The sequence below is a fragment of the Ixodes scapularis genome, unplaced genomic scaffold (genome assembly GCF_016920785.2).
Source record: "Ixodes scapularis isolate PalLabHiFi unplaced genomic scaffold, ASM1692078v2 PGA_scaffold3__209_contigs__length_174095766, whole genome shotgun sequence".
NCBI classification, from domain to species: Eukaryota; Metazoa; Arthropoda; class Arachnida; order Ixodida; family Ixodidae; genus Ixodes; species Ixodes scapularis.
In genome coordinates, this window is record NW_024609868.1 from 72,888,073 (window position 1) to 72,960,161 (window position 72,089).

Sequence of the window (72,089 nt, forward strand, 5' to 3'; positions counted from 1 at the left end):
GGTGGCTGAGCTGCAGATATCCTGCTGGAATTCACAAATAAAGTGGTCCTACCCTAGAAGTTGGAATACAAAAAAAAAACTAAGTAGCTTTTAAAACAGGGTCAAATAAGGTGAAAGAAGCAGAAAAAAATACATCCTGCTTTGTAAGAGAAGATGATAGGTGTGCATCGACGAACGAGGATGGCAATAACACCTTTACATATTGCCATTTTTTAAGTTAGTTTTAGGGTAGACGGAGCGTTGTCATCGTGTTGTGACATTATGAAAATGGTAGTAGTGACTATAATCGAGAAAGACATTGTTAATTCTTGTCTGTGCACTTAACGCCTTGAGCTTCTCGAAGAGGCATACAATCACTTGATGTCTCCCTCTCCCCGCCTTCGATCGCAAAGAAACAACAAACACCAAAAAAAAAGCGGATATAACTTGCCCCCCCCCCCTTTTTTTTGTAGAAATGTTTATTTGGATCTTTTGACATTGTTGTTAGGGTCTAAAAATTAGATTCAGGGGCTTGGTGTTGAAAAAAAGGGCTTTGCGGAAGTGAAGAGCGCCAAGCCTCCCTTTGCGCTGGTCAGTTCGCGTGACAGTGTCACTGCGCTTGACTTCATCAAAATAAAACGACCTTTTCTTTAGACGGGGGGGGGGGGGGGGGGGGGGGGGGGGCTGGTTTTGAAAAAAACAGTAACGGATTACAAGGAATCCGTTACGTCAAAAATGTAAGGGAATTACTTTAAAATTACTCTAGAAAATATGTAATTATTCCGTTACTAAATTACCGATAAATGTAAGGGATTACAAGTAATTTCGTTACTTGTAACGGATTACGTACAAGTCTGGCTGCCACACGACGGCCGGTTCCTGCTTGGTGAGCATACTAAATTCATTCCTTACGCACACGGTGGCTCCCACTGCTTGAAAGCCACAGTACCACACGTACGGTGCTTGTTGTGAGGCACACAGACACAGTTGCTGCAACTCCTTGAAGTGAGACAAAACCCAAGTTTGGCCATTAACCTCTGTTTATGTCCACATAACTCTCACACTCTGCAGGCTACGAAAGCCACACTACACCAATCTCACGACAGTGATAGACTGCGCAAGGCATGCAACCGCAGTGCGAGTCGCTGTCCAGTTCGGCCCACTCACTGTTACTGTCTGCCTGTACCCTCTTGCTGGTTGGTTTTTGCATAAAGTTGGAGCTCTTTCGCCGATCCCTGGGGGCTCGCCTGGTCGCTTTGAGTCAGTTTGTACGGAATGGGATCAATTCCTCCTTGGCCACTTGGGGCTCGCCAAATCTGTCCTTGGGTCGTCTCTGTCCCACACACTGGATTCTTTTCCCCGACCCTTCTTCTTCGGTCTGCCTATATAGCTCCTCCTATTAGACCCTCCGTGTCCCAACAGGACCCGACTCCTTTCCAATCTAACCACCCCCTCTCTTTTCCCCATCTCCAACTCCACCGAGGATTAGGAAAGAGGTTCGTCGAACTGGCGCCTTCTCCCCTTGCTTGCCAAAGACAAGGCCAGCGTGTTCTGCTCTGCCCGTGCCTAAGGTCACGGCCACACTCCCAAAAGCAACAGAGCTTTTATCTGTCGGATGCAAGGGCCTAATAATGCACTTGCATACAACACAGCACCCCTAAGGAATCGTGCACACATCCCATACAACCCACCAGGAAAACACATAGTTACATGAAATAACAGGGAGTTTGCAGGTAAGCTGGTGCTAATTAATCATAATGTAAACTGATACTGTAGTGCAGAAATATTAACACCCTTTTAAGTCACACTTAGGTTACATTATAATTGACATAGTTGCACACAGCTGTTTTCTTGCCTTTTATTTTAAAAAGTAAAGAATGCAATATGTTCCATCCTCTACATGTGCAGGTGACAGCGGCTACCCCTTGGAGCCTTGGCTCATCACCCCTGTCCCCGGGAACCACGCGACCTCCACCGCTTGCGGCCGGTTTAATAAGGCACATTCCTCGATCAGGTCTGTTGTGGAGCGCTGCATCGGGCTGTTGAAAAACAGATTCCGGTGTCTGCAAAGGCACCGGGCTCTGTATTACCACCCTTCAACAGCCACCGCCATTATTTCGGCATGTGCAGTGCTCCACAACATCTGCCTTGCATCGAGCGAGCCAGAACCGGAGTCAGACTCCGACCCTGAAGAGTCAGAGTTGGAGTCTGAGCCGAGCTCGGACGGTTCTGAGCCGAGCTCGGAGAGGTCAGCGTCGGCTCCCGAGAGGCTGGCTCCTGCCGGCCCTCCGGTCGGCCTTCCGGTCGGCCTCTCGGACAGGGGGAAGGCTCTGAGGCAGCGCCTGGTCGCCCGGTTTGGAACCCGCCGCAGACGTGCCCTTGCGGAGCGCCACACGCAAGGAGTCCGCCGCCACGACGGTAGTCCCGACCACCAGGGACACCGTCGGGAAGCCCCTCAGCGCCCTCGCCGCGGTGGTGCCCAGCATGGACGCCGCCAGCGACAGGGAACCTCTCGCCACCACGACTGAGGTCCTGACCACCAAGGACCCCGTCACATCCTTGCCCTCAGTGAAGCCCTCCCCGTGGAAGCCGTAAAGTGCACACTTCGCTTCCTGCTCCACAGTCATGGCCGTCCACAAGCTACATACTCTCTTCAGCTCCTTCACCTTGTGAAGTTCGTCGCACAGCCAGCGTGCTGCCTCCGGATACGTGTCGAGTGCATCGCGGTGATATCGATACAGCCTTTTTTTTTACTTTTTATGAGCAGAAGGCACGAGACGCAGTCGACAATGACAGAAAAGGTTCGCAGGTTTAGTTGCCAAACCAACAGGTCATCTGATTGCCCCTGCAAAGAACTGAGAATTAATTTAGATTACCTCTAGAAAGAAATGCTTGCTTTAGCAGAGGTTGCTTTCTTAGTTGCTGATTGAACCAGGGATATTGTTGTCGTGGACATTGTTTCATATTACAAATGCTTCAAAGCGTCCTGCCTTCTGCTCCATTTCATTATCTCTTTTATGGCACTTCATCAAAGTTAGGTGATTGTGTTATCTTAAGACAGAGCACAGGTAATTTGTTTTGAAAATTGCTTTATTTCTTAAAGAAAAACCCACGGAGCCCTGGACTAAGGGCCCCGACCGGGACTCGTCCGTCTCGTAACCTTTTGAAAAATAAAGTTATACCACCACCACCACCCCCTGTGACTTCATGATTGAAAGTGTGACAACATGGAATGTAATATTTCAATCATGGAAGTAAAACTGAGCATTGACTGGAACTTTGTAAACAATTGGGCAATCTGAAGTATATATCACAGATATCTTGTTGAACACTCTGGTCTTATTTGAGCACAATAGTTAAATCTCGAAAGGAAAAACAATATATATATTCTCTGACTAGCATACCACCATATAAACACTGGACCACTCTGAAAGAATTATCACAGATGTTGCTCCAAACATTCTTATTTGAGCTTTTGCAATAGCAAGTTCTCGAAAAATACAAAACTTATTTCTGACTAGAGATGCACCATATAAACAGTGGGTCATTCTGAAGAAATATATCAGATGTTTTAAGGACACTATGAAGCACATTGTCTCTAGATTGCATATTGTCAGACATATGACAATGCTACATATAAAAAGCATAAAGACCAAGTTCAATGCTTAGGTAAGACAAAATGAATGTAGCTGCTATTGCAACCCATGACTAGACTGCAGGCCTCTTAAGTTTTCAATGAAAAATTTCTCGACAATGGAAGAACACTTCCTACAGTTAGCGACGGGTTAAGAATTAAACGGAGGCTCCTCCCACCTCTTCCTACTTCAGCAGAGCAAAGGCTGGAGAGGAGCTTGCTTCCTCTCTACTGTTCGCTCTGCTAAAGTGCAAAGAGGTGGGAGGAGCTTCCACTTCACTGCTAAGCTGTTGCCGAGTATAGCTGCCGCTGTTCGTCAAACACAAGACATGGCTTGCTTGGGCATAAATCCGTTGTTGCCCAGCCAATATTTTCTACTTCCTTCACGGGTCATAGCCAAGGAAAAAGGACTAACCGAGCTCTTGGCAATTGCTGTAATCTGACTATTGCGCCAATCTCGGGCTGCAAAATTAAATGGCCGGCTTGGCCATTTGGATTAAATGAAATAAATAAATAAATCTAATGTTCACTTTCAGGGGGTGGCGGGGGTTGTGAATGTGGCCAGGGCTGCGGCCAGGGCTTCGGCCAGGGCTGCGGCCAGGGCTGCGGCCGGAGCAGCGGCCGGAGCAGCGGGGTGAGCCGGGGCTGCGGGAGGGGCCGGGGCTGCGGGAGGGGCCGGGGCTGCGGGGGGGGCCGGGGCTGCGGGGGGGGCCGGGGCTGCGGGGGGGGCCGGGGCTGCAGGGGGGGCCGGGGCTGCAGGGGGGGCCGGGGCTGCGGGCTGCTCCAGCGCCCTGCTGGCCAGCAGGAGGAGCACTTGGACCAGGGTGCTGTGGGTGTTTTCTTGTCCCGAGGCCGCCCTGTCAAGGTTTGCGGAGATCCGCTCCAGGACCTCCAGGAGCTGAAATGGCAAAGGAGTTTCATTAACATTGGGCAGCATATTTCCCTACACCCACAGTCTGCCAAGACCTTGCTCATGCCACAACTGTGTCATTCTGCACCATTGTGGACATGCATTGCTTTCTGTGGCCTCGTGGCAGCACCTTGGTCCTAACCTTGTTAGTTGTAAGTGCGTGTAAGGTTAAGTTTGAGCCTGTACCCGGCCTCGGAACTCCCTCTCCTCAGCCGCCTGGTCCACGTTCTGCTGCAGCAGCAGGGCCTGTTGCTCCACGGCCTGGATGGCAGCCACGTCGTGCCGCTCCTGCCTCGACTGCCGGGGGGGGGGGGGGGGGGGGGGGGGGGCGCGAGGCACGGTGGGCCGCACCCACGGCCCCCAGCTTGTCGTTGTGTCTGCCAAGAAACCGAGTATGGGTGATGATGGTGCTCATACCTGCACCACTGATGATAGGTCCCAGATGCCCTAGCAAGAGAGCTTACCTCGTGAGGTGGAGGGCACCGGCTCAGCTGCCATCTGGCGCCTGCTGCTGCTTGGCCTCTCCTGGAAGGGGAATTTATAACAACTCGTGAGAACACGCAGCCTTGTCTGTGCTTCCCATTTGTTGACCAAACATTTTGACGAGCATGCATTCTACTCGGAGGAGAACATTTAGAGAATGCCACCTCAGAGGCACTCTCACTTTCTTTTTTTGACAACGTTTCCATTGAGTACCGGTATATATGTCTAGTGCTAGCACATCATCTTCCCAAAAATTACAAGCAAGACACCATAGGGATTTATTGCAACAGCCAGGGGTGAGGTGGCAAAAATGACGCATGTCCCTGTTTGGGTGTCAAACATTAGATTTCGCACTACATGGACAGATTCATTGTCTTCCGCTAGAGCTCCTAATATTAGCAAAAGGTCAACGTGTATCTTAAATGCACCCTCATTGATATTCCGCGGTGCAGCGCATTGGTGACCGCTGCCCTGCACTCTTTGTTAACATGATGGTAATTGTTGAAGTACGTACCTGCTGGTCGCCCGGTTCACCGGGGACCCGCACCCCAGGGGCCCCGAGTGCCGAATCTGTGCCCACTAGCGTCAGGATCCTGGCCAGGGACTGCGCTAGTGGGCGCACGGTGGAGCTCCCGCCCCCGGTCCTTCTGTTGATAACGAAAACGACTGAATAAATTTCATTGCACTATCAGCAGACTACAAAGATTACCTTGCGGTCTCGTTGAGCTGTGCAGCTCGCTTCCGCGCCTTCATCACACGCCGGGACCAATGATCCTTCCATTGCTTGTAGCTCTTGGTTGGAGGCCCCAGCGCGTTCAGACGCAGAGCGAGCTGCTCCCAGAGACGCCGCTTGTCGTCCCGCGTAAGGGCGGCGGAGAGGTCAGTGGCGTTGCGCGCGAGCGACGGGTGCTCACACATGAAGGAGAGTTGCTCCTCCTTCTGAGCAGCCGTCACTCGCGCGCTCCTCGTTGGTCCCGCCGACCTCTCCGCTGCCCCCGGCACCCCCGGCTCCTCGTGGCCCTCCGACCCGTCCGACATTTTGGTTTGAAGAAGGCGCGTGGCGCACATCCCGCATAATATTGGAACAATTTTCTCTCCAATTAATTGTTAAATGTATTGCAAAAGGATACAAAAAAGCGGTTTGTTTTAACAGCGCCCAAAAGGTTTTGATTGTTTTTCAATACTTTTACCTGTACTAGAACAGATGCGACGGCCAGCGATGCACAGGATTGGTTGCCGTTCCTTCGCTAAACGCAGGAACTGCTCCCCGCGTCGTAGTAAATCCTACCCCGTATCCCACGCGTAGGGACGCCTCAGGGAATGCGTAGCTACTTCCGCTCGTCGGTGGTTGGCTCCGGACGTCGCTCAAACGGGTGACAGGCGTCAAGTTTGCGATGACGTAGCGGCGTCAAAGTGGGCAGAGCCGCCACGTGAGTGTTGCTAGGGTACGCTCCTCCTTTGCATTACGTCACTTCCATGTACCTTTTCTCAAATGTCCAACCTAGCGATCCTGAGCAAGTACCTTTTGAAACGTACTCGGTACAAAACGAAACGCCATTTTGTTGTCACATCCGGTAGCCGACTCCGCCCAGTTTTGCCGACTCCGCCCACATTTTTCTAGGGAAATTACGTCACTTTTGTTTCCAACCAATCAGACGTGATGACGTCACTTCCGTGTACTAAAAAAAGGTACATGTACAATGTCGAACCTAGCTATCCAGAACTCTGTCTTGGTGAAGTGTGTCACCCTCTGGCGCTCGCTGCCAAAGACGCTGACCGACTGTCCGCCCCAGGAGAAGGAGGACCTTAAAGCCTGGTGCAAGGAGGCATCGGACTTCCTTCAGCAGTGATCTTCCATGGAAAAAAACGTTGCATGCTTCATTGTCATATTTATTTATTTATTTGTTTCTTTTTTCACAATATGTAGTAGTGCGGCACCACAGGCCTCAGGTATGGGCCAATGGCCTTTCTGTGGTGCCGCAACCCTCCAGGGTTGAATAAAGATATTATAAGCCTAGATACAAAGAGCGCTAAACGGCGTTCCGGTCGAGGAACAGCAGTCACCTTTTTAGGTCTGGCGGTTCCAAGTGACGGCTTGGTTCGTCGTCGTGGTCCAACCGTCGTAAAGCCGTCCTCATCGGCAATCCCGTGAGCAGCATTCCCAGTTAAAACGGAGGTTCGGGCGAGTTGGTTGTTCATGACTGACTAGGAAACAGCGCACCCTCAAAACAAGCACTCTAAGCTTTCATGCACACAAAAGAAAGAGCCACTTACACAGCGCTGACTGGCAACTCTACGTTATATTTACAATTTTCGTTTTCGTCTTCCTTTGGGACTAGGGTTTCTATGGCAAAAAATTGCCCTTTTCTTCTTCCTTCTTTTTTTTTTGTAATAGGAAGCTAAACCATAAAATTATCGTATGGCTAAGTACTCCAGTTCTTTGTTGGACAACATTATGGAAGGAGTGCTGACACATCTGTCAATGGGAAAATGGCGCCCAATTTTGCCCGTTTTCGGTTTCTGGTGCCATAGAGCCCCATGTGTTTGAAAACTCCGTCGGCCGCCATTTTCCCATTGAAATTTTCAGAAAATCACTTATAACTTTTGATTAATTTATCGGATCGGGCTGAAGCTTTGGCATCTGGTTGTGACCTCTAGCTCTACCTTTGGGCGGAGAACGAGCGTTCGGCGATGCTTAGGTTATTTTTGCGGTTAAAAAGACCGTGTAAATTTTCTTTAGTGACACCCTGTACAAGTTATGGAAAACCAACTAGCCCAAGCTGCGGTGTTAACATGGAATGTTATCACGTGCCTTGCTCCGGCGCTCTTATTGGATCGCGGGGTCTGCAGCCTCCAGAGTTCGCCAAGTTATCGTGAAACGGAGTTGACCGGTAATACAGAAAAATCGTGTTTTCTTTTCTGCTATTCTCTTCTTCATGGTGTTTTCTGTTGGGTTGAACTTGCTATCCTTCATAGTGCTCCAGTTTCTGTATTTTAAGAAAGTAACGAGAACTAAGTAATTCGTTACCAATGTTTTGTAGCGAAATTACATTATAAATTACTGCCGAAAAAAAAGTAACGTGGCAGTTTCAAAATTACTTGAAATAGTTACGGATTACAAGTAATCCGTTTCTTGCAACGGACTACTTCCCAAGTCTACGCCCGACTCCCGGATGCAGCGAAACGCACCGAGCACATGGACAGAGACATTTCCATTGGTGGGGTGGGCCAGTCCCATCGCTTCCCCCTTTCCGACCACCACGGCTCGTCACGGCTCGCTGTCGTCAAATATTAGAGCGCAGCTCTTAGGCGCCCGTTTCCGGCTTGAGCGGCGTCGGCGTAACCGTAAGGTCACGTGACCCCCCCCCCCCAGGTCACGTGACCCCTCAGTACTTCCTCCCCCCTCCTCAGTACCCTTCCCTTCTCCTCCTCCAGAGCTGCGCTCCAATTCGGCGTTTCAGAGAGTTGTAAACAGCTTTCAGGTAATACGGGACACTCTCCTCATATGCATTAGACAGAACGACGGCCACGCCATAAACCACCCCTGGCGGGGTGGTTTATTTGGCGACGCCTCTCTCCCCCACCCCCTTCCTATCGCCGCCAGAGCACGTGAAAGCGACGCCTTGGAATGCGGTGCGCGCCCGACGGGGTCACGGATGCGAAGACGGTACCGCCGCCGCCGTCACGGGTATTTCCACAGATCTTCATTGTCGACTTTTTCCATGTATTCTCGGGAAGTGGCCCGTATTCCCCTAGTAACGTATTTGCTGTCGCGTTCAAACAAAAAAACGGAAAGAGAGTCAAGTTTTTTGTTTTTAGAGCGCAGCTCTTAGGCGCCCGTTTCTAGCCTGAGCGACGTCGCCGTCGCCGCCGGTGTCGGCGTAACGGGGGGGGGGGGGGGGGGGGGGGTTCACGTGACCTCCCCCGAGGTCACGTGACCCCCCCCCGAGATCACGTGACTACCCGCAGGTGACGTGACCCCCCTCAGTACCCTTCCCTACTCCTCCTCAAGAGCTGCGCTCAAATTCGGCGTTACAGGGATTTGTAAACGGCTTTCATTTTTTTAGCCGTTCCCGGACCACGCCGCAGTTTGACTGCCCCTTTATTTGGCAAGAAAAAGTCATGGTGGAAAAAAGGGAGTTTTAGGAGACCGTGTTTCCCCCTCCGCTAACCCTCCGCAACGAAGAAGCCGCCACTGCGCCTGCGTGCCGATGGCCTTGGCTGTACAGTTGCGGGTAGCGGAGGGGCTTAGCGGAGGGGTAAACACGGTCTACTAAAACTCCCCAATGAAAGATAACGCACGCTGTTGACTTGGCGGGGGATAGAGTAATAGTTGTGTTTACAGAGTCAATGTCACCTCAATGAGAGGAAACATTTCTTTTTTTCATTCACTTGAGCCAAAACGGGATGTTTATGTAAGCGCCACAATTTTTGCCAATAAATGTATGGACTCGTCTGAAACCCTGGTTCTGATCCCTAAGCAAGGCAATCCGCCTCGCATTTGTGACACAATTTAAGAACACCCGAAACATAATTATCCCCTTCAGTATACCTTTTTTTATTCCTAATTTTTAATACATAGAGTTAACGTAAGCGTCTGAAAATTAATGAGCAAAACGCATAAAATATTTTCCCGGTCATGCCGAGTAATGTTTGAATACTACTCAATTTTGTCGCCAGCAAAATTGAATGAATTTGAACTGTATACACAACACAGTGTCACGATTGAGAGAATCTAATACGCCATATCAGGGGTGCGTAACACCAAAAATGTAGTAGCATAAGTCATGGCGAGCGGCACAGCGAGCCTGTTTAGGGGTTAAAAGCGCTTTTAACCCCTAAACATGTTCAACCAACTAGCCCAAATCCAAACCCTTCTGCAGCGAGCCTGGCTTGCGCAACATGCATCACGCGACAGCGAACACAGGTCAGAACCACTCTTGTTCTCGCGCTCTATGCGCAGGTTGGTTCAAACAGCCCCGTTTTCTTATGTTACATCACGTTACGTTACGAAAGGTTACGTCTGCTTACGCTACAAGTCACCGGGACACACGAAATTCGAGACAGGAATGTTTCGGTGACTTGTAGGTAAGCGTAAGAAAACGTTGCCTAATATTCTGCGCAAGTCAAGCTCACTGTGCCGCTCGCCATGACTCATGCCACTATATCGATACACGAGGTACCGGGAATACGTTTGTTTTCTCGCTTTTCTTTGAACCTGATTTTTCTTGGACTGCGTGTGTTCTAGCCGCTCTAATTGGACTGCTGCAGACCCGCTTCGCTCCCGTCTCGGGCCGCGTAATTGACTCGTTTGAACTCCTTTGCATAAATATCTTATCTTATCCCCTGTACGGAGCTGCACTTGGTTGTCACCCAGAGAAGGACGCGCGGACCGGAGTGTCTGGTTGACGCGGAAGAAAGGGTTCCTTTGGCTCCGACAGTTTCTCGCTCACCATCTCACTGGGAATTTGCTGAAGCGGTTGTGAGATAAGCTTATCAGTAACGAAATGCGTATGATAACGGGCCTCCAGACGTTAGCGACGGCACAAATGAGGTGCTCTCATCTAATTAGCGCTAACTTTAACTATAAAAATACTTACCAAGCCGCCGTAAACACTTGATAACGCTTTTCTACTGCCTGTCCTAGGGCCAGTCTGCTGTTAGTTTGACATCTTATTGGGGAGGGGATTTTTGGGGGTTTATGGCGCAATAGCTACGAGGCCATCTGCGCCAAACTAATTGAAGGTCCTTACTATAAAACGGGTTTTACAAAACGGAAAACCAAAAAGCTATAATCGGTGTAAAAGGCCAATACTACCAAGAAATTCAATTACTCGTTCAAAAGAGACCAGAGGATTCTCTCCCAGAAGGAGAGCAGGATGAAATGGGATATGATGTTGAAAAAATTCAGGAAAATGAATGCGGCGCTTGGGCTCAAGGCCAGGGCACAACCACAGGATATGCAAAACAGTGAGCCTATCACCACACTGATCGCAGACTGGTGGATCCTCTCCCGAAAGCAGATACCTATGGGTTATAAAAGAGTGTCCGATTCTCAGACGGCACAACAACGTTTCATGAAGCCGGCTCTTGCATGAAGAGCTTTCCCAAACTCCCAAAGCCGGTTTGGTAACATGAAGCTTGTTACCGCACTCCATGTCCCATTCCAATTGCCAAGAATGAAGAATCGAGGACTTCACCAAGGGCTTAATATCTTGATAGGGTAAACAGGACAGAGATTGTGGAAGGTTACCGGCAGACCCTGCAAGCTTGTCGGCTTCTTCATTGCCTTGTATGCCAGTGTGACTGGGTACCCAACAAAATTTTATATTTTGACCTCCATGCAAAGCAGTGTTAAGTTTGTATTGAATCTGTTGTACAAGCATATTTTTAGTATCTTTAAGAGAGCAAACTGCAAGAATCACACTTTGAGAGTCAACAAACAGGACCGCCCTCAGTATTTTCCTATTGATAATGCATTCGATCGCCATTGATACCGCATAGAGCTCCGCAGTAAAAATGCTGGCGACACAATCGAGTCGTTGAACCTTGGAGAAGCATTCAGAATATACAGCGCAACCGACAAAAGAAGAGGTCTTGGCACCATCTGTATAAACATGAAGATACCCATCATACTTCGTTTGCAGTTCACCAAACTCTTGCTTAATTACAGCATGGGAAATGCCGTGCTTGTTGAACTTCGCAAGTGACCAGTCAGATTCAACTCGCTGTGCTTTCCAAGGTGGAATACCATTGACTCTCCTAACGAGGCTGACCTGGTCCAGAGGAAGGTGCAGAGAAGTGCGAAGATGTTCAATACGGAAGCTTAACGGTGTTACAATGCTTGGTTTGTTTTCAAAAAGGCGAAAGAACCTTGACCTTGTAAGTGAAGAGTACGTCGGATGCTGTGGGTCGGCCAGAATCTTGTAAGCGTACGTTAGACTAAGATATGTACGTCGTTTGTTCAGGGACAGCTCATTATCTTATTGGGGAGCTTGTCTAGAAAATGTTGTGTTCCGGAGCTTCGAGTATCAAAGACAATGGTGGAAACTTACGCCAATCGTAATGCCCAGACGAACCTACAGTGGCTATTCATGCCTTAAGCTACGATACGTAGAAAATGTCAAAACTCGCGTTTATGAACCTAGACTACAATCTTAATGGAAGTATTCACATAGTTCAGATTTGTAAAACGATAAGATACTGAGGTCTCGTACATATAATGTATCTCGTACAAATTATCGTTCGTAATTATTGTATCACAGAATATCAGTTTACTGACAATAATTTTTTATAAACACTACTTAAAACGAAAATGATATCTATTTAGACCTAGAATAACATTAAAAGAAATGTCAGGTGTCAAAGTTAACGAATATTACCTAAAATACGTGCACGCAAAATTGCTACATTTCTCCATTTCTCATATCGATTGAAATGTGACATGATTCTAAACAAATTTTCTAATGACACATATCATAGATTTTGGGAAGTGTGTAAGAGCAAATCGGATATTTCCTCCACCTTTTGTAGGTGAAACTACGTTCGAAAATATTACATGATCAGCTTCTTTAATAAATATAATCGCTCAGCAAAACTATTTAAAAGATAAAAAAACCATTAAATGCGACAAATAATAAGTGAGCAGAAATGCACAATTAATCGAAAGAATGAAAGGCAAGCTCACTCCTTCCAAATTTATTTCTAGGCTTAAACGTATACAGGCACGAAGTTTTTTTTATTTTATTGGAAATGCCTATTCATCAACTCGTAAAAGCATTTTAACAATAACGTGCATAAGTTCCATTTCATTAATTGAGGTTTTTGAGGGTCTCCCACTGTATGTTAATTGCCATCTCTAAAATCATATACTTAGGCAACTGTCGCGCACGCATTTCTTTTTAATTGTTTTGTATATCTCAACATAATATTTCGAGAAGTTATGAAATTAATTCTTAAAAATTATTTTGTCTACCCATCCTCTATAAGAACTACACAGGGAGAACCCGTACGTGTATCACAAATAAACAAATAAAATCTACAAATGCTTCAGATTCAGACCAGCATGAAAATCTACACCAAATATACCATTATTAAGTGCACAAAATTGCTGACTTGTTAGCTAAACATCGAAGTGTTTGGTATTAATGTAGCAGTTGATTTCTTCTTACCCAAGCCAGGCGCTAAAAATGGCGACTCTTGCCACATTAAATACTCAAACACGTGCTTTGTGGCCGTGTTAATATTTAATTGACAGAATCCGGTCGCGACACTGCACAACAACAATTCGCCTCGCTAACAGCGGCAAGCACGTGGGTAGGTAACAAAAAGCGGCCTCTTACAGCTTTCCAATACTTCCGACTCACATCCTCGAAGACATCCGCAGCACATGTCAAGCCTTTTGAGAAGCATGCATAAGATATAGTCAAGCGCTTGAATTTCCTATCAAATGCTCGACAAGGGCATGACAGTCACCTCTAAGTACGCCAGTTTTTGTGAATGAACTGTGTACACCGGCATTCTTTTTTGAAGTGAAAGCTCACGATAAAGCCCTCAATGGTCTTAGCTTCCCGGCTGTGAAACGTCACAGATGCGTGCTTCGTCTGTTGGGTACGGGCTCGCACCTGCTGGGAGAGCGACGTTCACAGCTGTTACGTCGACACGTCAGCGAAAGCGCTTGACGTTTGTCTCTAAACAAACAGGTATTATGGAGACTACGGTACAATTGAGCCGACGTTTTGTTGTTGTTTTTTTTTTGCATAAAAGCAATTTTTTTCACTGGTTCGGGGTATAAAGTAGCATTATTCGTATCATCTCGGTACACATAATCGGTAGAAGCAATGCAGTCTTTCGAGATTAGACGTCTCCGGCGTGGTCTAGTGGCTAGGATATCTGGCTTTCACCCAGAAGGCCCGGGTTCGATTCCCGGCGTCGGAAATATTAGGTCTCATGGTGTAATGGTTAGCACTCTGGACTTTGAATCCAGCGATCCGAGTTCAAATCTCGGTGAGACCTCTTTTGATTCAGTGAACTTTGTTAATATTGCTCTTGACGAAATAGATTTTTTTTTAATACTTACGATGGACTTGAAGGCCTAAATTTAGGTCGTTTCATCGTAGACATCCCTGGAAGTCGTTTTGTCCAAATGCCGCTCAATATTTATTTATTTATTTACCTCTAAAGGCCCACAAGGGGCATGAAGTAGACGAGGGGGGGTACATAGGATGTCATCACAGTCGCACAATGTTTTCACTGCATTAAAATATAAAATGAAACATAATCACGCTAACAGAGCTCAATAGCGCGTAACATGGTGCATGGTCACGCACACCAGCATGTATTAAGTTCTAATTAATTTAGAAGTAATACAGAAGAAATGTACAAGTGCTACCAATAAAGAAGGTACATAAAAAAACCTTATAGTAAAGACTTACTCAGCGATGATGAAATTAACAAGTGGAAATATAAAGGCACCAAACGTACACACGCTACTTAAAAAAAAAAATAGATGTCATGATAAAGAGCCACGTAGCAATGAAACAAACGTGTCATGGTTTGTTGTCTGTGCGATTTCGCTTGCCAACTCATTCCAGCCGACTATGGCCTGCAGAAGTGGGGAAAATTTATACAAGTCAGCTTTTTCGAAGGCAATATGAACTTTGTTGGGGTGATCATCACGAGGAAAGGTGCGGGGGGGGGGGGGGGGGGTTACGTTATTATAGCGAAATCCAGTTGAAGAGTCAAAGAGCTTATGAAAATGCTACAGCCTAGCAAGATATCTTCTCTGCTGAAGGTGTGACGCTTACAGGTGTGCATTTTTTTAGTATGTCATTTAAATACTTTTGATGAGGGTACCAAATTATAGATGCATACTCCATCTTTGGCCTAATCAAAGCAGTGTATGCTAGTAGTTTCGTTTCTGTTGTTGCCATGTACAAATGTCGTCTCATAAATCCTAAAGATTGATTTGCTCTTTTAAGAATGCAGTCTATATGATTATTCCATGAAAGATTGATTAGGACTTAGATGAACACCCAGACGATCCTAGTATTTTCATATTTTCTTTCTTTCTTTTTTATTTGTTCATGCTCATCCCCAACTAATTGCCCTCTTTCTTCGTCCTTGAGCCAGTTACGTGGGCATTCATCTGCCCAATTTTTGGTCTCAATTATAGTGTCTTTTATCTAAAAAACAATTGAATTTCGCACAAATCTGGTGTTGGTTCGGCCCTTCGCGAAAAGTTTGGTTCATCTCATTGCACAGTTGTTCACAGTTGTTCAAATAACGTAGTGCTAAACTAAAAAGCGCTTTGCCTTCAAATATCGATATAAATATATTTTTTTTAATTTCAGGCTTACTTTTTAACAATTTTTTTGTTATTTTTATAAATATTGTTGGGAATGGGTTCGCGCTGAGGTTCGGTAGACACACGTACATAGATAGGCTTCTGTAAGCTACGAATATTTATTCTTTGTACTAATATGAACCGAAAATTTGTATATCCAAAGCTCAAATTCTTTAAATTACTTCGAGGGTTTCGTCGTGTTATGGAAAAGATTCATACATTAGCTTATATAGCCTAGAGATGATAGGTCTTGGACCGAATTTAGCTCATGGCGCACCGATTAACGATCTCAGTTTCTGGCCAGGACGACATATTGATGCCTTTCAAATCTTGGAACCTCGCATGCGCTGCGAAAATACTAATACTTGCAAGGACGACCTGCTGTTGTAAACCTTAAAATAATGTAACAAACAATCTAAGTTCAGTGAATCTTCTTGAGTTCCCCGCAATGTCGATTCTGCGTCCAGTGGCAGTTATATGGTCCTTCAAAGTTCGTTGTGAAGTTGCTTATTTTAACCTCGCTGAAGAAGGGCGTACGAGTTGGATTTTACATTAAATAAGCGGGAATGGTAAGCTGAGTGAACACGATAGAGTGTTGGTAAATGTAATTCCAACAAAAAGATGAAAGTTCACAGCGAATAATCCATACAAATCACTCGTCCTGAGAGGATTCAACATTTCTACAACTTGTCCTTCATTTTTATGTGTTTATTTAATTTATTTATGAGATATCTAGAACACAGCTGCGTTGATAAACCTTTTAAAGAACCCCTGAAAAGAAAATTTTTTAACAGCCTAACTAAGATACGCGTGTCAAAAAAAAGATTACGCAAAAAAAAAAATAGAGCAATATTGTCGGCGAGAGATTTATTTCAAATTCAGCGCGCGAAGTCCAAGACGTCACGGGTCATTCCGGAATGACCACCTCGGTCGTGAAGGCCAAGCGGATCCAGCTCTCCTCCACGCGCCCGAAATGTTGAGAGAGAAAACAAGTGGAAAGGACGTGAATGCCGACTAAATTGCTTCTGGCGCCGTTAATATTGCTCTATGCTTTTTTCGCTTAAAATTTATTTATTGACACTCGGTTACAAGTGAAGAAGGTAAGAGAAGCCCCCTCCTCCCACAAGCGTGGTGCGCCCGTTTCAAATCCCTCCGCAGTCGAAAGAATAGCACACTGGAAACGCACCCTTGTTCCGCTTCAATGGAAAGATATTCGTAACTCCAGCGCGCCGCTCGCCCTCCCGCGGACGAACGGAGAACCAGAGGAGCGGGGACGGCAGCGGCGGCGGCGGCGCAGGAACGGTGGCAGGGACTGCGGGCCTTCATGCGTGAAGCCGTTTTAGCGAAAAAGTGAGCGCGTTAAAAAAGGAATTCTTGTGCTCCGCCTTGCAACAGCCTTGCACGAAGAACCGGGATGTCTAATTTCATCAGGGACTTTTCGTGTATCGCATAGGCTGCGGATTTCTGGTCTTGTGCATGGCCGCCAGCTCGATCTGTACTCAACGTGACGGAAGACGCTCCCGCTAATAATGAACAACTCTATAGTACGGTCTACGGAAAGTCTATTCTTTGCCATAAGTAGGATAAAACTCGTCGCGCAGCGGAATGTGTCGACCAATACAAATCGAGAATGGGTTCGCGTTTTAAGGCCGTTACAAGGAACACGACCATTTATTCCAAGCACTTTAATAATACAGAATACCCGTACAAGCACTTTATTAATACAGAATACCCGTACCCGTAAAACAAAGCAAATAAAAAAATGCTCGAAACATTTCAAGCGCGTCTGTGTTAGCCAGCCGTTCGTGACGAGAGCTTAGAACGCGCAGTTTTGGCCAGAGGGACCGCAATGTTTTCAAATAACACGGTACAAAAATGTACAATATTTTAAAATATTTTTTTTGTTAGAGCAATAAATGAAACCCCTAAACACGCCGATTATATTAATAGGCAGCTTTTGCATAGCGTACGACACCCCTAAACTTCAGTTGGATGTACAGCGCACTGACGTTCAACCGGCGCCACCAACTTTCACGAGCGGCTTGATAACCGAGTTGTGCAACTTATCAAAATAGCTTAAATAAGTGTAAATGACTGTAAAAAAACGTAGTCGTTTTTTTTTTAATTTTACTGCAAAACCTCTGCGTTTTTTTGTTTTTTTTCCGGTACTCTTTGATGCGTACTTTAGCTGTTTAATATCTTATATCCCACCGTCATCAAGCCTCTCGTAAAAGTTGGGGCCGTCAGTTTGACGTCAGTGGGTTGAACGGCGAACTGAAGTTTTGGAGTGTCGTATATGTGACAAGAGGTGTAAAAACTACAACATTTTTTTTTTTTTTTTTTTTTTTTAGAGTGAAAAGCACGGCAACGCTCCTGGCGCGCACTGAAAATTGTGCTTCAAAGGCGCAGCGCGAGCTTCCGGTTGTAATGCTACACCGAACGGTAGCCTGCGATAACAAACTTTCTATCAATAACCATAAAGCGGTTTAATTACGTGTTGCAATACACTAAAACCGAGACAGTGAGCAGCGAGTTGTGAGGCCGTAACGCGAAAACATCAATACTGTGAGCGGTGCTCTTCCGAAGCTTGACGGTCACCGTTCGCAACTCTCTTTTTAGAGCACTAATGGCCAGGCAAAGCGCAAGCATATCTTCATCACCCTCAAAAATATTCTGCCACAAACAGTAACGTGGCCGGTGTCTAAAACGCGCACGCCCACCACAAAGCTGCACAATTTGAGGTTTCTGCAACTTCTAAATAGCAGCCTGCTCGTGTTCCTAACGTGCATCAGCATCTCCGTCACCTGTAATATGATCCCTCCCCCACCACTTAGCATTTGTAGACAAATAAATCATTTTAAGAGCGCTGAACAGCGTCAGCGAGCAGGTACACGGGATATCCTGGAGAATCTATCCCCGTCTCTTCCGCCATCTTGGAACTATCGCCCCGCCACCTATAGGGCGTTGGTGTTGCGACTCCCCCCCCCCCCCCCCCTCACACACACACACACCTTTTAAGAAAGCGACTTTTCTATTCATCGGAGAGGGAACCAAACCCCTGAAAGTAGCCTTTGTATCCATCGGAGGGGGAACCTTACCCCCAAAAGTAGTATATTTTTTCCATTGGAGGGAGAAAACTCTAATCTCCATCTCGTGGCTTCCACAACGCTAAGTCAAAGTCGAAAGATAAAGCAAATATTTACAGGAAGGCAAGACTCTCTCCCGCGTTGGTCGGGACGCAATGGAAACGATGGGAGGTGGCGGAGGGATATATCAGTCCTTTTGAGGGGCATTTGCCGCTACCTTTTTGACCTGTGGTGAGTTCCCCGGTGAGCTAAAAGTTGCAAAAGTAATCCCTGTGTATAAGGGCTGAGGAGAATTAAACTGAAGTTAATAATTATAGGCCGATATCTGTTCTGTCTGTGTTCCCAAAGAGTTCTGAGCGCGTTATCAATGAAAGACTAAATAACTTTTTTTTTTTTCAAAAATTTCGAACTTTTTTTAAATTCTAGTGTGAATTCCAGAAAAACAGTCTGCCGAATCAGCCCTGAATGAAATAAAGGATAAAATAGTTGAGAATAGTGAGGGAAAACATGTCACTCTAGGGTTTATTTTTTAACCAAAAAAAAACTTTCTACACCGTACAACATGATATCTTACTTAAAAATTCTTGCACGGAGTACGCGGAGTGGATTTAAAATTAATTAAAACTTATCTTACAAATCGGTACCAATACGTGTGCGTAAATGATACGGTATCTAGTAAAATAAAACTACGTCACGGTGTTCTTCAGGGCTCTATTATGGGGCCAACACTATTTCTATATATAAATGACCTAACGGGTATACCAAGTTCCCCCGAGATGACAATGTATGCAGACAACACAAATGTATTTTTTTCTGGTTTAACAAAAAAGAGTAGAAAAATTAGCCAATAAATATCATACAAAACTATCCGAATGGTTACAAATAAAAAGTTTAAGCCTCAATTCCAATAAAACTAAATATCTTATATTTAAGCCAACGGGGAACCGACATGACAGCATTGTAAACATCAAATTTTAACAACAAACCGCATTACTCGGGCTCTAGTAAACACCCTCTGGGCGAATCCATTATACCACTACAGACACCTTCATAGGATTGACCCCTTTCTTACCTTTCGCCCTCCCCGGGGGCTCAAACGTCGGACAGAAACCGCTCTTCACCGAATACGACTGAACGTGGCCTCAAAAAAATATTATCTAAATCTCACCGGTCAGCTGGACTCCTCCATCTGCGAGAGCTGTGACGTCGTAGAAACGCTGGAACACGTTATTTGTCACTGCGCCCTCTACGCGCTGACCAAAGAAAGGAAATGATAAGCTCCCTGACTCTTCACAACGGAGAACCGCTCATGCTCAATCATCTCCTGGGGCCATGGCCATCAACATTGCAAGGAGTCAAGCCGACGAGCTCATTGATTCGTTTTCTCCAAACGACTCAACTTGATAAAATACTGTAGGACACCCTCCAAGAATAACTGATAGCCATCCTCAAAGTTTTCTTTCTTTCCTTTTCTTTCTTTGTCTTTTTTGCCCTTTCACCCTTTCCCATGTATGAAGTAGCAATCCTGCAAATTCCCGCGGGATAACCTCTTCATCTTTCTAATAAACATATTTTCTCTCTCTCTCTCAAATTTCAAGCCACGGTACTGGAGCAGGTGGTTGAACAAAAATTTCTAGGTGTTCGGTTCACTGAGGACTTTTCTTGGAGTACCCACGTCAACAAACTAAAAGCCGACTTGTCCCGAGTTACTGGCATTATTTATAAAATTCAAAATCTAATTCCTGCCTGGCTTAAACTATAACGTTATATTACACCCTATTTTTGTTCTAGGATCAGTTACGGCATCAAGGTGTGGGGTACAACGACAGCTACAAACTACAATAAACTAATCATTTTGCAAAAAAAAAATACTACGGACATGTGAAAATTTCAAAGACGACATAAAGATTTAAGAACGCAGCCATTCTTTATCAAGTATAATACTCTGAAGGCAAATCAAATTTATTATTTCAAACTCTCAGAATGGATACATAGAAACAGACTCTATTAACAGTTCTAATCCATACTTATTACGGAACCCAAAGCGAAAAACGCCATACGTATAAGAAGAAACTATGGTCAACAAGCATCCCAATTTCAGATCACTAAAATGCTTAATAAAACAAATATAAATATTAACTTTGACCAGCCGTTTGGTAGTTTCAAACATTTTTACAGAAAGATGCTTGTGGCGAGTGATGTAGCATTTTCTTTAATAATATATATTTTTAGGTGCAACAACATTGTTTGATTTTCGCCCTACAGTATTCAAGAATTAGCATAGCAGTATCTGTTTGGCCTTTTGCAAATTTTGTCATTTGCGCATGAACAGTGCGCAGACATTTTTATCTTCAAATAATTGTCTGACCTGTTTTGTATACGTTTAATTTCGTGTTTGTTCCTGACACCATCATTTATGTTCTCTGTTCATAGCCTGTTTTATTTCGTTGCAGCGGTTATTTTGTTGGTTTGGTTGAAACTTTTGTTGCTCCTATGTTGAACTGTACGAGAGAGGGGGGCAGAGGCTATGTCAGGCATCGTGCCTTTATCTCTGTCCTCTCTGCGGAAACAAATACGCAAAACAAATACGTTGTGATAAGAAATCGGGGCAATTGTGTCGGTTGTCTCCTTTTCTGGCAGTATCGTATTGACATTATCAGGCGGAAGAGGACAACGTCATAGAGGGTCTGCATATGTGAGCAGTGACGCAAACCTATGAGCTGTGAATGTGTGCCAATTTCGGCAAGCTGACTGCGGGCGCGTGAGCAACTTTTGCATCGTGACGGCTGGCCGGGAGAGCCGGGTGAGCTCAGGGTTTGGATCGGACATTCTGCTGAGCGGCCGGTTCTGCTGGGACCTTCTCGAAGCAGGCTTAAGAGACCTCAATAAACCTCCTCTCTGTCTCTATATATATATATATATATAACGGGCATGGTGGCGGGAGGCCGAAGGCGTGGGTATAAAACTGAGAAGAAAAAAACCCTTAGTGAAAAACAGCAACAACGGACGATTTAATCTTCGATGTTGGGGGGTGGTCACGCCAAGAACAAATTATGGCACTCAAATGCTGAGGCACAATATTCCTAATTTATTAAATCTTTACGAATCGAAAAACTTGGACTGGAATAAAATGTCAATAGGGGAAATCCGTTCATTATATGGGCAGTCCAGCAGAGCGTACGAAGAGTGCTAACCAGTCTGTTCTGCTCTTGCAGCTTCTGCTCCTTCAGTCTGCAATGCACTCGTGCACCGCATAAGGAGACGGTTTTCAACGCGTCATCGCAGCCACCATACCGCTGGTATCGGCTGAAGGATTTCCTGCCCGACAAGTACTGCGGCCTTCCTCGTGCCTACGTGACCGAGGGGGGCGTCTACGCGCCTGCAAGCAGTGAGCTTGCAAGTTTGCTTCGGACGCTTGGTCTTCCAGACCGGAACTCAAGGGGCGTCACTTCCGCAGCAGGATCCTATATCAGCGCATCACTCTCAGTCGGCGGGTTGCAGTCCAGCAGAGCGTACGAAGAGTGCTAACCAGTCTGTTCTGCTCTTGCAGCTTCTGCTCCTTCAGTCTGCAATGCACTCGTGCACCGCATAAGGAGACGGTTTTCAACGCGTCATCGCAGCCACAATACCGCTGGTATCGGCTGAAGGATTTCCTGCCCGACAAGTACTGCGGCCTTCCTCGTGCCTACGTGACCGAGGGGGGCGTCTACGCGCCTGCAAGCAGTGAGCTTGCAAGTTTGCTTCGGACGCTTGGTCTTCCAGACCGGAACTCAAGGGGCGTCACTTCCGCAGCAGGATCCTATATCAGCGCATCACTCTCAGTCGGCGGGTTGCAGTCCAGCAGAGCGTACGAAGCAGAGCGTACGACAACCAGTCTGTTCTGCTCTTGCAGGTAAAGTGCTGTTTTGGTTTAAGCACTTCTGTGATTTTATACTCTGCTGGACTGCCCCACTTTTTCAACATGCCTAACGACGCGGAGAATCGAGAGTGTATTGTGTGTCTAAAATCTCTAGGTTTGGATGGTCAGGGGCTGAAATGCTCCGTCTGTAACCACTGGTATCACATTGGGAAATGTGCGGGGATTTATAAGACTGCTCTGAAGGGGCTTTCTCAGGAGCAAATGCTTGCTTGGCAATGCTCTACATGCAAATTGCACTTCGCTCGGCAATCTTCAACTGATCAAGAGCCTACTCAAAAACGGAGCAATCCGAATGAACCGGACATTGCAAAACTGATTTTGGACATGAGCTCAAAGCTGACGGAAGTACTTGGTCGTCTTGATTTGATGGAGAAGTCGATCGCGGTGCAATCAGCCAAGCACGATGCTGTGATTGCAAAACTTACGCAGCAGGAAAAAACAATAGAAGGAATTGAAGAATCAATGGAAATGTTGGGGTCACAGTACGATGAAATTCTTAAAAAAGTAAAAACTCAAGAAGACACCACTTTGGAACTAAACAAAAAAGTGAGTAAGATGGAATTTGCAATGTCGAAGCAAGAAATGGAAATCCGTGAACTTAAAACAACCGTAGATAACATGGAACAGTACTCAAGACGAAAAAATGTAGAAATCCACGGCATCCAAAAGAATGAAAATGAGAATCTACTTGAAATGATCCAGTGTCTCGCCAATAAACTGCAACTGCCTGTACCTGCGACGGAGGATGTCGAGGCTGTACATAGGTTAAGTGCTCGAGAAGGAAAAATTCCACCTATTATTGTACGTTTCAACGAGCGTTCTGCCAGGGACCAGTGGCTGACGAAGCGAATGGCACTCCGGCAAGAAAAAATATTCATTAATGAGAACTTGACTAAGTCCGTCAGGGAACTGCTTTGGAGTGTGAGGCAGTGTGCGAAAGAGAAAAACTACAAGTATGTATGGGTCAAATACGGGAAAATTTTCGTTCGTCAGAGCGAAAATAGGGCAGTCATTCGTATTAACCGTCAGGAAGATTTATTGAAAATCGCTTGAAATGGCAGTGTCGTTTGAAACGTTTTCAGAGTGGGAAACCCACTGGAAGGAAGCCATCGTGGCATCTCCTAGCACCGAGGTAACCCTAAATATGTTACACATCAATATCAGAAGTATACAAAAACACTGGAATCATTTATTAGTTTCCCTGGCCGATCATGTTGACAGTTTGGATATTTTAATTTTAACAGAAATTAATACTACCATATCAAACGTCTCCTTGTACTCTCTAGATGGGTTTCAATCGTTTTCACTGTGCAGAGAAAATAGAAGAGGGGGCGGAATACTTATGTTTGTTAAAAGTTCTTGGTTCTGTGAACCAGTAACCACATCTCTCACTCAAGCTGAAGTGCTGGTCACTGCTATCTCAAGACAGGACATTTCATTCGTCATTGGCGCTTTTTACAGGCCGCCAAGTTCGAATATTACCTTATTTTTTGACGAGTTAGCAGGATTACTAAACACGTTTGGCAATGATAGCCAGCTAGTGTTCGCGGGCGATTTTAACATCGATGTAATGAAAGTTGCGAACAATGGAGTTGCAAATTATCTGAACCTGTTATCAGGTTTTGGATTAGAAAACTTGACCACGAATTTCACAAGAGAAGAGTTTCTTGGTAATCGGTTTACACGTACGGCGATTGATCATGTAGTTGTGAGACTAAATAAAGCAAAATTTGCCTCTGAAGTAATTAAGCAAAAAATTGCAGACCACTATTTTGTATCCTTTATAGCATTTTGTGGCGCGCCGCAAGATGACATGGTTGATCAATACAGCGTGATTCTAGACAGAAGAAAAATAGATAATTTTATTAAGCAATTTGACTGGAGTAGTTTACTCACCATGGATCATATCGCTGCATATCAAACAATGGTGGCTCAGTTTGAATATATATATAACAACAGTAAGAAAAAAATAAAAATAAAACAAAGAAAAAGCAGAAATGCGTGGATTACTGTAGAAATAATGGAATTGTGCCATGAAAAGAATATACTATGGAATCGAGTGAAAGCTAACCCAGCAAACAGCGCACTGAAAGCGGAGTTTAGAACCTTACGGAATAAAATAACTGCTGAAATTAGGCTAGCAAAGAAAAGGCACTATAGCACTCGTTTGCAGCAAAACCAAAAAAATCAGAAGAAAACGTGGCAAACTGTGCAGGAACTAACTGGCCACAAGAAAAAAGAAAGCATAGATGAAACAATTAAGAAAGCGTTTAGTGATACTGATTTGAATTCACTAAGTAACAAATTTAATACTACTTTTGTGCGTAGCGTGTCAGATCTTCACTCCCAAATGAGGGGTGTTCCGGACTTTGCATCCAGCCCCGTTAGTGGGTGCGGAAACTCGGCTTATTTAACACAGATGACAGAGGATGACTTAGTGAAGATTATCAAGAATATGGCTCCAGGCAAATCGCCAGGAGCTGATAGGATTCGCCTAAGAGATATATCGGCAAATTTTGAGCACCTAAAGAACGTACTTCTGAAGATAATCAATTCGTGCCTTTCTACTGGTCAGATCCCCAACGGCCTGAAGATCGCGGTCGTGCGGCCCATCTATAAGAAAGGTAGCCGTAAAGTCATATCGAACTACAGACCAATTTCTATCCTGCCCGTGATTTCATTGATACTGGAAAAGTTCGTTTTCAACATAATGACTTCATTCTGTGAGAAATACTCCCTGTTATACCCGTCCCAGTATGGGTTTAGAAAAAATAGAGGAACAATTACGTTATTGGAAGATCTCTCTGACCATATCCACAAGAACATAGATAACAACAACTTTGTGTTAGCTCTCTTTCTGGATCTAACAAAGGCATTTGATTCAATTAACCACAAAATACTGATAAAGAAATTACTACGCATTGGCTTTAGGGGCCCTTTTATTGAATTTTTAACTGACTACCTCTCGGCCCGTCACCAAATGGTAAGCATTTGTGACGTTAAAAGCGATTTATTGCCAATTAGTACGGGCGTCCCTCAAGGTTCCATTCTCGGTCCTCTTCTTTTTAATATTTATGTAAATGACCTTGGCAGTCTACCATTTTCTTCGACGGTATATCAGTACCCGGATGACACTGTTCTTGTTTTTGCAAGTAATGACGAAGCCACAGCGTTATCATATTTTCAACGCGATATACATGGGTTGATGGCTTGGTTCAGAGCTAACCAAATCTTAGTTAACGCGGACAAAACGAAACTAAAGCATTTTCATAATCCTCACAAAGTATTAAATTTGTCTACGCCTTTAATGCTACATGAGTCTGACTGCAGAGACTGTGAATGCACACCTTTAGAATATGTGTCATCTGTAAAGTATTTAGGTCTTTTTTTCGACAAATTTTTAAACTGGGGCACTCACATAGACTACCTTGCGAAGCGTCTTCGCGTGGTTTCCGCATACTTGTTTCATCTGCGTATGGTATCTGACGTAAGTTTACGGATGAAGGTGTACCAAGCGTTAGGTGAATCGGTGCTCCGTTATGGTATAACGATATATGGAGCATGTTCAAATTACAAGAAAACAAAATTAGATAATATTCTACACAATGTGTCCAAAAATATTGCGTACAGAACAAGGTGGAGCGGTGTAGATCCTGATTTAAGAATGAGGTCTCTTCAAATTCTTTCAATTGAACGACTGTACATCTATGTAGTTTGTCTAAAACATTATTATAACGACACATTCAAGGTACCATTAAAAAAGCAAAGAACACTAAGGAAAACAGAGCGGTTTGTTCAGCCTAGGATTTTTACGAATTACGGAAAAAGAGTAAGATCATTTTATGTCCCATACTTTTTTAATAAATTACCTGAAGATCTATTTTGTTTACAGTCATTCAGTGTTGTTAAAAGATGCCTAAAATATTGGTGTCTTACTCATACTAACTAGTTCAGTGCGTGCGTCTCAGTGCAGACTTTGTTATGTTTTAATATGTGTGCGGTTGCATGTGCAGTTGCATTTTGATATTGTATAATTTTGACTTCTGTTGGCTGTCGGGACCCGCCCACAAGCACCCTCGTGCTTTTGCGGGCCCGTACATATCTGTATGTTTTCGTTCAGAAATAAATAAAAACCGCATTAAAAAAAAATATATATATATATATTATGGGTGGTCATGATAACTAGTTAAATCACTGTTCTCGTATTTGATTATATTGCTTTATCTGCCATGGTGACTTTTTGCGTGTTGCAACCTCTGTGTGTATGTATGTTTCTTTTTTTTTTTTCTTGTTGTGTTCCGTCGCCGTGCACTGTAGGCGGTCAAGGGCTCGTCAAGCTGTGTATGCAGCTTCTTCCCTTGGTCGCCACCATCGAGTATGATGGAAATAAAATATTATTATTATTATTATTATTATTTTCGGCCGGAGTCCGGCCTTCGTCAGGAAGCTTCCTGACGAAGGCTGGACTCCGGCCGAAACGTCGAAGATTAAATCGTCCGTTGTTGCTGTTTTTCACTAAGGGTTTTTTTCTTCTCAGTCTTATATACATATATATATATATATAAACGAACACCCGACCGGACATTGGGAGGCCCAGAGTTCAAATCCTGGCTCCGCCATTTTTTGGCTTTCGGCGGGTTCCTGAAAACTTTGATTCTTTGATTCATTGGATTAAGTACGGTTCATTCATCTGCACATATTCGTTTATATCCCCCTCGGAGACCACGTACGATGACGTGAAGTGCCCGTGTTGTATATTCAATAACGTGGCTCTTGATTCTCGCAGTTGATGATGATACCGTGTCTCTAAAAGCTCATAAACAAAGAATACTACATGTACACGGGGCGAGACAAACAGTGGGAGGATTTCTGGAGCACAAACGAGCACGTACCACGTGACACTAAGCGTCGTACCGCGTTCCACGCGGCGGCGTGTGTTTCCAGAACACCTCCGATTGGACACATTTCGTTTCTTGTGCATTAATAAGACAGGTAGGAAACGCCAGAAAGCTAAGGTGGAGTTGTGTAGTGGTTAGCACACCCGACCGGACATTGGGAGGCCCAGAGTTCAAATCCTGGCTCGGCCATTTTTTGGCTTTCGGCTTCCTGAAAACTTTGATTCTTTGATTCATTGGATTAAGTACGGTTCATTCATCTGCACATATTCGTTTATATCCCCCTCGGAGACCACGTACGATGACGTGAAGTGCCCGTGTTGTATATTCAATAACGTGGCTCTTGATTCTCGCAGATGATGATGATACCGTGTCTCTAAAAGCTCATAAACAAAGAATACTACATGTACAGTACACGGGGCGAGACAAACAGTGGGAGGATTTCTGGAGCACAAACGAGCACGTACCACGTGACACTAAGCGTCGTACCGCGTTCCACGCGGTGGCGTGTGTTTCCAGAACACCTCCGATTGGACACATTTCGTTTCTTGTGCATTAATAAGACAGGTAGGAAACGCCAGAAAGCTAAGGTGGAGTTGTGTAGTCTACGGGACGTCGTCGGAGAGCATCAGGCCTACGGCATCAAGAGACGGACCATCAGCACCAACCTGCACGCGATGCGAATCGTGTGCGAGGCAGCGCAGGTGTTGAAGCTTCCAGTGGCAGTGCTTCAGGTAGATCTGAGCAAAGCCTTCGACCGGGTTCGCCATTCGTTCCTCTTCCGGCTCATGGAGGAGTGTGGGATCGGGGTGCGACTGCTACGATATGTGCAGCTGTGCTACCGTGACATCACGACGCGGCTCCTGGTCAACGGCAACAGGACGGCTCCCATTGCAGTTACCCGATCCGTGCGACAAGGCTGCCCGATATCGCCTATTCTGTTCGCATTGTACCTGGAACCGTTGTGCAGGGCCATTATCGGTGACGCGAGCATTCGTGGGCTGTCCCTAGCGTCAAATACGCTTAAAGTGCTCGCCTACGCAGATGACGTCACGGTGTTGTGCTCGTCAAGGATGCAAGTGCGCGCTGTAACCCAACACATCGCAGACTTCTGTAGTGTCTCGGGTGCGGCGATGAACACAGACAAATCTGTCGGAGCCTGGCTTGGAGACTGGGACTTGAAACCGGAGCAGTTCCTCGGTGTCACCTGGACGACGAGCGTTTCGAATTACCTAGGGCTCAGTTTGACCGCAGAGAGACTGAGTGGCCGATGCGGTGGTTTGGACATTAATCGCCTCAGAAGTAAGGTGCTTGACTGGCATGCTAGGAAACTCTCTTTGTTCAATCGCGCATTTATTTGTAACTCTGTTTTTTTTCCGACCGTTTGGTACGCGGCACAAGTGTTGCCGTGCTCCCAAAGTGACGTGGCGAAGGTGCATCGATTTTTCGCAACGTTTATCTGGGACTCGTGTTTTGAACGTATGAGGCGTGACAACCTATTTGTAAGCCAGAAGAAAGGAGGGTTGGGCCTTGTAAACGTAGAACTTAAGCTGAAAGTACAGCGTTTCCTATTTTTCCGCGATCAAGGCAATTCTCTCGTGATTTCTGCGTTAAAGGACCTGGGAGGAAGCATTTTGGGGTCGCGGCTCAAGGGGGGCACTGGGGACTTCCGGGCACGTGCTCTGAAGTTTCACCAGGAAACAGCAGCGGCGAAGGAATTTTTTCGAGCCCGCTTTTCCGACGAGTACCAGCAGAAAGTTAAAAAGAAATCTCTATACTGGGACACAGTTGATTTGCTCATACCGCCCCCACTCTATCGCAGCTTTCCAGGAAGTGTGGATAAATCGGATGTATTTCGTCGCTTACGTAGATACCCTGTCAGAACGGCAGTCAAGAATTTTTTCCTACGCTTCCATTTCGAAGTACTGCCGGTCAAGACGTGGCTGGTTAAAAAAAAGTTTCTTTGAACCGTGGTCAACAAATTGTGCGTTGTGTCCGTTTCCCGAAACACTTGAACACGTGTTTTTGTACTGTACGAATGCGGAGCTTTTTTGGGCAGAGCTTCGAGCAGTGCTGCAGATAGATCTTTACGTAGAGTGGAAGAGCGCGAAATTTCTGCTTCTCGGCGACAGTGCACAGAGTAGGGCATGGGAGCTGCTGGCACTCCTCGGTCTATATGCGCTGTGGCGGTCGAGGACGGATCACTTGGAGGTCCGAGAGGGATCCAAGCCCGCCTGGCAACACTTCTGCGACGGCTTTCTGTACGTGAGCAGCCTTCTTGAGGCGACGGAACAACAAGGGCTTGAATGTTGGTCGCTATTTGGAACGCGTATGCATAACCGCGCTCTAAAGGCTCAGTGGTAAACAAGGATTCCCGGGCCACTGCGCGAGTGGCTGCTTGGGGTGCAGGTGACGCTACAGAGAAATGATTGAGCGAGATACATTTTGAATTTGTGTGTGAATCGCGGTCCTCGCGTGTCAAACAGTGCTCACTGACATGATAAGTGTATGGCAACCAATGTGATCATTTTAAAACTTTGTAAATAAACATACTTTTAATTTAAAAAAAAGTGAAAGCCGTTTACAAATCCCTGTAACGCCGAATTGGAGCGCAGCTCTTGAGGAGGAGGAGTGAAGGGTACTGAGGGGAGGGTAGACCCCTCCTCCTTTTCCTCCTCCTCCCCTCATTCTTTAATATGCTCCGGGGGGGGGGGGGTCACGTGACCTCGGGGGGGGGGGGGGGGTCACGTGACCTCGGGGAGGCGTGACATGGGGGTCACGTGACCTTGGGTGTCACATGGGGGTCACCTCAAGGTCACGTGACCTCAGGGGGGTCACGTGACCTGGAGGGGTCACGTGACCTCGGAGGGGTCACGTGACCTCAGAGGGGTCACGTGGGGGTCACCTTGGGGTCACGTGACCTTGAGGACCTCAGGGGTCACGTGACCTTGGGGAGGAGACCACGTGACCTCGGGGGTCACGTGACCTCAGAGGGGTCACGTGACCTCAGAGGGGTCACGTAACCTTGGGGGTCACGTGACCTTCAAAGGGTCACGTGACCTTGAGATGACCTCGAGGGGTCACGTGATCCCAAAATGACCCCACGTGACCCCCAAGGTCACGTGACCTTCAGGGGGTCACGTGGGGTCACGTGACCTTGAGATGACCTTGGGATGACCTTGGTTACGCCGACGCCGACGGCGACGCCGACGCCGACGGCGACGCCGCTCAAGCCGGGAACGGGCCCCTAAGAGCTGCGCTCTAAAAAAAAGGTGGAGTTGTGTAGTGGTTAGCACACCCGACCGGACATTGGGAGGCCCAGAGTTCAAATCCTGGCTCCGCCATTTTTTGGCTTTCGGCGGGTTCCTGAAAACTTTGATTCTTTGAATCATTGGATTAAGTACGGTTCATTCATCTGCACATATTCGTTTATATCCCCCTCGGAGACCACGTACGATGACGTGAAGTGCCCGTGTTGTATATTCAATAACGTGGCTCTTGATTCTCGCAGATGATGATGATACCGCGTCTCTAAAAGCTCATAAACAAAGAATACTACATGCACACGGGGCGAGACAAACAGTGGGAGGATTTCTGGAGCACAAACGAGCACGTACCACGTGACACTAAGCGTCGTACCGCGTTCCACGCGGCGGCGTGTGTTTCCAGAACACCTCCGATTGGACACATTTCGTTTCTTGTGCATTAATAAGACAGGTAGGAAACGCCAGAAAGCTAACGTGGAGTGGTGGAGTGAGAAAGAAGAAGACACCGTTCGAAACGGTCGTGTTTTCAATGCTCTCCAGTGAAAACGCACCGGCCACAGGCCGGGGAACTGCTGAGGCTTCGGCCAGTACCACCGAAATGACGACTGAAGAGTACCGGACCGTACTTCCCCGTCTACCGACAGGTAATTTGAGTCTTAATTCTGTCTTTCTACACGGAGATCTCGCCGCGCGGCCATACCGAGCAACAGACTTCCGAGACGCTTTGCGGGACGTGGTTGACAGCCAGGATATCATCGGAATCGGGCAATTCCAGATGAGTCACGTCTGGATGGTGACCTGTGCAAGCGCTTTGGCCAAGGCCAAACTCGTGACCAAAGCAGAGCTCCGCGTAAAGGGGCGCCGATGCCTAATCATCGACCCGGACACCAGAGACGTCAAACTGAAACTTCTTTGGCTACCAGTTCACATGGACAACCAGCGTATCGAAGAAGCACTGGCGCCTTTTGGCACGGTGCGTTCGATTGTTAGAGAAAAATGGCGCTGCGCCGGAATGGAGCAGATGGAGACGCTAAACAAAGAAGTGACGTTGACCCTTCACGAGGGAATGAACGCGAGCCAGATACCGCACCAGCTCACAGTGTTCGGCTGTCGAAGCTTGGTGCTCGTGCCTGGCCGCCCTCCACTGTGTCTACGATGCTACCGAATCGGTCACATTCGTCGCGAGTGTAGGACCCCGAGATGCGGTGAATGCCGACGTTATGGTCATGCAACAAGTGAGTGCGTCACCACCTATGCGGACAAGCTCCGACAAGCAAGAAGCCCAGCTGAAGATGTCGTTTTAGAACACTTAATGGACATAAGCGAAGTGGTCGATGCAACAGGAGAAGTCATCCCTTCCAGCACCACTTCAGGGGTACAGCTGACAGCCCCACTGCACCCACCACCTGACGTCAACCCTGAGTCGGCGACGATCACCGCTGAATCTGAAAAGCCTGAATCGTTTTTGCAAGACAGCGAATTCCCTCCTTTAAGTACGACGTCAACGGTTGCTTCACAGGATTCATTACATCGACGAGAGCGCTCGACCACGTCCAGTGGAACATCTGTCAAACGACCCGCCCCAACCTCGGAAAAATCGTCTCAGTCGTCTACCACGGATGTCGCGATCGGCCACAACAGCGACGAGAGAGGCGACGCAAAACGCAGGCCAGCTGAGGTGTGTGAGCACCATTACAGTAAGGCTACACGGCCTGCTGACGTAGTGAAGGACGGTGATGAACTACCCCCTTAGCTAACACCTCCCTGGCATTTCCTCCCCTGAGCTTCGCTATCATCAACGTCAGAGGACTGTGTTCGCGTGCACGTCAGTCCCAACTGTATAGGGTTTTCTCAAAGGAACAGATTGACTTTGTTGCCGTCCAGGAGACAAAGATATCGTCCGACGAGGACACAGCTCGTGCATTGGACCCTTTCCTCTCAAGTTATGAGGTATGTGTGAGCCACGCGGATGGCTTGTCGGGAGGGTGCCTTTTATTCTTAAAGAAGAGACTAGAATACTCGTCATTTTCACATGCTGTGGATGATAAGGGCAGGTTCATATGCTGTGATTTTTTCTTAAATGGTATCTCCTGGCGTTTAATTTGCATTTATGCCTACAATGATGTTCGACAAAGACGTTTGTTTTTTGAAAATCTCGCCCCTTTTCTTGACACCGACAGGCAAGTTGTTCTGTTTGGTGATTTCAATTGTGTCTGTAATATCAGTGATAGATCAGTGCCTCCTACAAGACCTGACAGCAGTGCTGACATACTAAACAACCTTACATACGACTTCCACCTATTTGATGTCGGTGCTTCTCAGGCTACTGCTAGTCGATTCACTCACATTGATGCTTCATGTAACGCGAGGCTTGACCGAGTTTACGTTTCAAGCCAACTTTTTTCGCATGTGGCTACTTATGAAGTAAAACCCATGTCCTTTTCTGATCCTTGCCTTGTAAAGGTTCGTATTGGGGCAGACGTACGAAATAAGTCACGTCCAAAATGGGAATTATGGAAATTGAACACAAGGCTTCTTGGCAGTGATGATTTTCAAAAACGTGTTCGTGAATGTTTTAACAATATGTCAACGAACGAAAAATTCGGCATTTTCGCCCAATGGGACTCATTTAAACAAGAGGTCAAAAATGAAGCGATCGAATTTGCTTGTATTGCGTCTTTTCACGCAAAGAAAGACGAAACTGCCCTTTTGCGAAACCTAAATAGCCTTCACGAATTGGAATGTGAAAAATCTGGTGAGTTTCAGGAAGAAATCATTCTTATCAAAAGTCAGCTGCAGCGCTACGAGCAAAATCGCTATAATGGTGCACTGATACTTTCTAGGTGTAGGCGTTTCTTGTCATCTGAGACACCCTCGCGGCGCGCCATTGATGATGAAAGACGCCATGGGCTTTCCAAAAAAATCAAACTTTTGGACTGCAACGGAACCCTCTCAACCAACGATGTTGATATAATGCGCACATTCGAAACCCACTACAAAAACCTATTCCAGAAAACGCCATCTTCCAACAGTCAAATGACAGACACTTTAGTTTCTATGCTGCCTAAAGTAAGTGAGATTCAACGCGAACTACTTAGTGGACCAGTAACGCTGGAGGACATTCGGAGTGCGATAGATGAGTTGCCTAACTCTAAAACGCCAGGACCGGATGCACTCCCAGCTGAGTTTTACAAGGAGCATAAGGAACTACTGTGCCCTTTCTTACACAAAGTATTTCTTGAAGCTTACGATAGTGAACGCTTACCACCATCTTTTTATAGCAGCCATACTGTATCAATCCCCAAAAGTAAGGATGCAGATAAACTTTTACACGTAGAAGGATATCGCCCTATTACTCTCTGCAATGTGGACTATAAGATATTCGCTAAGATTCTGACAAAACGGCTTCAGTTCGTCGCTTCCAGTGTTGTTGGCGACCATCAGACATGTGGAATTAAGGGGCGAAGCATACAGACCAATATACACGTCGCACGTTCGGTCATAGAGAGCTGTACTCGGCATAACAACCAGGTCGCCATAGTCCAAGTAGACTTAGCGAAAGCCTTCGACCGCGTATCTCATGACTTCCTTTTCGCCATTCTTAGACACATAAACCCGGGACCAACTTTGTTGAAAGGAATCGAACTATGCTACCGAAGCTGTGCTACCCGTCTCATTGTTAATGGTTCACTCTCGACTCCTATAAATTTAGAATCGTCTGTTAAACAAGGGTGTCCTTTATCCCCTCTTTTGTTTGCTCTTTACTTGGAACCTCTTTGCTTGAGTGTACTTTCCAACCCTACAGTGGACGGTTATCATTTTTATTCCGCGGAAGTAAAAGTGTTAGCCTACGCTGACGATATAGCTTTTTTCTGTGCTGATAAGAAAAGTGTTGATAATGTCTTTACCTTAACCCAGACATTTTGTGAAGCATCGGGAGCGTTGGTAAATAGCTCAAAATGCGTTGGCTTCTGGTGCGGCCAGTGGGCCACAACACCTTCGAAGTATGGTGGTATTTCGTGGAGCTGTGTAGCTCCTCAGTATTTAGGAGTACCGTTGAACTGCATTCGAAACAGTGCCCATTACTGGTCTGAGCGTGCGGCAAAGATCAAACGTCAAGCCAATATAATGAAATCAAATCGGTGGTCAATCTTTGGACGCGCAAAAGCATGTAACATTTTCCTTGTAGCGAAACTCTGGTACGTGCTCCAGGTGATTTGCTGTGCGAGAGGCCAAATCAAAAAATTCCATAGAGTTTTCGCGACTTTTGTCTGGGATTCCACTTGGGAACCCATGCAACGAGACAACCTTTTTCGCTCCATTGATACAGGAGGTCTTGGGCTGATTCACCTATTCCTAAAACAGGTGGTTGTTCGTTTTATGTTCTTCCGAACTGTATCCCATCATTTCCTGCGCACTTACGTGCAGACAGAACTTTCAGAAGCTTTACCATACTTGGTAGTCTCATCCGTGCCTGTAGGCACATTGCGTCCTTTCGGTTTCCTTGGAGAGGTAGTTAGCGCGATTGAATTTTTGAAAGCCCGGTTTTCTCTGGAGTATTTATTTAAAGTTCCCCGAAAAACTATTTATGCTGATCTGATAGACATTGTTTTTCCTGTACCTTTGTATCGAAGCGTATTTGGTAACGGTTCGGAACAAGATGTTTTTAAACGTGTGAAGAAAATGCGAGTGCCACCTTCTGCAAAAACCTTTTTTTTTTAACTTCACACTTCCACGCTACCTGTTAAGCCTTGGCTTCAAGAAAAAGGCATTTTCGTTCCGTGGTCAGTGAACTGCCGCCTTTGTAACCAACCGGAAACTATAGAACATTGTTTTATTTTCTGCACTGATGCTTACCTCTTCTGGGATGTGTTACAAAGAACTGTGAAAAAAGATTTAAATATAAGTGCCTACACAATCCGTTTTCTACCTTTAAACCCAAATGACAGCTTCCCTTATGATCTGTTTACACTGATGGGTTTGCATAGTCTCTGGAAAACGAGAATGATTGACAGAAATGCTGATGCTCCCCGGACAACGAAGTCGAATTTTATAGAAACTGTATCACATGTACGAAATGTATTTGACCATCTCGGTGAACGCCCAGACTGGTATGCTCTCTTAAATCGATGCATTAATCTTCCGGATTTTTAGACGTATTATTCAATACAGAATACATTGTTGAGTTGTGAAACCGCACTCGAACCTATGAGGGGAACTAAACTCCCACAATGGTGTGACTTTAGATGAACGAAATGTATGTCGACGCCTGTACATGACACCTAACGCCAACCTTGGTGTACCGTGATTTCAAGTGCATTGTGTTTTCTAACTAAATCCCATGTAATAAATAAAAAAAAAAAAAAAGTGGAGTGGTGGAGTGGTTAGCACACCCGACCGGACATTGGGAGGCCCAGAGTTCAAATCCTGGCTCCGCCATTTTTTGGCTTTCGGCGGGTTCCTGAAAACTTTGATTCTTTGATTCATTGGATTAAGAACGGTTCATTCATCTGCACATATTCGTTTATATCCCCCTCGGAGACCACGTACGATGACGTGAAGTGCCCGTGTTGTATATTCAATAACGTGGCTCTTGATTCTCGCAGATGATGATGATGATACCGTGTCTCTAAAAGCTCATAAACAAAGAATACTACATGTACACGGGGCGAGACAAACAGTGGGAGGATTTCTGGAGCACAAACGAGCACGTACCACGTGACACTAAGCGTCGTACCGCGTTCCACGCGGCGGCGTGTGTTTCCAGAACACCTCCGATTGGACACATTTCGTTTCTTGTGCATTAATAAGACAGGTAGGAAACGCCAGAAAGCTAAGGTGGAGTTGGGAGAAAGAAGAAGACGCCGCTGAGAACGGTCGTGTTTTCGATGTTCTCCAAGGAAAACATACCGGCCACCGGCCGGGGAACCGCTGAGGCTTCGGCCAGTACTACTGAAATGTTGACCAATGAATACCGGACCGTGCTACCTCGTCTACCCACAGGTAACTTGAGCCTGAACTCCGTCTTTCTTCATGGCGATCTCGCCGCACGACCCTACCGAGCCCCAGACTTCCGTGACGCCTTACGAGATGTTGTCGACGCCCAAGATATCATCGGAATAGGCCAATTTCAGATGAGCCATGTCTGGATGGTAACGTGCGCAAACGCCTTAAGTAAAACTAAGCTTGTAAACAAAATGGAGCTTACCGTGAAGGGACGCAGATGCCTCATCATCAGAGATGTGAAGCTGAAACTTCTCTGGTTACCTGTACACATGGAAAACCAGAGAATCGAAGAGGCACTGGCGCCTTTTGGCACGGTCCGTTCCATTGTACGAGAAAAATGGAAGTGCTCTGGAATGGAGCAAATGGAAACGCTCAACAAAGAGGTGACCCTGACACTTAGAGAAGGAATGAATGCAACGAATATTCCACATCAGCTCACGGTCTTCGGCTGTCGAAGCCTGGTGCTCGTCCCTGGTCGGCCACCGCTGTGTCTTCGGTGTAACAGAATTGGTCACATCCGTCGTGAGTGCAGAGTCCCGAGATGCAACGAGTGCCGACGCTACGGACACCACGCGAGTGAGTGCGTCACCACTTACGCAGACAAGCTGAGGCAGTCGAGAAGCCTAGCAGACGATGTTGTCCACGATCATCTTATGGACATCAGCGAAGTCGTTGATGCCACAGGGGACATCGCCTCTTCCCTTATCAAGACACAAAGGACCGAGTCGGAAACGTCTACACAGCGACCAGAGGAACTTCGTTCTGACCCCGAGCTGCCAGCACCTTGCCAGGACTGTCAACACCAACCGAGTGTGTCACGGAAACGAAGAGAGATTGGTCGGATAGCGAGTTTCCATTCCTTAACGCACCACCTGAGTTACCGTGCCAGCAAGCAATTGCCCGACGCGAACGCGCCACGACGTCCACTGGCACATCGGTGAAACGACCTGCTCCTACGACGACAAGTAATGCGCAGCCCTCCGCCTCAGGTATTATTGCCGAGAGCAAGAACGACGAGGGAAGTGAGGTGAAACGCAAGCCATCTGCGGTGCGAGAGTTCCTCTGCAACAAGACGTCGCAATCTGAAGCTCTGGACGTGAGGAACGATGACGATGTGCTCCCACCCTAACTAAAAACCTTCCTGACATCCCCCTTCAGCTTCGCTACCATTAACGTGAGGGGACTGTGTTCACGTGCACGGCAATCTCAATTGTACAAGCTCCTGTTAAAGGAACATCTTGACTTTGTTGCTGTTCAAGAGACAAAGATATCGTCTGACGAGGATACTGCTCGTGCACTGGACCCCTTCCTCTCACATTACGAGGTATGCGTCAGTCATGCTGATGGCTTGTCGGGAGGGTGTTTTTTGTTTTTGAACAAGAACTTAGGGTATTCATCACTTTCTCACACTGTCGACGATAAGGGAAGGTTCATATGTTGCGATTTTCTTTTATATGGTACCTACTGGCGATTAATTTGCATATATGCCTATAATGACGTTAGACAGCGTCGTTCTTTTTTTGAAAGCCTGATCCCATTTCTCAGCACCGACAAACATATTGTTTTATTTGGAGATTTCAACTGTGTGTGTAGCATAAAAGACAGGTCAGTGCCTTCTGCAAGGCCCGATAGAAGTTCCGACACACTAAACACTCTTGCATTCGACTATCACCTTTTTGACGTCGGAGCTTCCCAAAATACTACTCTCCGATTCACTCACCTTCATGCTACAAGTAATGCGAGACTCGATCGTATTTACGTCTCAAGCTCGCTTATTTCACACGTGACTGCTTATGACGTAAAACCAGTTTCTTTTTCGGACCACTGCCTTGTAAAGATCCGTTTTGGAACAGACGCACCGCGAAAGGCACAACCAAATTGGGCTTTATGGAAACTAAATACAAGACTGCTAGACAACCAAGACTTTCAGAAACGTGTCCGCGAATGTTTTAATCACGTGTCAACGAATCAGAAATTTGGCATATTTGCTCAGTGGGACTCCTTCAAACAGGAAGTTAAGAATGAAGCAATCGAATGCGCGTGCATTGCATCCTTTCATGCAAAGAAGGAAGAAGCTACACTTTTGAAAAATCTATGCATGCTTCACGAGTTGGAGTGCGAAACACCTGGTATGTTCCAAGAAGACATTCTTCGTGTAAAATGTCAGCTACAGCAATACGAGCACATTCGTTTACACGGTGCACTAGTACGGTCCCGGTGTAGGCCTTTCTTGTCCTCAGAGACACCCACGCGTCGTGCACTCGATGATGAGAAGCGTAACGGCCTTTCAAAAAAAATTAGAGTTTTAGAATGTAATGGGACACTCTCAGACAACGAAGAAGTCATCATGAAGGCATTTGAGTTGCATTACAAAAGTCTCTTTGGAAAAACGCAACATTTAGACATCCAGTTGGCAAAAAAGTTAGTTTCTTTAATGCCCGAGGTAAAGCAGCTTCAGCGAGATCTCCTCAGTGGACCACTAACATTGGAAGAAGTTCGATGCGCGGTAGACGAGTTGCCAAATTCTAAAACACCAGGACCTGATGGGCTCCCTGCAGAGTTTTACAAGACATACAAGGACTTGCTATGTCCTTTCCTACTTGAGGTGTTTTTGGAGGCGTACGAGATGGGAACTTTACCGCCGTCATTTTATGAGAGCCATACTGTGTTGATCCCTAAAAGTCAAGACCCAGACGAATTACAGCGCATTGAAGGCTATCGACCAATTAGTTTATGCAACGTAGATTACAAAATTTTTGCTAAAATTTTGACAAAACGATTACAGTGTGTCACGTCATCTGTTGTTAGAGACCACCAAACCTGTGGGATTAGGGGGAGACGTATACAAACTAACATCCACGTTGCGCGTTCAGTGATAGAAAGCTGCGTTCTTCATGCCGGTCAAGTCGCCATGGTTCAAGTAGACTTGGCTAAGGCATTTGATCGCGTGTCCCATGCTTTCCTGTTTGCTATTTTACGTCATGTAAACCCAGGACCAACACTTTTAAAGGGTGTTAAGTTATGTTACCGTAACTGTGCCACCAGGCTCATAGTTAACGGTTCACTTTCGAATCGAATTAGTCTGGAATCGTCCGTCAAACAAGGATGTCCGCTATCACCGCTTTTATTTTCGCTTTATTTAGAACCCCTCTGTTTAAGTGTACTTAACAGCCCTATCGTGGAGGGTTTCCGTCTCTACTCTTCTGAAGTTAAAGTATCGGCATATGCAGACGATATAGCTTTCTTTTGTGCCGATAAACGCAGCGTCTACAATGTCCTTACAATAACACAAAACTTCTGTGACGCAACCGGCGCACTCGTTAATAAGGAGAAAAGCGTAGGTTTCTGGTGCGGGCAATGGGCCACAACACCATCAGAGTATGCTGAAATATCGTGGAGCTCCATTGCCCCTCAGTACTTAGGAGTTCCTCTTAACAGTATCCGTAACAATGGTCATTACTGGACTGAACGGGTGTCGAAAATCAAATGTCAAGCTGACAAGATGAAATCCAACCAGTGGTCAGTTTTCGGGCGAGCTAAGGCCTGTAATATGTTTCTCGCCGCCAAACTTTGGTATATACTTCAAGTGATTTGCTGTACCAGAAGCCATATTCAAAAATTCCACAGAGTGTTTGCTACTTTTATATGGAGTTCCAATTGGGAACCTACAAGACGTGATAACCTCTTTCGCCCCATCGATGTCGGCGGCCTCGGACTCATACACATCTTTCTAAAGCAAGTAATATCTCGATTTTTATTCTTCAAAACTGCATCTCATCATTTGCTTCGCACTTACTTACAGACGGAACTCGCGAGTGCATTACCTTATTTGGTGGTTACAACGATACCCGCAAGCACATCACGTCCTGTGGGGTACCTCAAAGAAGTAGTGAGCGCGATTGAGTTTCTAACAGCTCGTTTTTCTTTGGAGCATTTATTTACGGTTTCATGGAAAGTCTTATATGCTGATCTGATTGACATAACGTTCCCTGAACCTTTGTATCGAAGCATATATAGTGAAGGCCCTGGAAAAGATGTCCTCAGACGTGTCCGAAAACTACATGTCTCGCCTACAGCAAAGTCATTCTTCTTTAAGCTCCATACTTCTACGTTACCTGTAAAACCCTGGCTTCGCGAACGTGGAATTTTTGTGCCGTGGTCAATCAATTGTCGCCTTTGTAACCAACCGGAAACTATAGAGCATTGTTTTATTTTCTGCACTGATGCTTACCTTTTCTGGGATGTCCTACAAAGGACATTGAAAAAAGACTTGAATATCAATGCTTACACAATACGCTTTTTGCCCTTAAAATTGAATGATAGTTTTTCTTACGATCTGTTTACATTAATGGGGTTGCATAGCCTCTGGAAAACAAGAATGATTGATAGGAATGCGGACCCTCCTCGATCTACCAAATCAAATTTTATTGAAACCGTAACGCATGTACGAAATGTGTTTAACTACCTTGACGAGCGGCCAGATTGGTGTGTTCTTTTTGATCGATGCATTAATCTACCTGACTTTTAGCACGTGCATTTTGTATTTATTTAATATTCCTTTCTGTTCCTTCTGTCTGTTCACGACAATGAGCCTATGAGAGTATAAGATAGAGAATCATATGTAATGGAAGTTGGGATGTGATAACCTTACCATGTTTTTGTCTTGCAGTTGGGTGATTCCACGTCAGTTCATGCAATGATGGTCCGGGTCATAATTTAGATGTTTTTGTTAAAAACTTATATGAAAGCCATGTTCTTGGGAGGAACATTCAGCTGGATATGGACGCCGTAACAATTTTTTTCGCTGAGATATAAAATAGAGAAGCTTGAGGCGTGGAAATTGAGAAGATTTCACAAGGCTACTTTGCACAGTCGTCATTTCCTTATCGAACCTTTCATGGCACCATAACTTTTTTAATATGTTTTACAAAGGTTATACAACACATACATAAAAAATTAAAAATATCCATAAAATATTTCAATGCGAACAAAAATATCAAACTGTGCACAAAAACGCGTTTTAGAGACATATCACAATTTTTTTGCAAATAAACCATCTTTCATAATACTTCACAAAACATATCAAAATGCGCGTATTTAAATATTCTTTACGAATATATAAAGATAATATGCCCACCCTTAAACATATTTTTGTTATCAACTCGGAAATTCGGCTGATTTCTCAAAACTTCCCCAGGAATCCGGGACACGCCGCTGCTTACAACTTGCGCCATCTCTTGGCAGTCACATCAGCGCCCCAGCTTAACTCAATGGGCAAAAAAATTTATATTTTTGTAACTCAGTAAAGAACCCGCCGATTTTTTTTGCACTCGGAGGATTGTAATATTGACCTAATAGCCTGCCTATTTTAAGCAATTCAATGCCACACGACCATTATATTTTCTTCCTGAATCAATGAACCGGTTCCCATAGACCCCCATTAAAAAAGAGACCATGACATTCACTTCCCAGGAAGAAAATCTTAGCGCCACACACACTTGAGGTGAAATAACATTATTTTATTAATCTTAGCTTTAATCGATTCCAGGAGAGCATTTTGAAATTCACGTTCAATTTTGAGTTATCGAGGTCTAAACTTCCGTGATAATCGAGAGCTTGCAATAGCGTGAAAACATGGATCGGCCAGCACGAAGTTCCCGTTCAAAACTTTTCGCGAATATTTACTATTTCAATAGATTAAATATGTATTAATGCGAAGGCATTCCCTTGGAGTGAACCCGGCGAAAGACTTCACCTAAATTCCCATTGGGTGCGACGCGCCACGTGGCTCCATAGCAACGGGGTCATCTTTGCCGAGGAGCCAGCCGAACTGCTGGCGGCGCAGTGGTATGGGGGAGGGGGTGGGGCGGGTATGCGCTGGGCCGACGTCAGGCCTAACGTTAGGTACAACGTCACGCTTTGAGGTCTAACGTCGTCAACCGGTACACGCAGATGTTTGACGTGAGGGTGGGACGCGGGTATGCGCCGGCATGACGTTAGGTCTAACATTATGCTTTGAGGTCTAACGTCGTCTACCGGTACTTTGAGGTCGTCCTGGACGTCGTCCTCAAGGCATCGTCCTTGAAGTTGCCCTTGAGGTCGTCCTTGAGGTCGTCCTAGACGTCGTCCTCTAGGCGTCGTTCTCGACGTCGTCCTAGACGTCGTCATCTAGGCGTCGTTCTCGACGTCATCCTAGACGTCGTCCTTGAGGTCGTCCTCCGCATCCTTCTAGATGACGTCTTTGAGGTCGTCCTAGACGTCGTCCTCTAGGCGTCGTTCTTGACGTCATCCTAGACGTCGTCATCTAGGCGTCGTTCTCGACGTCATCCTAGACGTCGTCATCTAGGCATCGTTCTCGACATCATCCTAGACGTCGTCGTTGAGGTCGTCCTCCGCGTCCTCCTAGATGACGTCCTTGAGGTCGTCCTAGACGTCGTCCTAGATGTTACTCTCGACGTCGTCCTAGAGGTAGTCCCATACGTCGTCCTCAACTTTAATACGTGTAGAAGCATTGCTTACATACCGAGCTGTGCATTTTCATGCACAGCTCGGTATGTATAGCATCACATTCCAGGAGACAATTTTGATAATTATTAGAATTATTTTTCTGTGACCTTTTTAATCGCGTCCCTTGTACAATAAGTCGGCTCTCTTCGCTGCGGCGACTAAGTCCGAACGAGCTTTTTTTTGGGCAGTTGCCCCTCGCTCAGGAAGCCACACAAATTGTCTGACAAGATTAATTCTTCGCCTATCACGTACCTCTGTATGCCTATCTGTATATTCCGGGAGAGCCTTTTGATATTACCTATAATTATTTTTCTATAAATTTTTCAACCTGGTTTCTCGCAACAAACGTCGGCACTGTTCGCTGTGGCGGCTAAGTCCGAACGAGTTTTTTGGGCAGTTGCGCCTCACTGAGGAAGCCACACAAATCGTCTGACAAGATTAATTCTTGGCCTATCACGTACCTCTGTATGCCTATTTATATATTCCGGGAGAGCATTTTGATATTACCTATATTTATTTTTCTATAAAGTTTTCAATCTGGTCTCCCGCAACAAATGTCGGCACTCGAACGAGTTTTTTGGGCAGTTGCGCCTCACTGAGGAAGCCACACAAATCGTCTGACAAGATTAATTCTTCACCTATCACGTACCTCTGTATGCCTATTTATATATTCCGGGAGAGCATTTTGATATTACCTATATTTATTTTTCTATAAAGTTTTCAATCTGGTCTCCCGCAACAAATGTCGGCACTCGAACGAGTTTTTTGGGCAGTTGCGCCTCGCTGAGGAAGCCACAGAAATCGTCTGACAAGATTAATTCTTCGCCTATCACGTACCTCTGTATGCCTATTTATATATTCCGGGAGAGCATTTTGATATTACCTATATTTATTTTTCTATAAAGTTTTCAATCTGGTCTCCCGCAACAAATGTCGGCACTCGAACGAGTTTTTTGGGCAGTTGCGCCTCACTGAGGAAGCCACACAAATCGTCTGACAAGATTAATTCTTCGCCTATCACGTACCTCTGTATGCCTATTTATATATTCCGGGAGAGCATTTTGATATTACCTATATTTATTTTTCTATAAAGTTTTCAATCTGGTCTCTCGCAACAAACGTCGGCACTCGAACGAGTTTTTTGGGCAGTTGCGCCTCACTGAGGAAGCCACACAAATCGTCTGACAAGATTAATTTTTCCCCTATTACGTACCTCTGTATGCCTATTTATATATTCCGGGAGAGCATTTTGATATTACCTATATTTATTTTTCTATAAAGTTTTCAATCTGGTCTCCCGCAACAAATGTCGGCACTCGAACGAGTTTTTTGGGCAGTTGCGCCTCACTGAGGAAGCCACACAAATCGTCTGACAAGATTAATTTTTCCCCTATCACGTACCTCTGTATGCCTATTTGTATATTCCGGGAGAGCATTTTGATATTACCTATATTTATCTTTCTATAAAATTTTCAATCTGGTCTCTCGCAACAAACGTCGGCACTGTTCGCTGTGGCGGCTAAGTCCGAACGAGTTTTTTGGGCAGTTGCGCCTCTCTCAGAAAGCCACACAAATCGTCTGACAAGATTAATTTTTCGCCTATCACGTACCTCTGTATGCCTATTTATATATTCCGGGAGAGCATTTTGATATTACCTATATTTATTTTTCTATAAAGTTTTCAATCTGGTCTCCCGCAACAAATGTCGGCACTCGAACGAGTTTTTTGGGCAGTTGCGCCTCACTGAGGAAGCCACACAAATCGTCTGACAAGATTAATTCTTCGCCTATCACGTACCTCTGTATGCCTATTTATATATTCCGGGAGAGCATTTTGATATTACCTATATTTATTTTTCTATAAAGTTTTCAATCTGGTCTCTCGCAACAAACGTCGGCACTCGAACGAGTTTTTTGGGCAGTTGCGCCTCACTGAGGAAGCCACACAAATCGTCTGACAAGATTAATTTTTCCCCTATTACGTACCTCTGTATGCCTATTTATATATTCCGGGAGAGCATTTTGATATTACCTATATTTATTTTTCTATAAAGTTTTCAATCTGGTCTCCCGCAACAAATGTCGGCACTCGAACGAGTTTTTTGGGCAGTTGCGCCTCACTGAGGAAGCCACACAAATCGTCTGACAAGATTAATTCTTCGCCTATCACGTACCTCTGTATGCCTATTTATATATTCCGGGAGAGCATTTTGATATTACCTATATTTATTTTTCTATAAAGTTTTCAATCTGGTCTCTCGCAACAAACGTCGGCACTCGAACGAGTTTTTTGGGCAGTTGCGCCTCACTGAGGAAGCCACACAAATCGTCTGACAAGATTAATTTTTCCCCTATTACGTACCTCTGTATGCCTATTTGTATATTCCGGGAGAGCATTTTGATATTACCTATATTTATCTTTCTATAAAATTTTCAATCTGGTCTCTCGCAACAAACGTCGGCACTGTTCGCTGTGGCGGCTAAGTCCGAACGAGTTTTTTGGGCAGTTGCGCCTCTCTCAGGAAGCCACACAAATCGTCTGACAAGATTAATTTTTCCCCTATCACGTACCTCTGTATGCCTATTTGTATATTCCGGGAGAGCATTTTGATATTACCTATATTTATTTTTCTATAAAGTTTTCAATCTGGTCTCCCGCAACAAATGTCGGCACTCGAACGAGTTTTTTGGGCAGTTGCGCCTCACTGAGGAAGCCACACAAATCGTCTGACAAGATTAATTCTTCGCCTATCACGTACCTCTGTATGCCTATTTATATATTCCGGGAGAGCATTTTGATATTACCTATATTTATTTTTCTATAAAGTTTTCAATCTGGTCTCCCGCAACAAATGTCGGCACTCGAACGAGTTTTTTGGGCAGTTGCGCCTCACTGAGGAAGCCACACAAATCGTCTGACAAGATTAATTCTTCGCCTATCACGTACCTCTGTATGCCTATTTATATATTCCGGGAGCGTTCGAGCCTGTTTAATGTCGAGAAAGCAGAGTGCTGAAGCAAAAGGAAAATAATAAGTAAAATATAAACTTCAAAATACAATCTAGTAGTGCACACAAGACAGACCACCATATCAAGGTGGATGGAAAACAGGAGACCCTGTAGAATTTTTTAATCATAGATCATCGCCCGCTGTCGCCAATTGCGTTTCTTTTAACTACATACTTCAAAAGAGTCCTGTTTAACAAATATGTGGCCTCGCAGCTTTCCAAAAGATTAAACCAGGCAACTACATTCGTCGTGAGCGTTTCCGCATGAGCTAAATCTGCCGTTTGAGAGGTGGTGATACTGGCTCACGCTGTACCTGAGAAATTCAGCCTGTGCAACTCAAACACGTGCCGGTACGATGCTCATCCTCATTGGTGGGGACGAACCCAGGATCACCGGGTTTTTGTAGCCTGATCTTTCTGCTCTCCACATGCCCCGAGCTAGCATGCGCTAGCACACTCGGTTAGGGACTCTCAGAAAACCAGGACTCAAACAGGAAATGTTGCGGGTCCCTCGCCTTCGCTGAAGGTATAAAATATATGGGCGAACTAGCATATAATTATTTATTTATTTGCACCATATAGTATCTCTCTTTCTCTCCCTTGCACAATATTACCAACTGCAGAGCTTACAGATGTTTCTGTGACTATCAGACAACTTAGTCAAATTTCGACACGGGCTTAAAATTATGTGGGTTACCACAATTTCAAGGCTACTTGCAGAGTTTTTGCTGAACCTGGAAACACGACTTGCAAAAACTTGCATATTATACAGTTTGTTACAATATATGGTCAGCAGGGGAAGCTCTAACTCCGGCTCTAGCTCTCTAAGTTTGGTAACGCTTCAACTTACGAAGAATGACAAGCGCGAGGTGGAGACGGAGCTTCTCCTTCTGACCTTCTCGGTGTGGTCCAACCATTCGTTGGTACCGTCTCTATCTGTACCACTTAACGACGGCTATTCATCGCGCTCGGCGTGAGTTGATATCACAAGGGCGCCAGGGTGTTTCGCGCCCCAGTAGACTTCTGGTAATGCGCTTATTTGTCTATCTCTAATGCAAAGCGTGCTTTGTGTTCCGAGTTATACCTTTCTATGAACGTGCGTACAAGGGTCGTTTGATGAGTTTGGTAAAAAAGCTGGTTAAACGCTTTGTTAGAACAAAAGGTTGATGTCGTTTCTCAACATAGTCCCCATTGAGGACTATCCACTTGACCCAGCGAGTTTCTAAATTTTCTTTCTCTCAGAAAAAGAGGTTTTCTTAAAGGCTAGAAAATATGAACTGACGGGAGTAATGACATTCTCATTCGAGGAGAACTTTTTTCGACAGAGTCAGATTTCTCAAGTTCGGGAACACGAATAAAACACACGACGCCATATCAGAAGAATGGGGTGGATGAAGAATCAACTCGAAGCCCAAGTCTTCCAATTTTGCCATTGTCACAGTCAATTCGTAGGAGAGCGCGTTGTCTTGGTGAATGAAGGGTCTGGTACCAACACCTCCTAGATCACAAGGCCGTAGTGCTGATAATTTTTCGTCACAGAAGAAGGCCGATCGCTGGCGGTGATTGGATACGAGCGCTGCGTCCGTCTCTCTGATTAGACACGAGACGCTGACGCAGCCCTCGCGTCCAATCACGGCCCACGATCGGCCTTTTTATGTGGAGAAAAATTATCAGCACTACGGCCTTCTTATCTAGGAGGTGGTGCTGGTACCCATCGCGCACACAGCTTTTTGTAAAGGGTTTTGTGCACACGTTATTTTGAGATGCCTATGGTCTCAGCAGTCTTGTGCACATTCACTCGACTGTCCTCCAATTATTATATTATGAATTTATTCAACAATATCCGTCGTGGTGACCTCAACTCGGCGTCCGGAGCGCTCTTCATCTTCAGGGAACGTTCTGCCACGTTTACTCCAATGAACCCAGAACTAAACAGCCTTCAACGCTGAATAAGGGTCCCCATGAACTTCATGCAACTCGGTTTTGATACGTGGACGTTAACATTTTTAAAACAAACGTGCTTGATCATTGCACAGGGTTGGTTTTTGTTGTTTTTTTTCCATTGTGGCAAGCGCTACAGTGTTCGCTTCAACCGTCTGTAAAACATGAACAGCGCTTCGCTCCCGTCTGGAAGCTAGCCTGGGTTAGTTTGAAGAATGACACTTGCCAGCCATGGTGTCATCTATTGAATAGTTCATCGTATAAATTTACCAAACTTATCAAACGACCCTTGTACTTGCGAGCTGTACAGGAAGCAAAATGACATGGAACAAAACGGAAAAAAGTTCGAATCCGGAAGCGCGCAGGGGTTCGCCAATAGTGGACTCCATAGTCTGTGACAGCTCAAGAGTGCAGTGGAAGCTCCGCTTACAGCACGAGCTTTGTGGCCTTGATAGCACAAGTGTGCACGCGCAGCCAAAGCGCGGCGGAAGGCAAGGAGCGCGCGCTGAAGGCGGAGCTTCCACTGCACTCTTGAGCTGTCACCCACCATAGTGAGCTTGTTTACAAACAGACAAATAAATAGCTGACGTGCATATTCCACCGTATCACGGCCAAAGCTATAATTGTGTCTTTTTAGCAACCACGCGCAATAAAAGCCGGGGGTAATCGCTTTGGATGACGCCTCGGCAGCTGCGCGAGCACTCGTACTGCGAGGATGCCAATCTACGCAGTCAGGGCTGCCGTCTCACGCTAGCGCAGCCTCCGTGGTTAGTCCATGTTAACGTGAGACTGCGAAGTACTACTGAAAAGGTTGTGCAAGCGCGAGCGGCTAGCCTTGACAAACTCGACTGAAGTATTCTCTGCCCGAGCGCTCGCGCAGCCACCGAGGAGTGATTCAAAAGAAACGGCTCGCGCCTTTAGCATGCATGGCTAACAATAGTCCATGCTGAGGTGAGACAAAGTTTAGCCTAAGCCAAGGTGCCCTAAGCCAGAAGACCCTCTCTAACAGGCCCCAGTGATAAGAGAAAGCCGAGCCTGAAACAGAGCACTTTTAGCATCGTTTTACCTTATGTCCGATGCACTACCGCCGGTGCGATACAGTGTACTAGAATATTCTAGTACACTGTAGGTGCGAGGTAGGAAAACGCAGAGGATTCGGCTCGCGCTTCAATACTTCGTCTAACCTTAGCATGGGCTATTGTTGGTGGCGTGCTTCGACGACACCTCGGCGGCTGCACGAGGACTCGTGTGGCGCGAACGCCAATCAAGGCTACCGTCTCGCGCTAGAGCAGCCTTTGGGGCCAGTCCATGCTAAGGTGCGACGAAGTATAGCTTTAACTTTGCTCGGTTTAAATTTGGCTTTTAGCGATGGAGCAATAGTCTTGAGCGTTAGCTTATCACTTTAGAATGCACATTGACTGCGGGAGAAGCAATTCCACATTGCACGTCTGCGCTAGGCGCGCCCAGCTGTGACCTTGAGAGGTTCCGAGGTTCGGAGCTGTCTTGAGCGTGTTATCAGTGCTATGCCCTTACTGCATTACGATGTCTCCTCTCCGGATTCGAAGATAAGATTGGCAGTGCGGGCGGAAACAGAGGGCACATTGGAAATTGGAAAAGTGATTTCGCTCGGGGCTTAGGCGCCACATGTCGTCGCGGAATGGAACTAAACCGAATGTCTCGGATTCTTGGCCATGGCAAGATTGGGCGTCGATATTTAAAAAACTCCATCCTTTATTTTCTTTAAACTCCCCTTGGCACTTTGCAGTGACTTGAACTAACCTGTGATGGCAAAAGATTGAGTAACATATGACCTCCAAGCGGGAAAAGCTACGACAAACCTTCACTCGGAGCGAGCCGACGTCTTCGTCATAGCGGCTTTGCCGCACAGCACCAAACGTTTGGGCGTTAGTTATGGCATGTATTTTATATTATTAAAATTCTTTTTTTATACGCGGTGAGTATTAGTGACGTGAAAAGGAACTTTGAGCTGGAATACCATTAATTAGCTTACAATTCACAGGAATAAAACGGCCCCACTCTGCGAATTCGCTACCTATGCATCATACATAAGCTTAAAACTCTCACTTGCGCGAATGGCCATGTATACATCTGGCCTCTCGGCATATGATGACTTTCACAGATGAGTTTCCTGGATTCCTTTGACACGTTTTACGGTGGTCCACTTTGCTTGCTTCACCGCACGAAACTCTCGAACTCGAAGACAGTTGTGAGCACTGCGAAGAGTGGTTTGACGCGTTTTGCGAAGTGCTGAAGGCATGTAGTTCCCACCAGGAACGCAAGCGATTGTACGTGCTTCTGCCACCAATCATCCTGAAGAAAACAATATTGCGTCTGGTGTCGGGTGCGACTGCCTACATGATTGATCAAACATGAAAACTGAAGCGCAAAGGTGGTGTTTGGGCAACCCCTGATCCCTACATGGGGAAAAAGGCGAATGCCGAAGACGTGGGGTTTGCAATTGAGTACTACACACGCGACGACCTCGCATGCTCTGTTCAAAGCCCCGACAAAAAGGACGTCGTCAAAGCCATGATCAACGACATGTTCAAAGTCGTAAAAAGGTTTATGATTCGCTCTATTAAGGAAGCTTACCAGCTGTTTAGGAAGGACCATCCCCAACCCGAACTAGGCGTCTCCAAATTTTATTCCCTACGACCAAAATGGGTAAAAAAAAAAGTCCCGAGCACGAGGTGTGCGCATGCATATATTGCGTCAATTTTCAGTTGCTTTTAACGGCAATAACAAATGCCCCAAAGAAGACATTTACTGAAGACGACCTCAAGCGCATCTACCTCTTCTGCGCTCCACAGAACGATTGCTTTCTGCGCCGTTGCGAAAAGTGCCCAAAAACGCAGAGCATCTCGCTGCAGTTGCTTCATCTCGACGAAGACGAAGAGATTTGTTTCGCGTTATGGGACGCTGGCGAACTCGTCAAAAAGGTTATGGACACTTCTGCCTTCCTGCGGCAATAGGAGAGCGAAAAGTAAATGAGACATTCTTACATCCTTGACCTTGAACGAAGCCTGATACATGACACAAGAACCGCCTTACCACCCAAGGCAGTGATGTTCCACTTCGATTTTGCGGAAAAATGGACAGTACTCTTTCCAACCGAAGTGCAGAGTTTTCATTGAAACAAAACTCAAGTGTCCCTCTCCACAAGTGTGGTTACGTCCACGCAAGGCACGCAAAGCTTTGCCGTTGTCACCGATGGTACGCGACACATGACACAGCTCACGCTCTTCTAGCCACATAGGCCATAAAAGAGTAGGTTAATGTTCATTTCCCAGTCTTTTTTGAAATAATTTTTGTATCAGACGGAGCGGCGGCGCATTTCAAGAATCGCTTCCAATTCCACGAATTGTCTCGGAAGCCGCGCTCTTCGGCAAGATGGATCTTTTCAGCCACTGGACACGGAGAAAGCGCTTGTGATAAAGTAGGTGGAAGAACCAGCGCTCACCAAGTTGAGATCTTCGCTTAACTCAACGATTGCCACCGCTAAAGACTTTGTGGAAGTGCTACGTAAAAAAGTAACAAATGTCTGCATGTTCCTCCTGTCTGTGGAACGGGTTCGAGAGTTCCGTGCGGTAAAGCAAGCAGAGTGGACCACCATAAAACCTGTGAGAGGAATCCAGGCTTCTCACCTGTGGAAGTCATCATATGCCGAGAGGCCGGATGTATACATGGCCACTCGCATAACTGAGAGTTTTAAGCTTATCTATGCATAGTTAGCGAATTCGCACAGCGGGGCCGTTTTGTTCCTGCGAATTGTAAGCTAATTAATGGTATTCCAGCTCAAAGTCCATTTTCGCGTCACTAATACTCAGCCCTTATGAAAAAAAGAATTTTAATAATATAAAATACATGCCATAACTAACGCTCAAAACGTTTGGTGCTGTGCGGCAAAGCCGCTATGACGAAGACGTCGGCTCGCTCCGAGTGAAGGTTTGTCGTAGCTTTTCCCGCTTGGAGGTCATATGTTACTCAATCTTTTGCCATCACAGGTTAGTTCAAGTCACTGCAAAGTGCCAAGGGGAGTTTAAAGAAAATAAAAGATGGAGTTTTTTAAATATCGACGCGCAATCTTGCCACATTTTGAGAAATCAGCCGAATTTCCGCGTTGATAACAAAAATATGTTTAAGGGTGGGCATATTATCTTTATATATTCGTAAAGAATATTTAAATACGCGCATTTTGATATGTTTTGTGAAGTATTATGAAAGATGGTTTATTTGCAAAAAAATTGTGAATATGTCTCTAAAACGCGTTTTTGTGCCATGTTTGATATTTTTGTTTGCATTGAAATATTTTATGGATATTTTTAATTCTTTATGTATGTGTTGTATAACCTTTGTAAAACCTATTAAAAAATTTATGGTGCCGTGAAAGCTTTGATAAGGAAATGACGACTGTGCAAAGTAGCATTGTGAAATATTCTCAATTTCCACGCCTCAAGCTTCTCTATTTTATATCTCAGCGAAAAAAATTGTTACGGCGTTCATATCTAGCTGAATGTTCCTCCCAAAAACATGGCTTTCATATATATTTTTAACAAAAATATCTAAAATATGACCCGGACCATCATTGCATGAATTGACGTGGAATCACCCAGTTGTCTAATATTTCCATGTAATAAATAAAAAAAAAAAATAAGGTGGAGTTGTGTAGTGGTTAGCACACCCGACCGGACATTGGGAGGCCCAGGGTTCAAATCCTGGCTCCGCCATTTTTTGGCTTTCGGCGGGTTAAGTACCCGCCGAAAGCCAATTGGATTAAGTACGGTTCATTCATCTGCACATATTCGTTTATATCCCCCTCGGAGACCACGTACGATGACGTGAAGTGCCCGTGTTGTATATATATATATATATATATATATATATATATATATATATATATGGTGTTTTTTATTCTTACACATTTGTTTAAAAAAACCGTGAAAGCTAAACTAATGCGGTTTGTGCAGGTGGGTTATACGGCCAGGCGGATATTATGTGGATGGCTGATCTCTGCGATAAGTCAGCTAATTAATTAAAATTTGTTAATTAACTTTTTAATTAGTGAAAGTTGGCATATAGTTCTAATTAGTAACTTGCTGAGCATCATCGAAAACCCCTTAAATCAACTATTTTTAGCAGGGTATAACGCCGGGGCAGCATTTTACGGCGTTTTCGAGCGGGGACCGCTCTTCATCAGGTCTTCATCACGCTTCATCAGGACCTGATGAAGAGCGGTCCTCGCTCAAAACGTCGTAATAAACTTCGAATCAGCGTAACTCCGACAGCACGCATCTTTGACTTACTAACTTTTCCCGGTTCATTGTTTTTATATTTACCTTACTTCACACACACACACACACACACACACACACACACGCGCACACGCACACGCACACGCACACACACACACACACACACACACACACATATTAGCTTATATGTTTTTTTGTTTTGAGGCAGAAACAAATAAATAAAAATGTTTTTGGCCCGAGAATTAAGGCACACCTTTCTTTTATATGAAGCACCATGCAATAGTTCATTTTGCTTTTGTATAGAGCGCTAGTAACTATTCAAATGCTGTGCACAATTTTCTAATTTAAAAGAATAGAAAAAATCCCCAATGCATTTGTTTTAGGAGCGTTTAGAATATTGTTTTGTTTTGTTTTTAATTTGCAGATACAAAAACAAATATTTTAATTTCATATAGATACTAGCACTCTACGAAAATTGCAATTTAATTGGAAGATTCTAAGTACAAAAAGAGACTGAGTTCATAAACTGTGAAAACGACCCGAAGTTGCAAATTGAAAAAAAAAAATCATTTGAAAGTTTAAAAAAAAGTGAAAGCCGTTTACAACTCCCTGTAACGCCGAATTAGAGCGCAGCTCTTGAGGAGGAGGGGAGGGTACTGAGGGGAAGGTATGCCCCTCCTCCATCCTCCTCACCTCCTCATCCTATCGGCTATTCCTCTCTCCGAGCGGCGTCGCCGTCGCCTCACGAGGGTCACGTGACCTCACGAGGTAACGTGACCCCTGTGAGGTCACGTGACGATGACGATGACGTCATCGCCATCGTCATCGTTACTGATGACGTTATCAGTGACGTCACTGATGACATCATCGGCATCGGCATTGTCACTGATGACATCATCAGTGACGTCACTGATTGCGTCATCGGCATCGTCAGTGATGACGTCATCGTCATTGTTACTGATGACGTCATCAGTGACGTCACGCGTCCCATAATGCACCGCGCAGTTACGCCGACGGCGACGCCGCTCAAGCCGGAAACGGGCGCCTAAGAGCTGCGCTCTAAAATATGTATGCTCTTTTAATATTGGCTGCAATTACACGAAAATGTCTATAACATAGGAGGGGTGTCTAGGAATCATCCACAGTCATTAAAACAATAACAAAGAGCATGTTGGGATCTTTATTTACATTCTGTGCCACTGGCGCTCACTAGCGTCAGCAACACGCCGGCGACACTCCCCTTCCCGCTCTCGTGGCCCGCCGCGACAGCCCCCTGAGCGTTGGAGCAATCCACCGTTGCCCGAATGCCGTGGGTAGCTGCGGCGGTCACAGCCACGTGACTTCCGGTAACTTTCTTTTTTCGGTATCGGGCACAGTTTTACTGGGGGGCTACTGTATAAGTATACTGCAAACACCACCGGTCCGCATCTCCGGCGTGGTCTAGGGAGAAAGAAGAAGAGGCCGTCTGGAACGGCTGCGAAATAATGAGTTCTGGTGGAAACACCGCATCGGCCTCTGGCCGAGGTATTATTGAATCGTCTAATGTCACCTCAAGTGAGTACAGGATCACCGTCCCTCGTCTGCCAACCGGAAACATCGTCCTCAATTCTGTATTTCTCCACGCCGACATGTCCTCCAGGCCTTATACGGCACCGGACTTTCGAGATGCTCTCAAGGAAGTAATAGACCTGAAAGACATAAAAGCCACCGGACAATTCCAAATGGGCCATGTATGGATGGTCACCTGCGTTAGCGCTCTCGCCAAAGAAAAGCTTTGCCTTCGTGGTGAGCTGCTCGTCAAAGGCAAGAAGTGCCTGGTGATCGACCCAAGCACTCGGGATCTCAAGATGAAGCTCCTGTGGCTTCCGGACCATCTCGAGGATAGACGCATTGTCGAAGCCCTGACACCATACGGCATAGTGCGTAGCATTCATCGAGAGAAGTGGCGCTGTCCGGAAATGGAGCACATGGACATCCTAAACAGGGAAGTAGACATCACCCTACATGAAGGAACGGCGACGGAGAAGATTCCTCACCTGCTACAGGTGTACGGAATACAAACGCTCGTCATCATCCAGGGAAGGCCTCCTTTGTGCCTCAGGTGCAACCGGGTCGGACAAATTCGACGGCAGTGCAGGACACCGCGCTGCTTCAAATGTGGCACTTACGGACACATCGCTGACGCTTGCGTCACGACTTACGCGACCAAGCTTCGTGGGAAAGTGTCCCGTGACGTGGAAGAACACTCTGAGCTCCTGATGGACATCTCCGAGGTCGTTGACGCTTCAGGCCACACTTCCTCTGCTGAAACCTTCACGACACACATCAAGGATAACTCGCCTGCAACAGAGACAGCCTCTGGTGTCAAAGAAAACGACTCTGGAATCCTCCCAGAGCTAACGTTTGCGCCCTGCGACCACGGTGATGATGATGAAGCTTCATCGACGGCAACGATTGTCGAGGAGGGCGCACCATCAGACGCAGAAGACATCGCTGCTCCCGCCGAGGTCATTCCAAAGGCCAGCGAGAAAGAGACTGTATCACCGAGGCCAGAGGTTGCCACAGAACTTGGCGACCAGAATGACCCTGTGCCAGTAGATGACGAGCCGTTTGTACGGGTTAGAAAGGACCGAAAACAGGTAGGCTTTAGGCCTAAACCATATTCCAAACAAAATAGTCATAAACCGCTCGACATCAACCAGAGCGGTGACTTTAACTCACCTTAAAGCAGGCTCATGGGAGACCCCGCCCTTGCTTTACATTTTATCACCCTAAATGTAAGAGGCCTGAGGTCTAAAAGGAAGCAGCGCCAACTCTTAAGGCTCTTAAATTACGAGCATGTTGATATAGCCGCTGTACAGGAAACAAAATTATCATCAGATGAGGACATTGCAGAAGCCTTAGAACCCTTTCGAGATGACTTTGAAATCTGTGTGAGTCAGGTAGTGGGCCTCTCTGCTGGTTGTTTTTTGTTTCTGCGTAAGTCGCTTGGCTATCCGTCGGTTTCCTTATCCATTGACCAGGAAGGGCGTATCATTTCATGCGACCTTTCTTTGAGGCAGAGTGAATGGAGGATTATTTGTGTATATGGGCATAATACTGTAAATGCAAGGCTCCTTTTCTTCAAATTTCTAGCCAATTTCTTGGACACCGACAAAGTGGTGGTGCTAATTGGAGATTTTAACTGTGTCTGTAATGCAGAAGACCGAGCACTACTTCAGACGCGTTATGACAGAAGCGCCTCGATTCTCAAAGACCTGCTTCAGGAGCACAACCTTGTTGATGTGGCATGTCGGAAAGATATTTCAATACGTTTTACCCACTTCCAAGGTGTTTCACACGCTCGTCTGGATAGGATATACGTGTCGGGCGAAGCATTCACTTCAATGGCGAGGTATAACGTCAAACCAATTTTCTTTTCCGACCACTGTATGGTTTCTGTTCGCTTTGGCGCCAAGGCTCCCCGCGTATTTCGACCTAAATGGGAACTATGGAAATTTAATGTGAGTATCCTAAAAGATGAAAAGTTTTCCAAGGAAGTTTTAACGATTCTACAAAAATGCCTTGATAATCAAAATATGCATATTTTCGCCATATGGGATAGTTTCAAACAAGAGGTTAAAAATTCGGCAATTGAGCGTTCGACAACAGTATCTTATGAAAACAAACAGAAACGTCGCGAACTTTATAAAACTCTTTTAATGTTTCATGAATTAGAATGCATAAATCCTGGTTTGTACAGTGATGATATTAATGTCACCAGAGCCCAGCTTCAGGCATTCGAGACCGAAAAATATCGTGGAGCCGTCGTTCGTTCGCGCACAAAAAAGTTTTTGCTTGGTGAACAACCCACGAAGCGATCTCTGGATGACGAAAGAAGATATGCGTTGTCTAAAGAAATTTTAGAAATTGACCATAACGGCGTGACCCTCAAGGAACCGACACTGATTGTTAAAGCATTTTATAATCACTACTCGAATATCTTTGGTAAGGTTATTTCTACAGGCAGTCACACTGATGTTCAAAACTTATTATCAAATATGCCTTTTCTTAACGACGACTCCAAAAAGATAGTAGAAGGCCCAATAACATTAGACGAAGTTAAAGCCGCAATCGACTCACTTAAGACCGGTAAAACACCTGGACCCGATGGTCTCAGTGGTGAATTTTATAAAAAAATTTAAAGAACAATTAAGCCCAGTGTTACTTAAAATTTTCCACGACTCTTACAATTGTAAGATGCTCCCACCTTCCTTTTATGACTGTCACACCGTTCTAATACCTAAAACAAAAGACAACGAACTGCTAAAAAAAGTAGAGAATTACAGGCCGATTTCACTGTGCAACGTAGATTATAAGATCTTCGCTAAAATAATTAATGAAAGACTTCAGATGGTAATCGAAGACCTTGTAGGTGAGCATCAAACCTGCGGTATACGCGGTAGATCCATTCAAACAAATATCCACGTTGCCCGCTCGGTCCTTGAACATGCATCAGATAGTAATGGTCAGGTTGCGCTAGTTCAAATCGATTTGGCCAAGGCTTCTGATCGCGTGAGTCACAAATTTTTGCTTACAATCCTCCGTCACATTAATGTGGGCACCGCAGTTTGTGAAGGCGTTAACCTCTGTTATGAAAACAGCTCAACGAGATTAATAGTTAACAACATGCTATCTGATAAAATACCAATTAAATCGTCTGTTAGACAGGGCTGTCCCCTATCTCCTCTTCTTTTTGCCCTGTACCTAGGGCCTTTTGCCTGAGCATACTTGAAAGCCAGAACATCCGGGGAATTTTGATTAAGAAGGCTGAAGTGAAGGTTCTCGCCTATGCTGACGATGTGGCGGTTTTCTGTACCGATAAAAAAGTGTAAAGGAAGCCATGACCGTTACCGAAAAGTTTTGCAATATTACAGGTGCGTCCATGAACAATGCGAAGTGTAACGGGTATTGGTATGGATCGTGGGCTACTATGCCTTCATCTTTTGCCGGTATAGCCTGGGACCGAGGCTCGCTTCAGTATCTAGGAGTTCCATTATCACATATCAGAAGCAGTAAATCATATTGGACATCGATGGCAAACACATTGAAAAGAAAAGCTGACGCTTGGAAAGAACGCAACATGTCCATGTTTATTAGAGCTAGTGTGTGCAACGTGTTTCTTGTGTCCAGGCTCATGTACGTGTTGCAGATGATGCATTGTGCTCGTACGAACCTTCAAAATTTTCATCGTATATTCGCCACCTTTATTTGGCGTTCATCATGGGAACCTTTCAAGAGAGACAACCTTTTCCTTCCTCTTGAAGCAGGCGGCTTGAATCTGTGCCATTTATTTGTCCGGCAGTTAGTGTCACGTTTCTTTTTTTTTTTAAATGCTGAGCATCCTTTCCTGAGAACCTTTCTCCAGCTACGGCTGGCTAACAGTCTTAATTATTTAATTGTTTCTAATGACGATACATTTGACAGGAAACCTTGGGGCTTCTTAAAGGAGGTTGTAGACACGTTGGGTTTTCTTAAGGCACGTTTCTCGTTAGAGTACTTATTCAATGTCACACGCAAGCAGCTATCAAGAGCGATAATCGATAGCATATTCCCTGTCCCACTTTATCGAAGCCGTTTCTTTATTGATCCTCAAAATGATGTCCTTAATAGGGTGACAAAGATGTCTGTACCGCCATCAACCAAGTCATTTTTCTTCAAACTACATACTTCAACGCTGCCGGTAAAGACTTGGCTCCAAAGCAGGGAAATATATGTTCCATGGTCTGTAAACAGCAGGTTATGTAATAAGCCCGAAACTATAGAACACTGTTTTATTTATTGCAATGACGCCTTTTTCTTCTGGGACGTGCTACAACGAACTTTAAAAAAAGACCTCGACATTACGGACCAAAATATCCGCTTTCTTCCATTTTCCAAGGATGAAGTAGTTCCATATGACTTGTTTGTACTATTAGGCCTCCACAGTCTATGGAAATGTAGAATGATTGATCGAAATGCTGAACCGCCTCGTACAACAAAATCTATTTTTGTGGAGCAAGTGGCTCAACTACGCAGTGCATATGCAGCGCAAAACGTTCAACCTGACTGGTTTCCACTTCTAGATGCATGCATAGGATTGCCAGATTTTTGAAAATTTGTTTGTTTGGGGCTTTATTAAGCTTAATAATTATTTATGTCAATCCTCTAGATCTTTACGGGTTGATATAGTTTGAGTTTTGTGTGTCTTTCTATTATCTGTTGGTTGTAGCGTGTACCAATATCAAACCAAGTTGCCAAATGTAAAAGATGCCAAGTTTGATTGCGAGATGAATGTGCCTTGTATATATTATTTAGTTGTGTAAATGTACGCAGTCTTGCCGAACGAATGTGTCTTTTGTTATATAACTTCCATGTAATAAAGATGTAAATAAAAAAAATTCTGCTATGGTCGAGAGGTTAAAGCGCCAGTACTTGTCGTCGCGGCGCGAATGTTCCGGGTTCAAATCCCGCTAGGGACTTCTTTTTTACTTTTTTTTTGTATTTTGCGCGTGTCTTACTTTTTAACTGTGATCTTTTTTTAGGAAATCATCCACTTGCAATACTGCGCCTTACACGGTTTTTACTGTTAGTCCCACCTTTTCAATCGAACTACCGGGAAGAAAAAAAAAGATCAACGCAAGTTAACGCGCTAATACAATCATTTCATAATTTTCATTAAAAGGAAACCAAGGTAACAGCATCAGTATGGCTTTCACACAAACGGAGCCGAAACAAGCATCCTTTCCTCAGCAACTGCAATTTTATCTGTTTTTAAATAATGCGCTTGCTTCGATTACTTTCAATAACAAGAGACGCCTATTTAGGACTGATAAAAACTGCAGTTATGACAATTAAAAAGAAACAAACAAAAAAAAAAGCAAAAAGAAAAAAAAAGACTAGCAACTGTGGATACATCGATTGAGCGAAATCCTACAGGCAAGGCAGCAAGTCAAACGTCTGAGAAAGTAGTAAAACCGAAATAAAAGAGATCATAGTTTTACTTGCATGGAATGTGATAAAAAGTATATTTATACTCTTTACATTTTGTTGTGGCAATCGTTTTGTAATATTAACACATTACTTGTTGAATTTTAGTTAGATTAGCAGACGATCACGACCGAATGCAAAAATGAATCAGGTGTCGACATCGCAAACCCTCTCTCTAGTGCAAACACCTAAAATGACTTTGAAAGAACAAATGGAATTCATAATAATTAAATCCATTTATGATCCAAAGTCATTTTAGGTCCCTCTCTCTAATGCAAACACCTAAAATGACTTACGATCAACATATGGAATTAATTACAATTAATTTCATTTCTTGATCCAAACTCATTTTAGGGGTTTGCATCAGAGAGAGGGTCTGCGATGTCGACGCCTAATTCATTTTCGCATTCGGTCGTGATCGTCTGCTATGCTAACTAAAATTCAACAAGTAATGTGTTAATATTACAAAACGATTGCCACAACAAAATTTAAAGAGTTTAAATATACTTTTTATCACATTACATGCAAGTAGAAGTATGATCTCTTTTGTTTCGGGTTTACTACTTTCTCAGACGTTTGACTTGCTGCCTTAACTGTTGGATTTCGCTCAATCAATGTATCCACCGCTGCTAGTCTTTTTTTTTTTTTTTTGCTTGCTTTTTTTAGTTTTTTTTTTTTTTTTTTAATTGTCACAACTGCAGTTTTTATTAGTCCTAAATAGGCGTCTCTTGTCATAGAAAGTAATCGAAGCAAGCGCATTATTTAAAAACAGATGAAATTGCAGTTGCTGAGGAAAGGATGCTTGTTTCGGCTCCGTTTGTGTGAAATCCGTACCGATGCTGTTACATTGGTTTCCTTTTAATGAAAATTATGAAATGATTGTATTAGCCCGTTAACTTGCGTTGATCTTTCTTTTTCTTCCCGGTGTTTCGATTGAACAGGTGGGACTAACAGTTAAAACCGTGTAAGGAGCAGTATTGCAAGTGGATGATTTCCTAAAAAAGATCACAGTTAAAAAGTAAGACACGTGCAAAATACAAAAAGAAAGTAAAAAAGAAGCACCTAGCGCGATTTGAACCCGGAACTTCCACGCCGCGACGACAAGTACCGGCGCTTTAACCTCTCGACCATAGCAGAAAGCGCTTTTTTTTTTTTTTTGAAACTGTTTATTTACATAATTATATACACAAAAACAGTATAATACACTATGTACAAATCATCAAAGCGAAAAAAATCACGTAAAATATGCCTCAACATTCTTCTCTCTCCGGACGTTTGTAGTAAACATCTTTAGAGAGCAAATATTGCAGCTCAGTACGAATTGTGCAAGATTTTAGCAGAAACTACATCTATCTTTCTCGGCGCAGTTCTGTCGTTAAGTCCATGACTACGTATACAACTCTTTGTATTTCCATAAAAAAATTATATGATGTTTGGTGAACGACTGATACTTGCTACGATTTCTTTCCATTCCTCGTCCTCGGAGCGTGCCAACAAGCTCTGACCAACAAATATAGAGATGCTCTTGAAGTTTACCCAGGAAGGTTTGGCGACACCTCCATCCGTGTCCACTTTCCCTGTTTTCCATAGGCTATATAAACCAAGTACCACAAGTGTGTCAAGGGCCGTATCTAGGCGGTCTCCGAAATGCAGGTAACGAAAGTTACTCTCCTCAACTTCAAATTTCTTTTTGACTGTTCTTTTGAAAACGTCCCAAAAAAATACAGCAGCAACACATAGTACGAATGCATGAGTGAATGATTCGGTGGTGTTACACAATCTGCAGTTAGTGCTCCAAAATACATCGAATCCCCGGGATTCACGCCACTCTTTCACCGGTATCGTTCGGGAGTGAAAGCGGAAAAAGAACGACTTGCACTTTGGTGGTATAGGCATACGTTTCACTCTTTTTAAAACATCCGTGATACAATTTAAAGGAGCATTGAAAGGACTCAAGCGATATAGTGGTTCAGGGAATAGAGAACTAAGTAGACATTTCTGCAATTTCTTTTTGGAGCACGACTCCAAGAAAGCGCTTGTGAAACGTGCTCCCGAAAATTCAATGGTGTCTGCAACCTCTTTATAAAAGCCGCGTAAACGGATTGCGTCATTCGATGGAATTCCAGATACCTGTGCCTGTGTATACTTTGGTAAAAAATATTCTTTGCACGCTTCTAGGAACGGGTGTTGGGGAGTTTTAAAAAATTTCCATCTCGCGATTAGCTGTCGCACAAAGATGTGACCGAGGCCTAGACCACCATCTTCCGTTCGTCGAAAAAGGTTAGATCTGCGCATAGGCTCGTACGAAGAATTCCAAATAAATGTCGCAAAAACTCTATTGAACTCATTAACTGTAATTCTAGAACAATGCATAACCTGTAGAAGGTATGTTAGCCTTGACAAAAGGAAGATATTGCATACGGCAACCCTCCCAAATGTAGAAAGGTATCGTTGGCTCCACATACGTACAGCTGACTTCACCTTTGTGCCTACAGAATCCCACATAGACTTTGGATTGTCCATCGCACTGAGTGGCACCCCTAAAAGCTGCGGTTTGTTTCTAGACCATTCAATGTCCACGTACTTGGCTGGTGTTGATCCCCACTCCCCGCACCACGATCCACTACTTTTAGCCTTATTCACAGAAGCACCAGACACATGGCAGTAGTCTTCGACATGTGACATCGCTGTCACTATGCTTGGTTTGTTGGAGCAAATGAGGGCCAGGTCGTCTGCGTACGCCAGGAGTTTCACTTCGCTGGCATGAAGTTGAAAACCTTGTATCTTTGTGTCGTTGATGATGACCCTGCAGAGTGGCTCTAAGTAGATATTAAAAAGTAGCGGTGACATTGGGCAGCCTTGGCGTACTGAGCGTAAAACGGGGATAGATTTTGAAAGAGACCCATTTATAATTAACTTAGTCGATATGCTATTGTAGCAAAGTGTAATGCCCTTTTCAAGAGTTTCGCCAACCCGTATGTGCTTCAACAGGGCAAAAAGAAATGAGTGGTCTACTCTATCGAAAGCTTTTTCGAGATCAAGCTGTAAAATGGCAGCTGCTTCTTGTGTGCGTTGGCATATCTCTAGCATTGATCGAACAATGTGGAGGTTTGTCTGTATATTTCTTCCTCTTATTGAACGTGTTTGGTGATCTCCTATGACTTGGGTTATGACAGTTTGGAGTCTCCCTGCGATTAATCGAGCCAGGATTTTGTAGTCAGTATTGAGAAGGCTGATAGGTCTATAGCCTTCAAATTTTTTAAGCTTGTTAGGGTCTTTCGATTTAGGAATTAGTATTGTATGAGCCTTACGAAACGACAGCGGTAAGTTACCCATGGTGTAAGATTCTTCAAAAACGTTGCAAAGTATGGGGGCTAATTTTTCTTTCCACTTCTTGTAGAAGCTAGCAGGCAATCCATCTGGACCAGGAGCTTTGTGACTTTTCATTTCAGAGATGTTTTGCATAATTTCTTGTACATCCAGGGGTGAATTAAGTTTTTCCGTTGTGTCGTTTTCTAAGCAGGGTAATGTTGATATTATCCCTCGCAGACGTGGATGAGGTGCCTTAGTGCCTGTTGCAAAAAGATTGGTGTAATGCAAGACAAAAGCCTGGTGAATATCACTTTCATTCTTCAGTTCCTGGCCGTTCAGTATTAGCAATGACACCGACTTTTTCTTCACATACTCTCGTTCGGCATGTAGGTACCTCTTCGTAGGCTGTTCTCCTTCAATTAGTTGTAGAGTGCGTGTCCTCACAGCCGCACCTTCATAGCGCTTCTTGTCGTGTTCTTCTATTTGCTTCTTTATATTTTTTATTTCATTCTTGTACATCCCTGGCTCTTGACATTCGAGATTATATAAGTACAAGAGATCGTTATTTAGTCGTCTTTCTTCAGTTTTTTCGCGGTACCTTTTTATCGAAGATATCTCGCTAGCTACTTCTCGAATTTTAATCTTAAACAATTCCCACTTTTGGCACCACCCAGTTTTGATGAGTCCAAAGTCCGTTATAAGGCTTTCTGCGGCTGTTTGAAAAGCATCGTTTTCTAACAGGCTTTCGTTCGTCTTCCAGCATTCCCATGATTGCGGCTTTTCCTTTATTCGTTTTCGGTTCGATCCTACACTAACCATGACCATACAATGATCTGTGAAATATGCAGGAATTACTTTATAATCACTAAATGAACTACTAGCCGAACCAGACACATAGATACGGTCCAAACGCGCATGCGACGATCCCTGGAAGTACGTATACTGAAGAACATTTTTTGTTGTGAAAGTGTCCAACAGGTCGCAATCCCGAACGAGAGCTTGAAGAATGTCAACACTTGGATCAACGATTTTCTTGATAGGAATTCTATCTTTGGCAGACAATACGCAGTTAAAATCTCCAAGGAGAATAACATCGAATCTTGTGTCGGCGTGAATCCTCACTTGATTGAATAAGTTCTCCCTTTGCGCGGAGTCATTGTACGCGTAAACAACAACTATGCGCCAGGGGTGACCATGTATGAGGACATTTGCAACTAAAAGCCTACCTGCATCTGCACCTTCCACTAAACTGCACACACGGTATTCTGAACTTTTTTTAAACAAAATGGCGCATCCAGCAGAGTAATCGGTTGCTGGGCAATGGTATATATCGTATAAGCTTGACCATACGCTGTTAGCCGAGAACAAAACGTTATCCTGGGAAACCTTAGTCTCTTGCAATGCGACTATGTCACAATTGTGTGGTTCTAGAAAACGATATAGTTGATATTGCTTTTTGCGTGAATTAATACCGCGCACGTTAAGGGAGCATATGGTAAAAGAACTTATCTGGGTGGTGCCAAAGCTGACTGTAACCATTTAAACATTTGATTCAGATCGGGGAAGGTTTGGTTTCTTCCGCTCCTTGAACTTCGCCTTTCCACGTTGTTCTTGGGGATGGACGTCTTCCCTGCTCTGGGGGACATCTTTGGAGCAGCAGGGATCTGCTGTTAAGGTGGTGTCGATGGCGTCGACTTTCGCCTTTTTGCACGACCTTTCGTCTTCTGTCTCTGTCGCAGCAGGCGGAGTAATCTGTGTGGGAAGCTTTCTTGTCTCCTTTGATTTAGTGAGTGGAGCTTCAGGTGTGGGATCATTTGGTGGTTCTTGGATTAGGGCATCGATGGTGCAAGGTTTAGGTGCCTCCTCTTGCTCCCCCGAGGAGACCTCGCATGAGTTGTCGTGGTTTTCTTCAGATTCCTGAGAATCGTCCAGAGGTTCCAGGTCCTTAGTGAACAGTTCATCGACGTCCATGAGGTGTTCACTTACATCAGCCGATGGCGAAGCATTACCCTGGAGCTTGGAGGCATAGGTTACAACGCACTCCTCGGTGGAATGGCCATACCGCCAGCACTGTTTACAGCGTGGTGTAGAGCACTGTCGACGGATGTGGCCAATCGCTTTGCAGCGCAGGCAGAGCGGAGGTCGTCCGGGAATGACCACTAGAGTATTCACTCCGTAGATGGTGAGCATGTGTGGGACCTTATCAACCGAGAGGTGATCCTTGAGTACTAGATTTACACATCGGGTCAAGGTGTCTGTCTCCTGGAGATCTGAAAATCTCCACCTCTCCCTAGTTATCTCTTTCACCGTTCCAAACGGTTCAAGCACCTTCTTGACCTCGCTGTCCGGTAGCTGAGGCGGTAGCCAAAGCAGTTTCATTTTGATTTCATCCTTTGTAGGATCAATCACGAGGCACTTTTTCTTTTTGATTTCGAGTTCTTCTTGTGCTTTTACCTTGTATTTTGCAGCGCCATTGGCGAAGACGGCCATTTGGAAAGGGCCTAAGGCGTCGAGATCTTTACGGTCAATTATTGAAAAAAGAACTTCTTTGAAATCTGTTGCCTTGTACGGTCGTCCGGACATATCCGCATGCAAGAAAAGGGAGTTTGTGACGAGCATACCTGTAGGTAGACGTGGTAGAATGATTCGATATTCCTTGGTCTGCTTGGAGCATTCCGTTGCCTCTTCATTAACCCGGTCTTCAAGGACCGTCATGCTGCTCTCCTTGGAGCTCATCTTACTTGTTGAAGGATCGCTGCCCTCTTCGTAGCGGGACCCAGGGCCACAAGGGCCCCAGTGAATCACTTTGGTTCAAGAGGACGAAAATTAAGCGTCCACTTACGATCACTCTCATAGCAGAAAGCGCGAGGCGCCGGCGCCGGCGGAGGTATATAAATTTATTGCTACTGTCATATTAACGGCATTAGCGCACACGTATGAGGAAGAGAGAAGGGACAGAAAAGAGCGCTTCTCTCTTCCTCAGACGTGTGCGCTAATGCCGTTAATATGTCTAACTACCAACTAGCCCAGTTATCAACCCTTTTATTGCTACTGCTTTTACCTCGTGTGGTTTTTTATTTATTTTGGCTCTACCCTCCCTGGCCCTAACTTTACCTGCCGGTCCTACAGTATAAAGGGCCGGTCAAATGGACTCCAGTTACAAGTCCCTGCAATCAGTTTTTACGAGCGACATTAGGCTTTTGTGCTTGAAGCGATGCGGATCTCTTCGCCATTAGGCAGGGAGGCTAGGTACTTCCTTGTCCCCATGGAGCTGGTCACGTGACGAAAAACTCCCTCTTGGCCGCGGCCGCAGCCGCAGCCGCAAAATGAGCAAACCGGCCCAGGGGTGCTATGTTGCGCTTTTTGGACTCCCAGGAGACTAGGGAGGAGGAAGTGACGTCAACAACGCAGCAAATGCAGATTGGATGTTGATTTTGTCATCTTCTGTCAACATCCAACCTGCGTTTGCTGTATCGTTGACGTCACTTCCTTCTCCTTCGTTTCCTGGGAGTCTAATACGTGCAACATAGCCCCCAGGATTGCAGGATCCCCGGGTTCTGCAGCGCGAGCTTTCGCTCCACGTGCTTCGAGCTGGTGTGCGCTAGCTCTACGCTAGCCCACTCGGCCACCGATCCCCCCCCCCCCCCTTAAGCCCCAATCAAAGCTGTGAAATCGCACTTTTTTTTTTTTTAACTGCCACAGAACGTAGTCCTAGGGGATTGGCATCATTATTGCAAATCTGTGCCGTGGCGACGCTGACAGACTCCTTTAAATCAAAAGGAATAGACTCTCTATATTCAACACACCGACTCCATAGTTTGAAATATCGTTTCATTTCTCTAACGTTTGACTAGGAGCGAAACCGTACTGAAAAAAAACGAGAAGAGGTGCAAAGCGCGAGGACCATTCGCGAGACCAGCGCTCATTAGAACGGAATCAATTGACGAAGAAGGGCGTTCTTTCACTATCTCTTTTCTTATTTTCTTAAAGTAACCTAAATTCGGCATTAGTATTTATTCTTATTATTTTTAGATAATTTATCGAACATGGCGGACATATCACCCGGTAAGTCGATCTCAACCTTTTTTTAACTGAATCTGCGTGTTTGTCGGTGCAATGCCTCAAGTCCTGATTGCCGATTCTATCACAATGGCTATAGATGACGCGCTATAGATGACGCGCGTCCTTGTTTATGACTTTATCGCCAGTCAAAGTACGCTCACAACAAAACAAGAACACAGAATACGTTCTTACTCATTCCACACTCCTTGTGGTCCCCTTTGAGCCTACAGCTCCTGACGTTTTGATTTTCGGTATTACACATTTATGTTGTTTTTCCTTTCACGGAAGTAAAAGTATCATGATGCTGCACTTGCCTTGTCTACATCAACACAATATTTTCATCCGACGACATTTCGCTATAGTCTGAACTGCCTGCGTTAGTTCGTCAAGAATGAACATTCTATGAATAACCACCACGAACAAGAGTGACATGCATCCTTAATCGCAGTCGCCTGTCACGCGTTAGACGACTTTTTGGGGACTTTCATTGTCAGAGTATTGCCCTAGAAAAACTCCCCCTCTGCAATTCGCAATCAAACTTCTACACCTGTTTCAATGGCGCTTGAAAGACCATCAAGAAATATATTTTTGTTTTAAAAGAATCGGCGAACCAGCGCACGCCAAGCAGCACCCACACCACCTAAGATATTCAAAGCATAGGAACAGCCTCCTTTACTTGCGTGGAACGTCATCATTGGGTGAAACAGCGCACAAGATTTACACAAAGAAGACAGGCACACAAGAAAACACGTACATTGCACTGTTTTATTTTGTGTGTGTGTTTTTTGTGTACCTGTCTTCTGTGCGTAAGTCTCGAGCACTATTTCACCCAAGCATGAACAACTAACCAACTGGCCCAAACCTCCGTCCTCTCGAACGTCATCACCGAACAATGGCATCAACTCAGTGACTGGGATCTGCAGACGATCCTGAACCCTAAAGCCGAGATCCCACTGCTCATACATAATACAAGAGATAGTTTGAAAACACGAGATACCGCAACAATATCCGGGGTTCGAATGCCGGATGCCAACTTTCCTCCTTGAACTCATTGCCATGCATGCATTCGAAGCACGGTTCTCACGGTGACTCGTGTTTGAATTATGCACGAACGCATAGATTTCATACGAGGCCCATGGACGAACACTGAAACGTCACTCGTGTCTCATTTCTGTTCGCGCTCATTTTCACTGGGATGACCTGGAAATTCCATCGCATGGGCTTCGATCAACCTAGGTGGTATGGGCAGCATGCGCACAGTCAATATCAATCATTGATTTGTCAATTTTAAAAGGAGTGCTTTTAATACGCCTGTCAGACGGGCTGGTTAAAGGACTTCAAAAGTAACTTCTTTAAAAGATTGGCGAACCAGCGCAAGCCAATAGGTAAGAGATCGTTACCCGATTCGTCGATGTTTTAAACATTTTCGTTTCGAAGTCGTTTGACGTGCCTGTTTGACACAGTAAAATTTAATGTCATTTGCATCGATTGACATTATGTCACGTGCCAATCAGGGTGGTGCACACGCAATGCTCGTAGTGAGGATCGCGAGCTGCTTCACTAATCACCGAATGTCGTTTGATGGCAATGTCATTAAATGCTTCCGTGTGGTGGGGTCAAGCACCCGTAAAACCGTTGTATTGGTTCTAGTTGTTTTTCTGCATGAACTCAGTAGTGGCTGCCATTTGTTCCTTTCCAGGGACCCCTGATAGTAAGTACTCGAAGTCCATCATCAATCGGGCATATTCACCTACCCAGCCGAAACGAACGTTTTCTTTCTAGTAATATACGTATCGTTTCAGCGATAGAACAAAAAAAGAAGTCTTCAGCCAAGGTCCTCACTACGCTTTTTCCAAGGGTGAGCACTCGCGAGACGACATTAGGGAGGCCGCACCGCAGCAACGCGTGCGGGCCGCTGGTTCTCTTCTCTCCCACGCAGATTCCGAAGGTAACCACGGTGCTGCTGGAGTTCTTCATCAAGCGAGAGAGCAAGGTGTCCCTCTTCCGAGACCCCCTCTCGCACTTCTGCCAGGAGCAGGTGGTCCTGGCGGCGCAGGACTGCCTCCAGAAACTCAACCGCCAAGTGATCACCTTCCAGGACATCCGGGACATGATCGAGAATCTCATCGGTCTGCACAGTCTCGTAAGCGGGCACTCGACATTGAGGAAATGCAATCACTCAAGTTTGGTCCTTTTGTCTTTCAAAATCAATCCACCTTTTTCTTTTCTTCATAAATTGTCCGTTTGAGGTGTTTGCGCAAAGAACAGGCGTGCATACCTCGGGCACCGGCACAGGCCTTTGGCTTGTGCTTGAATTCATGGAAGGTGAACTGTTTAATTGTTCGCATTGCAAAACCTCTGAAACCATTATTTTAAAGAAAGGTGAATATCGGCCACAGCAGTGTGCTTGCAGGCTACGTGCGCGCTTCCAGCCAACGTTTGCCAGATCTTCCGCACCATCAAAACTGTTTTAATTCAGTTTAAACGGTACATTACGCCCTCAGCTTGCACTTATCACGATATGTGAAAATGACACTGGACGTCGTTTTCGGATAATAGTTCCCTTTGTAAAGCGTTTGATTAAAATATCTGGATACGTCATATGCAAGATTCAGTGCATTTCAAACCTGCGCTTATAAACAAACAAACAAATTTTAATTGCGAGAGTTGTTAATGGCGAGGTTTCGCAGCGGGTCTTCGGGTGTGTTTCCTGCAGTGTTGTAGGCGTTATCTAAAAAAGTAACGAAGTACGTTTCTCGTTAATCGCAAACAAAAGGAACGCTTGACCGATTTATATTACCTCAAAATAAAAGGAACGCGTTCCTGTCACTGTTACCAGTAAAAGGTAACGCGGGTTGCTTTTGTGTTACTTTTATTTAAATTCTGAATTCAGACGTTTTACTGTTTAGACGTTACAGGTGTGCATGAACGCCACATTTCAAGAAATATGATGCCCATGCAAAAACTGAACCTAATTGCCTTTCCTTTTTTACGGTTTCACCTAAACACTTACAAGAAAAGATATCAAAGAAAAAGAGAAAACTCAGAAATTGACATTGCGTGGCGTCTAGAAACGCAAAAAAATATAAGTGTAATTTTATTAAGTTTGGGGAAGATTATGTAATGAGTAACGTAACTACGTTACCCGTTGCTCAAAATAAGTAACAGAAGTGCGTATACTGTTTTCAAAATGTAACGAGTACTTACAAGTTACCAAAAAAAAGTAAGGCGTTACCGGGAACGCCATTACTTGTAACGCGTTACCGCCAACACTGGTTTCCTGTGTGTTGTGTTATGACGTCACAGTGTCGTCCTGTGACGTCATTGTATCACATGTCATAAAACAGTGCACAAACAGCAACCCTGGCGCTTGCAAACCTCAGCCAGCAAACCATCGTCTTGATTAAGCATTCCTCATGAGACATTTGCTGGCCTCATAATAAAAAAAAAAACAGTGAGTTGTTTGTAAATATATACACTGTTAAGCCGGGGTCGCACTGCTTGCTCACGATGAGAAGCTCGCTATGGGCGCTTGTTTTCCTCACTATTAGCGCCGAGATGTTTCGGTGGCGCCCTCTTATGGTTTCCCTCCGTGACGTCACGACTGGGATTTGCCTCGCCGTGACGTCACCAGTTGTTATCCTGGCTACTTACCATCAAGTGCGACGACGAGTTCGGTGGTGTGTTTAAAAAGCACAGTGGAAGCTAGGAGCCATCGCAATCCGAAACTAACACCGTCAAAGTTGACAATCTGACAATGCTCATATACCCATGGTTTGGCCAATCGTGGAAAGCTGACCGCAGCGACGCTTTTGGTAGCGCACATCGCTAATAGGAGGTATTCAATGGCGGCCATAGCAGTGTGCGCGTCTGCTGAGCGCGTGCTGATGGCGAGCTTCCACAGTTCTTTTGTAAAGAGCATTCCGCACCCTCAAGATTGCCGGTCTTAGCAGCTCAATTATATGGGCTCGTTCTGAGCATGCGCTCTAGACAGCACCCACAAATATGGCACCCAGTGAATACTCCTTATTGGTAGTGCACGTGCTACCCAAGCGGTGGTTTTGATGTTCAGAGTGCACAGAAGCTTGGCATTGCACTTGATTGCACCAGCAGATGAAGGTGAAGTGTGCTCACTCTGGGTTGTGAAAAACTTCCACCAGGCGGCGATACCCAACCTTATCGCCACGAATGCGTCATCCAAAAGACGGTCTGCAAAAAAGATTCAAGCGCAAATCACCACGAGATTCGTGCTTCGAATACCGCATGGCAACCAGTTCAAGGAGAAACTTGGCACGCGACATACGAACCCCGGATATCGCGGTGACTGATATCTGGCAGACGATTTTTTGTATGATGTATATGCAGTGTGACCCCTGCTTAAAGCAGGGATCACATCGCTCGTAGGCTATGCAAAAGACAACCTGGAAAAACGAGTCACCGCAATATCCGTTGTTC

The 72,089-nt window shown here is 45.1% G+C and overlaps 2 protein-coding genes, 2 non-coding genes and 1 pseudogene across 4 annotated transcripts in view; all 5 read left to right on the plus strand.

Moving 5' to 3' along the window:
- Window positions 1-13,871: 13,871 nt before the first annotated feature.
- On the plus strand, window positions 13,872-13,943 carry Trnae-uuc. Its single transcript has one exon. It is a non-coding gene; the product is annotated as a tRNA-Glu (tRNA).
- A 6-nt stretch (window positions 13,944-13,949) lies between these two features.
- Trnaq-uug lies at window positions 13,950-14,021 on the plus strand. Its single transcript has one exon. It is a non-coding gene; the product is annotated as a tRNA-Gln (tRNA).
- A 17,022-nt stretch (window positions 14,022-31,043) lies between these two features.
- Window positions 31,044-32,270, plus strand: LOC115312029. The gene is made up of 2 exons (XM_029970908.4): window positions 31,044-31,161; window positions 31,293-32,270. Exon 2 carries the CDS (start codon window positions 31,293-31,295, stop codon window positions 32,268-32,270), a length of 978 nt encoding a protein of 325 aa, XP_029826768.2. The 5' UTR covers window positions 31,044-31,161.
- Window positions 32,271-34,626: 2,356 nt separating this feature from the next.
- On the plus strand, window positions 34,627-35,671 carry LOC120836924 (annotated as a pseudogene).
- A 31,947-nt stretch (window positions 35,672-67,618) lies between these two features.
- LOC121045901 (microtubule-associated serine/threonine-protein kinase 2-like) overlaps window positions 67,619-72,089 on the plus strand; it is a 15,915-nt gene continuing 11,444 nt past the window's right edge. Inside the window, exons 1-3 of the mRNA XM_040499355.1 lie at window positions 67,619-67,637; window positions 69,437-69,492; window positions 69,574-69,777. Coding sequence (XP_040355289.1) covers window positions 67,619-67,637; window positions 69,437-69,492; window positions 69,574-69,777 — 279 coding nt within the window. The remainder of the gene's footprint in view (window positions 67,638-69,436; window positions 69,493-69,573; window positions 69,778-72,089) is intronic.

Coding starts and splice junctions, on each gene's coding strand:
- LOC115312029 (XM_029970908.4), top strand. CDS start 31,293: ATGAGTCACGTCTGGATGGTGACCTGTGCAAGCGCTTTGGCCAAGGCC.